The 72,089-nt window shown below is 41.3% G+C and overlaps 1 protein-coding gene across 2 annotated transcripts; it reads left to right on the top strand.

Annotated features, from left to right (window-relative positions):
• Window positions 1-13,308: 13,308 nt before the first annotated feature.
• On the top strand, window positions 13,309-49,190 carry PNLIPRP3 (pancreatic lipase related protein 3). 2 transcript variants are annotated; one of them, XM_025918231.2, is made up of 12 exons: window positions 13,309-13,629; window positions 23,536-23,690; window positions 28,441-28,560; window positions 29,215-29,346; window positions 31,868-31,976; window positions 35,865-35,984; window positions 36,068-36,190; window positions 39,304-39,422; window positions 42,718-42,850; window positions 44,652-44,763; window positions 47,107-47,274; window positions 47,531-49,190. In XM_025918231.2, exons 1-12 carry the CDS (start codon window positions 13,581-13,583, stop codon window positions 47,610-47,612), a joined length of 1,422 nt encoding a protein of 473 aa, XP_025774016.2. In that variant the 5' UTR covers window positions 13,309-13,580; the 3' UTR covers window positions 47,613-49,190. The 2 variants fall into 2 exon arrangements, with proteins under 2 accessions (XP_025774016.2, XP_086537086.1); XM_086680960.1 differs by lacking the exon at window positions 36,068-36,190 and having other exon boundaries at window positions 13,310-13,629.
• The last annotated feature ends 22,899 nt before the right edge of the window (window positions 49,191-72,089 follow it).

Here is a 72,089-nt window from a genome sequence, read left to right on the forward strand (position 1 = left end):
GTCATGGCTAGAACTACATTACCAAAGCTAGGGGCTTGAAAATGGAATTCCGAAAAGGTTTTTGGGTTTTAAACTTTAGGAAAATAAAGTAACAGTTAAACATTAGAAAGCTTACCTTTATAATTTGAGACTGACTGATAATATGAAAACAAGAGCTACCCACTAACACTATTGAACTGAATATCATAACTGAAAGTTAAATACAATGGTATGGGAATGCCAGAACTGAACAAACACATTTCCAGACCCAAAGTGTTGTGTAAAGAGAGTCTATACATGCTAAGTAGCACCAATGTGTGTAATATCCATTTTTCAAAAAATTTTTAAAGTTTATTTTAAAAAATTTTTTTAGTGTTTATTTATTTTTGAGAGAGAGAGAGAGAGACAGAGTGCAAGCAGGGGAGGGGCAGAGAGAGAGGGAGACACAGAATCTGAAGCAGGCTCCAGGCTCCGAGCTATCAGCACAGAGCCTGACGTGGGGTTCAAACTCAGGAACCGCAAGATCATGACGCTTAACCGAAGCTTGGACGCTTCGGTTGGACGCTTAACCAACTGAGCCATCCAGGCGCCCCTAAAGTTTATTTATTTATTGAGAGAAAGTACAAGTGGGGGAGGCCAGAGAAAGAGAGAGAGAGAGAGAGAGAGAGAGAGAAAGAATCCCAAGTAGGCTTTGCACTGACACGCGGAGCCCGATGTCACAAACTGTGAGATCGTGACCTGAGCCGCAACCGAGGGGTCAGATGCTTAACCAACTGAGCCATCCAGGAACCCCTGTGAACTCCATTTTTGCATATGACACTGAGTACATTTTGCATATGACACTGAGTACACCTAGTCGACGGACTTGTGGTGTAGGTTGACATGATCTGATGGTAATTATCTTATGTCTCCATGATAAGTCCAGAAGTAACAAATGAGAAAGAACTCAAGTAATGAAACATTTCTATTTCTGTGATTTTTTTTTTGTATTTTAAAATTTCAAATATCTCTAAGAATATCATACATACCAGTTCGCACTATATTCAGGAAAAATAAAGTAAGTTTGGTTATTTTCCAACACTTGACTTCTCTCACATCTCGTTTACCTCACTTCTTTCTGTGACTAGCTGGTCCCTGTGGGCATTTGAATGAGTACTCTGGCTTTGACCTATGCCTCTATATGATGCTCAATCATCCTTTGATGGAAGACTGTATTAAAGAAAACAACCTTTATGGTATCTATAAGCAGAGATTCCAAATAGCAAGAATTTGTCAGAGTGTCTCCAGCACTATCTAGGGGAAAAATGTCCCAACCAGGGGCCTCAAGGATATTGTTACTGTGGAGATAGATGTGCTGGTCTTTTTCTAGATGGATAGCAGTAGCCATAAATATCATTCAGCTAGCTATCCTTGATCAGATGCTGTGCTCACCAAGCAACGGCAACATTATTGATCTGGCCTGGGGGACAGACTAGGCACCGGAGTATCTTTTCTCCTCAAAAGTGAATTTTTCTCCTACACATTAATAAATTTGCTTTCTGGTTAACATAGCATCCTCTTGTCAGTTTGGGTAGCTAAATTAGTTGCTAAAGCCTTATCACCCTCAGGCATAAGAACAGAGTATGCATCTTGACCTATAAGCAACGCACCATATCCTGCTACTTATTTATTTATATAACTCAGTGCCATTCAACTGAATTCACGTCTGAGTATTTAGGAACAGCAGTGAGAGTCTTCCTTACCGCAATAATTTAGAAACCAAATTGCCCTTTTACTAGTTTTTTTTTTTTTTTTAAGTTTCATCTAATCCAGATCCAGTGGCTTTACATTCTGAAAAATTTAAGCTGCTAGCACTTGACTATGGAAGGCAAAGACAAGGTGGTTAATGGCCCTAATAGGCTTTTCCACAATAAATTCATTAGTGGAGGTTTACATTCTTCTCAGAGGCAAATCAGCATTCTCTGCCATGCACCCGTTAATATAAGTTACGAGACAAAGTACTTTAATTATATATCACGCCACATAAGGCTTTATAACTTGTACCAAGTCTGTCAATATCAAAGTCAATAAAAGTTGAGTGGCTGTGAAATAAGATTCTGAACAATTAATCTTTTTTTTTTTTAATTTTTTTTCAACGTTTATTTATTTTTGGGACAGAGAGAGACAGAGCATGAACGGGGGAGGGGCAGAGAGAGGGAGACACAGAATCGGAAACAGGCTCCAGGCTCCGAGCCATCAGCCCAGAGACCGACGCGGGGCTCGAACTCCCGGACCGCGAGATCGTGACCTGGCTGAAGTCGGACGCTTAACCGACTGCGCCACCCAGGCACCTCTGAACAATTAATCTTTAAGCTAAAATAGTATGAAGAGTGAATGGAAAGTATAAACGTATGTCAGATTATTATATTAGTCCTGTTTTTCTGGTTTGTATTATATAAAATAATGAAGTTTTCCTTTAAAAAAATCCATCGTGATGATATTGGGAAAAAATGTTTATATTAGCCTTTTAGAAATAGTTTTAAATATCTCTGTTGACTTTTTCTGATTGAATTCTCAGACATACTTTAAGTAAATTAATTAAGAATGTTTGTTCTAAAAACTAATGTTGGAAAAAGATACCAAATAATAGAGATACATTTGTACGAGGAAAACGTCTAACTGAGATGTGACTAGAACAGAAAATCAGACAATCTTGTGTTTTAAAAAATCCTTACTATAGTGACAGTCTTAATAAAACCACAAAGCATTTGTTGGAAAGGATCTTGAAGGTCATGTAGTTTAACTTCCTACCGGATGTATAAATCTCTCTTACGTCACCCCAAACAGTCATGCAGCCTCTCCTTGAACATTGTCACTGACATTGGATTTATTACCTTTCTACTCAGTTCATAAATTTTGCCTTCTGTCTGGTTTTGGAGTTTTTACTGTATGTGGCAGATGATTTCTACTAAACTATAGTCTCGTTGAGGGCAGATTCAATATTTAAATCCCTAATATCCTATTTATAACAAGTGCTTTCCCTGCAATAAGGTTCTCAAAGATACTATTGAAGTGATTAATGAACAAGTTTGGGCACATTCTTTTTAGAAAATTCCCCCTGAAATCTTCTGTTAACTGGTCCCATTCTTTTCTTAGAAGACTCCCAGCCCAAGAATGGGGCTTCATCCTTAAAGTGGATCTTCAAGGTATTTAGTTTCTTGTTACTGCCTCCTTGTTATCCCCTTCCACAATGGGAAGGGAAAAAGCTGATCTCAATTCCTGTTCCTTTGAAATAACAGTGGTTTCAATTTTCCTTATGCCACTGCAAGGTCTCAGGTTTGACTGAACCTAAATCAGTCCCTTTACTCATCAAGACATACTGATTCTTTGTTTTGTTTTTGTTTCTCCTTTTTTTTTTTTTAGTTGAAATTCAAGTCTTTCATTCTTCACTTTTTTAAGTGTTTATTTGCTTATTTTTGAGAGATAGAGACAGAGTGTGAGTGGGGTAAAGGGCAGAGGGAGAGGGAGAAAGAACCCCAAGCAGGCTCCACACCATCAGCACAGAGCCCAGTGCAGGGCTCGAACCCACAAACCCTGAGATCATGACCTGAGCTGAAATCAAGAGTCGGATGCTTAGCTGACTGAGCCACCCAATTCTTAAAATTATTTAACGATATCCTGCCCCAGCAGAGGAGCTCCTGTCTGGGTGGTGGCAAGAGTCACACTACCTAATTGGTATAAACACTGCGTCAGCATAGACAGCAAGAAATAATCATACTTTAGGTTGGTCTTATGGTTAAAGCACAAGCATTACTGTGAGAGAGGGAGACAAATTTGTCAATTTTTTCCTTCTCTCACAAGATGACGTTATTCAAGTATCTAAGAATGTGATCCTTAGAATTTAAAGCTTAGACTGCTTGAGAGCTACAAAGGAGCTTAGATCACAACATTTAACTTCTTCATTTTATAGAGAAGAAAATTAAACTCAGAAAGTATGGCAAAAAAAAAAAAATGTCTATTGACCTAGTGTCTATTTTCCTAGGCCATAGCTAGCTAGAGGCTGTATCAGAAATAGAGACCAAGACCTTTTATTTCTATGTATCCCTCTGTATCCAGAGAATTTTCTCACATAACTGTCTTCAGATGTCAAATTGAGTTGTCTTTTCTATATCATGTACTGTCGTGTAAAATTTAAATATAAAATCTGCTAGAGGGAAATAAGCACTTGGTTAAAATGTGTTTTGTGATTTATCACATAAGGAGCTTAAGGATATATGTATTCAATAAACCTCAAATAGCAGCATTCCATTCTCCCTATAACAGCCCAAATACTGCGTCTCTTGTGAAAAGAGAAAGCCCAATTGTCTTCAAGTTACCCATAGGTCATCTTTTTCTCAGAAAATTTAAATTCATTAGGATGGCAACTAATATGTGGAATTTAAGAAACACAACAGATGAACACAGGGGCAGGGAATTAAAAATAAGATAAAAAGAGAGAGGGAGGAAAACCATAAAAGACTCTTAAATACAGAGAACAAATTGAGGGTTGCTGCAGGGGTATCGGCTGGTGAGATGGCCTAAACAGGTGTGGGTATTAAGGAGGGCTCTTTTTGGGGCAAGCACTAGGTGTTATATGTAAGTGATGAATCACTAAATTCTACTCCTAAAATCATTATTACACTATATGTTAACTAACTTGGATTTAAATAAAAGTTAAAAGTTAAAAACAAAAACAAAAAAAAAAAGATGGCAACTAGACAGTGTGGAAATATGGAAACAAATAAATAATATTGAGCAAGTTAATGAAATAATCAGTATTTAGCCTGATTAGAGACAAATGATCATCAATACCAAAGTTGAATTCTTGGAATTATTTTTTGTGGAAATATATACATTTGTTACATTGGGATACACATACCTATTTAGTATATCAAGGAGAGCAATACATAACAGTGATCCTTGAGAATGGAAACCAGGCCTGCAGTTGATTTTCTTTTTTAAGAACCTCATGTACTAGAAACATGAAGAATGGGATGAATAAACTCATAGAGTTGCTTCCTTTCCCAAAAGTTGTTGAAGACTAATAGAAATTTGGACCATTGGCAAGAATTCTATTTTTTTTGATATGTTTAGCAAAATCAAGATGAGCCCATTCAATATTTATTTAGACCACTTCTTTCCTTCCTTCCTTTGTTTATTCTTTCACTCATGTATTTATTCAAGTATCTGTTCTAGAAGTTTTGAATGCCCACCAAGTGACAGGCCCCTTACATGGTAGTGAGAAACACAAAGACAACTATGAGGCATTGATTTCCTTAATTTGAAGGAGGGGTCAGATGGGACAGTCCAACATGTCACTAATTATAATGTAATAGTGTCAGAGTTAAAGATGTCTCTAAAGTATGTGGGAGCCCATAGTAAGTGATGATATGCAACTTGAAGGTTGAGTATGATTTCAGAGAGTAGGTAATACCTGAAGTGGATTTGGATGAAAGATTAAGATCTTACCCAGTAGAGGAGGGAAGGAAATAGTGTTGCAAAAATGGCTGAAATGAAGGCAGAGCTAGCTTGTTGCAGTGCTCTAAGTGGTTCCGTTTGAAGGGCATGTAAAGTGAGGAATGGTGGAAGAAGCCCAAGGGGGTAGTGTAAGAAAGGCCATGCACCATATGCTGGTGAATTTGGACTTAGACAAAGTAGAGGAATAAAGTAATCAAACGTGGGGGTGCCTGGGTGGTTCAGTTGGTTAAGCTTCTGACTCTTGATTTTGGTTGAGGTCATGATCTCGCTGTTCGTGAGATCGAGCCCTGCATCGGGCTCTGTGCTGACAGTTCAGAGCCTGCTTGGGATTCTCTCTCTCTCTGCCTCTCTCCCTGCCCTTCCCCCCTCCCCCAAATAAATAAGTAAACTTAAAAAAAAAAGATCATTGTTGTAAAAAAAAAAAAAACTGTACTCATCAGGTATCATAATAAGCATACAAATATATATCCCTGGCCTTGAATTTACTACATTACAATGTAGTTCATTACAATTTAATAGTGAAGATGAAAAAATAAATAATTTGAGACTTTTTTAAGTTATAAGAGGGATAAAAATAATTATTTGCATTTTGTTTTGCAATAGCCAAGATATGGAAACAGCCCAAGTATCCATCAGTGGATAAATGAATGAATAAAGAATTTGTGGTATACACACATACACACACACACACACACACACACACACACACACACACAATGGCATAATATTCAGCAATAAAAAAGGAATGAAATCTTGTCATTTACAACAATATGGATGGACTTAGAGGGCATTATGCTTAAGTGAAATAAGTCAGACGGAGAAGGACAAATACCTATGGTCTCTTTTATATGTGGAATAAAGAAAAAAAAAAAGAAAATCAAGTTCATGGATACTGATAACAGACTGGTGGTTGCCAGAGATTGAGAATGAAGGAGGGGAGAAATGGGTGAAGGGGGGGGGGTCAAAGGTAAACAGAAAAAAGAAAAGAAAACACAATGGAATGGTACAATATTAAAATTGTGAATAACAATGAAAAGTTATAAGAATAAAAATAATACAAGTTACAGTGAGTATTCAGAAATTGAAGAAATCTTATATGACTGGAGGGAATCAGGAGAAATATTCAGGAAATATACTGTCACACTTGAACTGGGCCTTGAATTATGAGGAGGATTCAGCATATAGAGAAGGGTGGGGAAGGGCCATCAAGGTGCAAGAAGGAGCAGGAACAAAAACCTCAGCAAGTCTACAGGAGCAATGGGTGTGGAGGGGTGTGGACTTGAAGGCTCAAAAGCTAAATTGAGTGGAGGACAAAGAGGTCCTTTATTCAAGTTAAATAGTTTCAGCTTCGTTCAACAGAGACGTTGAGGAGAATGTGATGGGAGATGTGATTCAAGATGGTGGGTCTGTAAATAACACCTAGAATTCATGACTGCAGAGAGAAGAGCAAAATTTCAGGCAAGAGATGAAGTCCTGACCGGGGATTGTGATGGTGAGTCTCACAGGAAGTGAAGGAGGGAGACCCCACAGAGGAAGAACCAATAGGACCCTTGAGAGTATCAGAGATGCTTTGGATGTTTCCAGCTCATGACTCAAAGAATAACAGTTCCTACAATAGAAACAGGGAAGGTGTGAGGAAGAGTTCCTTGGAGAGAAAAGAGTTTTTTGCTTAATGGGATGACTCTCTGATCCATTCAAAACACCCAGTTGGAAAGGTCCTGAAGACAGTTGGCCTTGCTGGGCCAGAAGCTTCGGAAAGAGGATGGAGGCAAGTTTCTCACAGAGAGACAAAACGTGAAATCCTAGGAGGGGACGCTCTTGCCACTGGTGGAAACATCTAGGAATCTACCGTGTCGGGAAAGGAGAAAATTTGGAGGAAATATTGTATTTGAAGAATAAGAAAAAAAAAATTGAAAAAGCCACCAGCAATGGAACCAGAGAATCCATAGAAAAAATAGGTAGGAAAACAGAAAATAAGGAGGTGTGTTTCAAGAGTCAGAGAGGGCAGGGGGTACTGACCATTTGGGCAATGTTTGGAGGCTTTACTGGCTTCAATTCCTAGCTCAATTTTCATAATTACCTTGGGGTTTACTGGTTTAACCTCTGTAACTTCACCTTTCTTATCTGAATGAAAAACTGCAATACAATGGCAACCTTGTGGGGACTCATGAGAACAAAATGGGCTAATACTGCTTACCTTATGCATCACTGGGGAGAGCGAGGGTGACACCCATGCTGGTCTAAAAATCACCAGAAAAAGGAGACTGGCTTGGAGGTTTTACGGTGCTTAGGAGGTGGGGCCGAGGCAAGGGCTCCCACACACATGTATGTGCAGGGGATTCCATGTTTGGACTTCTCACTCATGCCACAAAGGGGGAGCATCCTTATCTTTCTTATCGGGTTACCAGATGCGGGGCAGAAAGGAAGGAGGTTAGGGTGAGGCTTAAAAGCTGTCAGCAACCAAGCATCAAACAGTGGAGTCAGATACTTAGAAAATGTTTCCCTAAATCTCCCTTAACTGGGCCCCAGAAATGCCCAAGTCACTCCAGCACCACCCATGCAAGAGGAAGTGCGATAGGAGGCGAGCCAAAGTAGAAAGAGACTTACGCAAATGAGGTCTAGATCCCTTAGCAAAAAGGTGAAATGCTGTGAATCCCCCCGCAGGGGCCCTGAGAGCACGTATACCAGTGGGGAGCCCTGAAAATCGTGGTGAGTCCTTTGATGGGTGAGCATTGGAGTTGTTTTAAAATGTGTTGGGCTGGGTTTATGCCGATCTACTTAAGCTCTGGTTTTCCTTGTGATGAGTATATGACGGAACAACGAGTCAAGGTTAGGAATGCTGTTGATCATGGAACAAGTGTCTCACAGGAACACGTTCAATCCCTGCTGAAGCCAATCATGTCTCCTCCCTCTGCTCTAAACCTATAAGTCACCTTCTTCTTCCCTGTCCTTGGGCATACTTGCTCTTCTTCCTGATGTCCTCACCGGGCAATCATCCCTCACTTCACCGTATCTAACTACTACATCATGCTTCCCAATGAGCCTGTTTTCCATGACTCTCTCTCCCTGTGGTTTGTTTCTATTGGGCCCACAATTCCTACGTAATTACACAAGCTGTCCACATACAGACTTCCCTATTGTCGCTCTGCTCCCACGGAATACTTACCCATGGATGACCCTCCCTTCCAGTCCTGCCTTTCTCCTGGGCTCATTTGAACAAGTAGCCCAGCCTCTCTCAATAACATTCGTGGCGTAGCACCCCACACATAACAGGAGACTGGGTTGGACCTACGACAATAGTAATTATTGTTGCAGCTTCCCTTTATCGTTTACTGCGTGCCTCGTGTGGGCACGAGGAGCATTTGAGTTGAGGCACGTGTGCCTCTTTGTGAACATGTGCTCAGTTCATCTTCCCAAGAACACCCTGACATCCCTTGATGATGGTAGTTATTCCACAATGCATGTATGGCAAACCATCACATTGTGCACTTTATATACAATTTAATTTGTCACTTGCACCTCGATAAACCTGGGCAGGGAGGGAAGGACAGAAACGAAGAGTTGGATAGAGGAGAAAAGGCAAACTTGCAAACATTCAAAACACAATCAGTGCCTGGAAGATAAGGGCACTTACCTATTTAACCAATGTGCACAGGGGATCTGAGGCTCAGGGAGGTTAAGTTACCAACGATCGCACAGCTAAAGAGGTCCTGCCAGGCCATGAACCCAGATCCAGCTCAGAAGTCCAGACTCCAAAACCCCATGCTATATTGCTTCAGTGAGAGCCTGCTTCTAGAATTTAGATCTTTTCAAACCGTGTTGCAGTCTCACGCATCATCTGTCACTATGAATCCTCCTAACCTCTCCTTCCCTTGCGATTGCCTCTTTGCCACTGATGTTTTTCTAGATGTTCCCAATTCTTTGCTGAATGTGGGAAAGTTGAAATTAATTTTTCAAGGTGTAATTTTAATACACATTCCAATATAGTAAATTACTATTATGAAAAGTGTACTACTTAGAAACTTCAAGAAGCCCTCTAGAGTAACTTGTAATTATAATGAGTCGTGTTGATGCAGTATACGTTTTTACTCTGTATAATTTAACAAGTGTGTGATGACTATCTAATTATAGCCTATAGTTCACAAAGTAATAGTTTACAATCATATTTCCTTGGTAGAGGTTATACTTCCACATGAGATTCTTGCTTTATGTCTGCCTACAAGAGGCGTATTACTACCAAATGTGCATACAAATAAAGCCTTATCACAAAGATTGACTTTAGAAGCATAATCTGTTTCAGAAATACATTTCTAAAAATTTGCCCAACACTTACATTCCTTAAACCAACCAAGCCAAACAAATTCATCAAAATACTCTTGTCCTTTCAAACGTCGTAAGAACTGTTCTGACAATACTCATGAGCGAAAATCTGTTATTCAAGAATGAAACAGGAAAAAAAAAGTGAGTGGATTTTTCTACCTCTGCAAAACACACTGAGGACTTTCTTGTATCATTGCATCCTTCAAGAGCTGAGTTGAAGAACAGAGATAGAAAGAAACCTAATGGCTCTACCTTCAAACTGTATCCTGAGTCAGTCCGCTTCCCTCCACCTCTATGGGCAACCTCTTAGTCCAAACCACCATCATCTGTCACCTGGATTACTGAAATAGCGTCCTAGCTGGCCTTCCTGCTTCTGCCCTTGCCCCACTTCTGTCTCTTGGCAACAGACAGCCGAACGACCATTACCGCCACAGTCGGCCCAGATCTCCTCTGCTCAGAGCCCTCCAACAGCTAGCTCTCTTTTCCCCGAGAAGAAAAGCTGAAGTTGCCACAAATGACCAATAAAGCCTTGCCCACTCTGGCCCCAAGTGCCTCCGTGACTCATCCCCTACTCCTCTTCCTCTGCTCCTGCCAGATTGGCCTTTTGCACTTTCTCAAAGACAGGAAGCACACTCCTGTCTCAGGGCCTGGGACCACCTGCCCCTCTCCCTGGAGAATCACATAGTTACCTCCCCCACCTCCTCCAGGTTCTTTGCTCATACATCACCTTCTCAAGGAGGCCTTTCTGGACCATCCAAACTTAATAGCAACCCTCTCCTCCAGTCAAATCCCAAATTCTCCAACCTGCTTCACTGTTTTATTTTTTTGCCAATTACTTGAACCACCTTTCCCTGTCCTCTAGAGTTTTACTTGTTTCCTGTGTTTATTGGCTGCCTCCCCCATTGTAGAATTCAAGGGGGCAGGGTCCTTATTGTCTTTTATTCATTGATGTATCACTAGAAACTAGAATTGTACCGAGCATGAGGTAGCCAGTCAAATATTTGGTGAATGAATGAATGAGTGCTAAAATTACTCAGGTTTTTGTCACTGTATTTCGCTCTTTTTTAAAAAAAAATTTTTAGGGGCGCCTGGGTGGCGCAGTCGGTTAAGCCTCCGACTTCAACCAGGTCACGATCTCGCGGTCCGTGAGTTCGAGCCCCGCATCAGGCTCTGGGCTGATGGCTCAGAGCCTGGAGCCTGTTTCCGATTCTGTGTCTCCCTCTCTCTCTGCCCCTCCCCCGTTCATGCTCTGTCTCTCTCTGTCCCAAAAATAAATAAACGTTGAAAAAAAAATTTAAAAAAAATTTTTAATGTTTATTTATTTTTGAGAGAGACAGAGACAGAATGCGAGTGGGTTAGGGGCAGAGAGAGAGAGGGAGACACAGAATCCGAAGCAGAGTCCAGGCTCTGAGCTGTCAGCACAGAGCCTGACGCGAGGCTCGAACCCATGAGCTGTGAGATCATGACCTGAGCCGAAGTCAGACGCTCAACCGACTGAGCCACCCCAGCACCCCTGTATGTCACTCTTTCTCTGCTTCACCAAAATGGCCACGATGCCAGCCTCCTTGAAATCTTGGATAATTTAAAATGCCATGCATTAAGAAATAGCCTAAAAAGTGCTTTTTAAAATTACAGCCATATTCTTCAGGGTTCTGACATTAATATTGAAATATTCATCATGACATCTTTAAAGGTTCTCTGCCTTACTAAATCCTAAACATAATTTATCATATCAGGGACAAAATTAATTGAAATATTCTCTATTCTTGAATCAAGAATACAACTGATTTGCTGTTTTTCCTCATTTTGATGTGCTGTCATATATAAGCAGAGCTTTGATTTTGTGATGAACTTTTAAAAGCTATTGTTAAACTGCTCTGTGTGACATTTTTTCAGGCAGAACTACCATGAATTCAGCAAGCAGCCATGTCGTCATCAGTATCTGATCCTCGTTAAATATAATTGTTAAAGTATAATGAGTCTTCCACTCTCAGAATGATAATCTGTCTAGAGTAAGAATTTCCTCAAATGATATGAGATCAATGAAAATTAAGGCTACTGTTTTTTTTTTTCTATCAACAAATATTGACCATGTGTCTGCTGTGATAGATCTATTGCTAGACCCTGGGGGCCCAGAGATGAACAAAAACTAGTCCTTGTCTCAGAACAGTTCAGTCTAGGGGAGGAAACTAACAGATAAATACCTAGCAATTCCATGACATGCTAAGAGCTATAGCAGAGTCATTGAAAAGTGCTATGAAAACATGGAAGAGAGCGTGGCTTGAAAAAATTCCTGTATTATCACTATAGATCTTTGTTGTTTTTTTTTTTCATATAAAAATGTTCATTAAGCACCTGCTAGATTCCAGGCATTGTGCTTGTCCCTGGGGATGGAGACGCGAAAAAGAGGCTGTCTTCTGAGAGGTGCTATTGATGATGATGCTATTTATGCTGATCCTGCGTGCGTGGCTAAAAACATTGATTCCTGGAAAAATGACCAGTGGCAACGGGCGAAGCTTTTAGAGCATGTCTTTTGTAGTCGCTGGACATTCAGCACCCCAGACACCAAGCTCAGAGCTGCTGAATAGCCCTTTCTCTAATTACTGTGTGTCTGAATGCCATGGTGGACTGGCTGCTACCAGTTCCAGGAAATAGTTCAACCAAATAAAGCACCCAAGACTTGTAACTACTCTTGGTCTTAACCTCTTCTTTGTCTGATCCTTGCATAATGTAACAAGGTTTGTATGAAAGGGCTGAATGCTTCATAAATGCTTCAATATCGTCATGTTATTATGGTAAGAGGGAAAAAGTAAAGAAACACCAAGAAATATTTTCAGCCATCTTCTATGAGCATTTAGAAATTGAGAATTCGACTGAGGATATCTGTGAACTGCATCACTTTAAGTCAACGTATCAGCCAAAAAGGCAGGTTCGCATCACATTAGAGTTGGTTACGCGGCCCAGGTGCCATGATGTAACGCTGTATTTTATGTGGACATAAATTTGTTCTTATAACCATTAACATAGTTGAAAAATCACTAATAAAATTAACTCCACTACAGTACTATACACGAGATACTATTTATATAATAAGTAATTCCGTCACCAAATGACCCTGTGGGTTGGGAACCATGATTATCCCCATTTTACAAGTGAAGAAAGGTGCAGTGAGGCTTGCTAGTGTGAGGTCACTGCTAATAAGTGGCAGAGCCAGAATTTGGATCCAGGTGGTTGGGCTCCAGATGATGGCAGCTGCAACGTTGTATTGCCACACAAGATGTGCAGATTAGCCATTATTAGCCACGTTCATTATTTAAGTCCTAACATGTTTCAGGAGGGTCTGCTTGTTTGCCCTTCGACATGTGTGAGGGGAAGAATACTCCAAGTTATGGTTCTGGTTTGGAAAGACTGTGCCTTTTCGATGTTTGTTATCTACCCTCCCAAAGCCTTAAAATAACTTTCAAGAGTGACTCAGATTGTGTGTAACCAAAATCTTGCTAATGATGAAACATCAAAACCTCGGAGGTTTTAACTACCAATCACCTAATGGAAGGCACACCTTGCTAATTATATCTCTTAATGTGGAGCCAGTAGTCTAGGCTAGGGCGCATTACTTTGCAGGGCATCGGGATTGAAGGTCGTGTGAACCCCACACTCTTCTGGACCTAGAACTTAAATGTTGGGTGATAACATTTTGAAGAAAATTGCTTAATATTTTATAGTGAGGGGACTTTGTGATTAAAAATCTTCAAGAAGGGTTGATGTGATTTTCAAAAGCAACTTCGATGTTTGGAATTTGGATTGCTGCTCTCTTATTCTTTGGCACATCAGTGGGTAAGACTTAATTTATTAGTTCCTTGAAAATAAGGAGTATAGTCACATCCAGAATGTGATTGATACGGGTTTCAGAATATTGGCTCTGTTTATATTTTGATTTCTTTGTCATAAAAATATCTAAGGGAAATGAATCAATTTAGTAATACTAAATCTGTTACGTATATAGGAAGTATCTATTTCCAACAATATAAAAGTTGCTGGATGGCTTGTACTGGGCTCCCAGCTCTATACTCACTAGCCTGTGGCCTTGGTGAAGCAACTTCTCTGTTAAAGTCTTGATTCCTTCACTTCTAAGGTAAGTGTGTAGCAATAAATGAGAAAATACATTCATATTTCTGGTGTCAGTATCTGAATCACTGTAGATGCTCAATGAATGTATGAATGAATGAATGAATGAATGAATGACTAATGGTGATTGGAACTTCCATGTTGATTTTTTCTATTTTGGGTCATGCTTTTGTGAAGAGATTTTGGTCTGTGAACATTTCTTACACATTTACTCAATATTCATGGACTTGTGCTCTTTATATTGTGGACTCTTCAGGCATCTCCTATGTAGTAGCTGTTGTTTATCTCTGTTTTTAGCTCCCTGGTTCAGTGTTCTTCCTATAAGCACAACAAAAGTTAGTTGATATGTTTTAACCAAAATAGAATCAAAGAACTTCAGTGTTTTTACTCCCTGCCCTCCAGATCTTTTCTGTGGGATAAAAGTGGATGGATCTGTTGTTGGTTTTAGTATATTCCTGGAACTGTGCTCTATTTTCTGTAATGTTCCTGCCCCCGACAGTCCTTACTGAATACTGAAAGCAGCTAGACTGATCAGTTCCAGAACAGAATGGAGTGAAGTCTTGCCTGGTCTATTGTTCTTACACCGTCACCTTTTTTTTCTCAGGTGGTCTCTCCTCCTTCCAGACTTCAGGCCTCTTTGTCCTCTCTCAAAGTCCTCTCTGAACAAGGATGCTAATATGTTTTATTTTAATCAACAAATACAATCACCTACTATGTGCCAGGCACTGTGTTGAACCCTGGAGACACAGTTGTGATTAATAAGACTTCCCTATACCCATCGGAAAAATTTACTTTTCAGTAGGAAGTGATTTCTGTTTGAAGGTTTATTGAATTAAACACAAATTCTCTGGCAGGTACCAGAGAACTAAATGCAAATGGACTCTGTTACAAATTTAATAGATGCCAATGCAGGTAATAATACAAATGTGATGGAGACTCAAATTTTTAATGATAGCGGCTCTATAATGAATATAAGTGTGCAGTAGAAATATATATATATATATATATATATATATATATATATATATATATACTCCACATATATATATAACTATGTATAACTATTATACATATATATAATCTAATTTTAATATAACTATGATTTTATTTTTTTAAGTTTTTTGGCAGGCAGCCAACTCTCTCCTCAGTTTAATGCCATGGCCAATCATAATCACTCCTTGGTATACACATTGGACTTCTTTGCTGCTTTTGCTTCACTTGGCTTAACCACAACACTGGTTAAATCCAACACATCATCTCTGTGCAGCTGACTGTGCCTGGAGAAAAACACACACCATGCTGACTGCCTCACTGCAAAGTCATGGTTATCAGACAGAAGGTGACCCTAAGGCTGCCAAGCCATCCTACTGTTCTTCCCTCATCCATTCATTTGCCTGGGCTCCTGGGTTCTTTCATTTTTCTCCCCTCTTCTCAAATCTCCAACACCTCCCTGCTTACCAACACTCAGCTGATGGCCTGGTTTCCCATTTCAATAAGAAAATGGAAACAAAGAGAAGAGACCTTTGCGGAGCTCCCAGTAACACATTTATCCAACTTGGCTGCATACACCTGCCTGTACGTTCTGCCTTCTCTCTTTCACAAGAGATGAGCTGTTCTTGCTGCAACAAAGGCCAACCCTTCCTCCTGTATATTAGACACTCTCTCCTCTCACCTGCCCAAGGAGTGCACTCAACCACACTCTCTTCTATTTCTCCTGCTTTACCAATTTTCTTCCTGTCTTCTGGAACATCCCCAGCAGCACAAACGTGTTATTTCATCCGTCTTTTTGTTTTTTTTAATTAAAATGTATTTTTAAATGTTTATTCAATTTTGAGAGAGACAGAGACAGAGCGCAGGCAGGGGAGGGGCAGAGAGAGAGGGAGACACAGAATCTGAAGCAGGTTCCAGGCTCTGAGCTGTCAGTGCAGGGCTTGAACCCATAAACTGTGAGATCATGACCTGGGCCAAAGTCAGACACTTAACCAACTGAGCCACCCAGGCGCCCCATCCATCTTTAAAACTCCACTTCTGAGTTGTGTGTATGGGGTTTCTTTTTCTCCTCCCCTTCTTTCTTGAATTCAGTCCAATCAGGCTTTCGCCCCAGAAACTACCCTTGTCACTGTCACCAGTTACTCCTATGTTGACAAGCCAGTGGTCAATTCTCCATCCTCATCTACTTAGACTTTGCAGTATTTGGTACTCTTGATTGCTCTCTCCCCTGGAAGTACATTTTTAAGTTGGCATCTAGGATTCCACGTTCTTCTGGGTTTCCTCCTACTTCTTGTAGGCCTTTTTGTCAGTGTTCTGTGCTTATCCCCACTCGTCTTCCTGATGTTTCAATGATGGAGTGTCCTAGGACTCTGTCCTTAGGTCATCCCTCTTCTTTACCTACCATCACTCCCTTGGTGATCTCCTCCATATTCATGACGTCAAACACCAACTTTATGTTTATGACTGCCAAGTTCCTATGTGCAACTGAACTTCTCCCTGGAATTGCAGTCTCATATATCTACCTACTTCTGTGGCATCTCCACTTATGTATCTAATTCATATAAAAGCTGCATATCCAGAGCTGAGCTCTTTTTTTTTAAGTTTTTTTTACGTTCGTTTATTTATTTTGAGAAAGAGAGAGAAAGGCAGAGGGAGAGAGAGAATCCCAACCAGGCCCTGCACTTCAGTGCAGAGCCTGACATGGGGCTCAAACTCCCGAACCGTGAGATTATGACCTGAGCCGAAATCAAGAGTAGGCCACTGAACCTACTGAGCCACCCAGGTGTCCCCAGAGCTGAGCTCTTGATTCTACTCCCAAATCTGTCTAGAATTCTAGCGTCTCCCCAAGTAATGGCAACTCCAGCCTTCCAGGAACTTCGCCAAAAACCTTGACATCATCCTCTACTTTTCTATTACACCTTCCTGCCAATTAATCAGTAAATTGATCCTCCTTCACAATTTATCCAAAACCTGACAACTTCTCACCACTTCCCCTGCTGCCACCTTGACTTTGGACACCATTGTCTCTTGTCTAATTTACTACAGTCGCCTCCCAGATGATCTCTGTGCCTCCCCCCTTGTCCTGCTTCAGTATATTCCTAAAACAAAATAAACCTAAGTCAGTCTGCATCACTTTTCTGCTCATGGCCCTCCGATGGCTATGCCCCTCACCTTGGAGTAAATGCCAGAGTCCTTCCAATGATCTGCCGAGCGCTGCATGCTTTAGCCCTCTGTTACCTTCCTAATACCATCCCTTGTCCATCATCCCTTGTTCAGCTCCCTGGGGCCAGATATGTCCCAGAACTCAGACTTTTTTTTTTCTAATTTTAAGTATACTGTAAAATACAAAACCCTGAGAGGAATCTTGGGTAGCACAACCACGTGGATATTTTTGTAGTAAAATCTATGAACATTCATATTAATTAGGATGACGAATATGTATAGCCTCAGGTCAGTTTTTGCTACCAAGCGAGTTTTCTGCAAACTGAAAAACGAATGAAAAAATCAAAATCCCACTTCTTTCCCCCAGAGGATTTTAGATTTTGCAATTGCAGAGTAAGGTGTTACGGACCTGTCACTTCCCACTCTTCCGTCAGCTCTGATCAGGGTGGCCGTGTCATAAGTCCTCTGTCACACTAAGCCATGCTCCTTCCCCCAGAGGCTCGTGTGTTCTCTTCCCTCAGCCCTCTTCCAGAAATCCCCACAGTTTGCTCCTCACCCCCTTCAGCTATAGATTCAAATGCCACCTGTTTTAGTGAGATCTCCCTGGCCACCCTATTTGAATAGCAACCCCTTCCTCACCTGAGCACACACACATCTTCATTTTATTTACTTATTCTTATTCTTTATTTATTTACTTTATTTACTTATAAATAAATAAATTTATTTATTTACTTGTCCCCACACACCCACTGGGCTATACTCCACCAGGGCTAGGCTTGTTTTTTCCACGGTTGATTCCCTAATGCTGAGAACAATATCTGGCACATAATAGACACTCAAATAAATATTTCTTGAATAAATTAATGAGTCCATTTTCAAGATATTTCTTGTCATTGGGAAAGGCTGCTCACGGTATGAAAAATTACTCATTTAGAAAGTGGAAGTTAAGAAAACATGAATATACCAACTTATATGATTTCTTAACCAATTAAACCTAATGTGCTATAGTAAAGAACGTTGAAGTCAAAGAGTAAATAAAACACTTCAGTTGCAGAATATATCAAAATGCAATGACCCAAGAACTGAAGACACTAGAAAAAGAACAAGTAACATTGAAGGAAGAATTTCATGAATAAAAATAAAAGTAAAGGTTAACACATTAGAAGAACAGGAGTAAAGCAATACAATTGATAAATGTATATTGTGATTGCCTAATAAAACTAAAAGATGGAAAACTGTGATGACAGATTTAAATAAAGAGAAATAACCACAGGTGTGGAAGACATTGAAATGATTATACTTTGTATAAATTCAGGCCAAGAGAATTGAACTTCTAGATGAAATCTTCTCTTTATACCAGAATAAACCCCGGATCAATGAACATTTAAAGTAAAAGAGTGAAACAAGAAAAATATAAACGAAAACAAAGTGAAATTGTTAATGATCTTGAAGTAAAGAAGGCTTTTCTAAACAAGAGGAAACCCCAAAGCCATAAAGAAAAAGACTGATTATTTTGTTGAGTGAAATGTGAAATTTCTATAAAACAAAAACAAAAACAGCAAACTAGAATATTTTTTCTCAATGTCTGATTGAAAAGGACCAAATCCCTCTACTATTTGAAGAGTTTTTACAAATAAATAAGAAAAAAGCAAACTTTAGGAAAATGTACATCAGAAACAAAGATGTCCCCACCCACAGAACATGTGCAAAGGGCCAGAAATGCACAAGATATTCAGGTATTTAGGTAATTCAAGGAATACAAATGGAAATGACAAAAGGTTTTCCTTCCGGTGGCACCTATAAAAATGGAAACCTTGGGGCACCTGGGTGGCGCAGTCGGTTAAGCGTCCGACTTCAGCCAGGTCACGATCTCGCGGTCCGTGAGTTCGAGCCCCGCGTCAGGCTCTGGGCTGATGGCTCGGAGCCTGGAGCCTGTTTCCGATTCTGTGTCTCCCTCTCTCTCTGCCCCTCCCCCGTTCATGCTCTGTCTCTCTCTGTCCCAAAAATAAATAAACTTTAAAAAAAAAAAAAATGGAAACCTGCATACCCTTCTGTTGCAGATGGTAGTGTTGTTCCCCACTCTTTACTCCCCCTCCCCGGAAGAGGATGCTACAGCCCCACCTTTGGCTACATGACCTGCAGAGAGCAGTGCCAAGTTCAAATGCCTGCATGAAGAGCATTTGCATGGTTCAACCATGGTTCTGCCCTTTCCCTCTGCCCCAAGAGCAACATGTTCCAGACAGGGTCTCTTTTGGCTTAGATCCTGGAAGGAAGAAGACTGGTAAATCAGAGCCACAGCCAACCGGAAACTACTGCAGCCAAAATAGAACATGAACGAGAACTAAACCTTCATGTTGGGAAGCCGAGGAGATTTGGGGGCTATTTGTTACAACATAACCTAACAAAAGCTAATTAATGCACCTCCCAATTCTACTTAGTGATAGAGTGAGCTGCATCATGGTTCTTCCCCCCCCCCCCCCCCACCAACTTAATAACAATGACGCATTGGGCAGGGTGGTCACTTTTTTAAGTCTTCATTTCCTCACATATGTGACACTTAGGGCTCAGTCTGTTTTTGCCCTTTTAATTATTATTAATTAAATTATTATTAATTAAACATGATTTGGAGAAGTAGTCTTTTTTCTTTTGTGACTTAAGAGTTACCATTATTAATTATTAAAAATTTAAGACCATAGATAAGGGTGAACAAGAAAATAAAAACCACGCATCCTCAGGGCGCCTGGGTGGCTCAGTCAGTTAAGTGTCCGACTCACGTATCTCATGGTACGTGAGTTCAAGCCCTGCGTTGGGCTCTGTGGTGACAGTTCAGAGCCTGGAGCCTGTTTTGGATTCTGTGTCTCCCTCTCCTTCTGCCCCTCACCCACTTGCGCTCTCTCTCTCTCTCTCTCTCTCTCTCTCAAAAAATAAATAAAACCCATGCTTTCTCACCATTATTAATATTTTGATGCACTTCCTTTAAATTTTCTTTTTCCCCATGCATTTTAAATAAAACCATGCATAGTTCTGCAGCCTGCCTTTTCAGCACAACACACTAACATAATCACTGTCATTACAAATTTCATTACAAATCTCTGTAAGCATTTTCAATGGCTGCATAATACCGTTAACGCTACCATTCTAAAACTATATTCTTTGTCATGTGGGCCATTTAAGTTATTGGCCCAGTATCAACTTACTGATTTTGTAGCAAACATGTTATTTTTAAAGAACTATTAATCTTTCCATTTTTTCCCTAAATGGCTTTGATACTTTATAATCTTGATCAGTCTCCTTCATCATATCTAGTTTCTTCTAACTTTATATTCTTTTTATGGGTATTTCCTTATGGAAAAAGGCATACTGACCAATAACCCTGGTAAGTTACAAACATAAGAAACATACAGTTTTTACAAGTCTTTATTTCAAAATCCAAACTCCTTTCCATAGACTGAATAATGTAGTGGAGAATTTGGGTGTATGGGGGAGGGGGAGACATGGCATGCAAAAAGCAAGGGCAGCTGGACATTCTAGAAAAAAACAGAAGGTTGTATTAGAAAAGAACGATCCAAATGTGAACTCATTGATCCAAGTTAGAACTGGACATATGTGTGCTTCAACAGAAAAAAAAACAGAATGGATTCCAGGCATGAGAAATATTGACTGAGGAGCTATAGTAGAGATATATTGAAGAAGGCACATGTTTACACTTACAACAAGAGAAAACAAAGGCAACCAGAGAATCCAGGAAAATGAAAATGCTACAAGAAAAGCATGATCCAAATATGAAGCAAACCAAAATGACACTGATCTCGAGCAATTTATGTCTAAGAAAAGATAATTCATGTGAATATTCCCCTTTTGAAGCGAATGGGTAACCATACAACAAAGTGCAGATAAACAAATGTAATTACAGCATGCTAGCTGGCTCTGAAAGGAAAAATATTTATCTAGTCATAATCGTATAAATTCTGTTTATTGGCTTTCAATTTTTTGGAGCCAGCCTACCCACAAAACATAAAAAACTTAATTATGATCATAGAACAAAGTCTGAATGTTATCAACGTTGACAATATGAAGTCAAAGTGCTGCTGGCAGACCTTGGAAGATGGAAGGGAAGAGAGGTAACATGGCTTAAAACTTCATCTTGCAAAGGTAGAGAGTCAGGTTATAAGGAGTATGAGGTATCAGTCAAGAAATAGAAGATTACTGGGGCACCTGGGTGGCTCAGTTAAGCTTCCAACTCTTAATTTCGGCTCAGGTCATGATCTCACTCTTCGTGAGTTCAAGTCCACGTTGGGCTCTGCGCTGACAGCAGACTGTCAGTGCCTGAGTGACAGCAGACTGAGACTGCCTGAGATTCTCTGTCTCCCTCTCTGCTCCTCCCCCACTCGTTCGCTCTGTCTCGCAAAAATAAACATTAAAAAAAAGAAATAGATTATTACTATTTCAGTTCACAGTGGAAGCCAGTTAATGAGCTAAAAACAGTGTTATTGACTATAGAGGAGGAGGAGTTGAGACAGCGTGGAGCGCAGGGCTTGTAGGAGCTGTTGTCCCCCAGCAGTTTCAGGCCAGCCCTTGCTTGGCCAGCGCTGGGACGTGCAACCACAGTTCAGCCTGTCTGGCCACTCCCAGAGAAGCTCTGTCAATAGAGACACTAGAGGGACACTGAGGTTCCAGGAGGGAGGAAGATGGTGTTCCTTCTTCTCTGCTCCTGGTTCCTGTCTGTTTTTCCAGAAATGACAAATAATCATCCGGGTAGCAGCAGGTGGCTCCAGCTGGCAGTTGTTCAGAAACACCCAGAAGCAGGCACACGGTGCCTACTCGAAGATGCCAGTGCTAGCCAGCCAGCACCCCTCTTCACGGGCCAAACCCCAGCTCTGGAGACAGCACCCCTCCCCGCCAGGGTCTAGCAGCCCTTCCTTCAAGTTTCTACATCTGAATGACTTTTCGGTTTGGTTCTTTTGGTTCGGTTCTTTTTGATTCTTCCACCAGCCTTCCACTAGCAGCTGCTCTCTGCAGTTGCCACCTGTGAGCAACTACATGGGCCCCTTTGTGCCTTCAGTTCTCCAACACTTGATTGATAGCAATTCATTGTATTAAACTCTCACAGTTAAAATAACCGGTATGATTTGTTTCTTGCCTTGATCCTGACTGATCCCAAGAATAGGTGGGTTAAATCCTCATTTATTATTGCAGCAAGTTAATAGATCATGTGTGACTAATGTTAATAAATCAAACCTTGGCAGTGTTAGCACATTGTATAGAGATGTGGGGGTAACCACGAGAATAACAGCAGACATGTTTAAAAGTAGCCACCTCTAGGGAGAGGGCTGCGTTTGGGAGTGAGCACGGATGTTGCTCATCTGCACGATTTCTTTTTAATGTATAAACATTTGTTTGATTAAAAAAAAATTTAATTCCTTATCCTCTCTCTTCATGTTTAGCGGGTAATCTCATTGTTAGGGAATGGAGAAAATGCAAAATCTCCTAAGATTTTAAAGTTAAATCTGGTGGACTTAAGAGTGAAAGAATTATTCAGCATTTTTTGGTAAGTGAGAAAAGGAAATGCTCAAATTCAAGACTTCAAACAGTTGTAGCCAATACTAATGAATAACCATATATTGAATAAATGCCAACCAATTTAGTAAATCATAATAACACATTGAATACATAATTCAATGCTAAATTGAATAAATAATTATTGTTGTAATTGAACAAGTTAAACTATGCCTCCATAAAACAGTATGAAATAAAGTTATTTGCTTTGGGCTGTTAAAAGAAAATGAAAAAGAAAGGCCATGGTGAAAAGATCAATCAGAGTCGGTGGATGACAGAAACATTAAGACTCAGTTTGCCCAAAGCGTCTCATTTTAGACATGAGTGAGGCGAGCTCCAGAAAAGACTTGGTTAAAACTGAATGAAACTTTGCTGTTATCTATACTCCCAGAAGACCGACGTTGGACTCCTACAGTGTGTCAGGCATAGTGCTAGGTCCTGGGGACTCCAGGGTCCATTTCATCCAAAACTTTCAGCCTGATAAGAAAAGACAGAAATTCAGGGAACACACAGTATCCCTCTTATGTCCAGGCCCATTGACAAGGGCTGTCCCATGTGATAGTTTGTTTAGGCTTCCCAACAAGGCTGTAAGGTAAGTGGTATTATCTCCACATCACAGAGGAGGAAACTGAGACTCTAAAGAGGCAAAATAATTGCCCAAAGCCAGGAACGTCTGATCCCACAGCCCCTGTGCTCTCATCCGCAACATTGTGATCTACAAGGTCATGGTCATGATATTGGGAGGGTGGTGGGGGAAGGAGAGAGGAGAGCAGTTTTTGAAGAGAATCTCCCCCTAAGTCAGACTTGTTTAACTTAAAGACCAGTTTCAATTAAGCCTCATGGTAGGAAACAACCTCTCTCTGGGCCTGGTTCCTACAATACTGACACTCAATCTTTCTGCCGCAGGAAAAGAAGTTTGCTATGAAAGGGTGGGGTGCTTTAAAGATGGTTTCCCATGGACTGGGACTTTGTCAAGACAGTTGGCAGGTCTACCCTGGTCTCCAGAAGAGATAAACACTCGCTTTCTGCTCTACACGAGACATAATCCCAAAGCTTATCAGGTAAGATAACTTGCTGCCTTCACACATAGGTTATTCCAAGATATAAGATGTAGCTATAGGTTCAGTAGCCTACACTGGGATAAACTATTGACTTAAAGGCAAATATTTCTTTTTAATATTGTGAGCTAGATTTTTTTTTTCTCATCATACTTGCCCTAGTATTTAAGTATAAAGATTGGTCTGAGTATGTCGTTTCATAGGAGGTAAATTTGATATTTCATTTGATACATATATTAATTGGGAGCTTTCCACATGTAAGACTGTAAATAGGCAACAGGCTCCTCGTGTATTAAATTGAATAAATAAGACAGTGTCCTAAATTTACTATATTAGGGGAAAGGGGGTATATAAATACCTCTGTTGCAGCACAAATTATGATCTGTTACATAAGATACAAACAAAAGAATCTGGGAGCAGTGAGGAAAGGCTTACCTTCCCCTTGAGGGTGGGACAAGAGCCAGAAAGGCTTTGAGGAAGACGTGTTTTGAGGTGTGTCCTGAAAGGTGGGAAGGGTTTGCATAAGCAGAGGCAGACAGAGAAATGACAAAAAAAAAAAAAAAAAAAAAAAAAAAAAAAGGCGTGGACAAATACATAAAGGAGAGAACATCTGATGAATGACAATATGTTGAGTTAGACTGAAAGGAAGTCCTCAAAATACGGAGTTAGTTAGAAAAGTAGTTTAGAGACAAATTGTATAACTCCTTCCTGGGTATTTTGGATTTCATCCTGTGAGTCAGGGCGTCCCACGGGTAGTTTCTGAAGAGTCATCTGGCTGCAGTGCACCATCTTGACTGGAGGCGGGCAAGCCTGCAGGTGATTTCCTGACTGGTACTATGCCCCCCAACATGGTAGCCGTGAGCTACGTGTGGCATTAAAATGGAATAAAATTAAAAATTCAGTTTTTCAGTTGCACCAGCCACATATCAAGTGCTAATAGTCCCATGTGGCTAGTGGCTACCATTTTGGACAGTGCAAACACAGGATATTTCCACCATCACAGAAAGTGCTATTCGCGATTAACTAGAAAACTACGGCGCGATTCCGAATGGACTCGGGGAACTAGCCTGAGCCATGGAATGAACATGAGTATGATAATAGAAAATTGACATGATAAACATCATAAACTGCCTGGAGATTTTACACACGAGTTATGGGAAGAATAATGACCCTTTAACAAGAAAACTTGATTGGGGATGCCAGAGAATGAGTTACATGTTGGACAAGTGAGGTTCGTGTAGGCTATTGGAGATTTTCATCTTGCAACTCTGTGGGAATCTAGACCTGGAAAAATAGGATCCAAAGTCTTTTACCCAGTGGTGAGAGTTGAAACCTAAGAATGATGTTATCCTAGGGGCAGAGAAAAAACAAAGCATGATACTAGACCCAGGTGGAGCGCGAGCCAGAGAAAGAGCACTCCCCAGTGCAATGACATTTCCAGTTTTTACCTTCACCTATAAAACCTTGAGGCTTACTTTCCATCAGACCCAGCCGAGACAGCCTTCTGCTCTGCCTTCTTACAAACAGGATCTGATTTGTAGCTGTCTACGTACCAGACACATACACGGGGACACACGACTCTTCACTGACATGTGCCATTTGCGCTGTAGATGATGGCTCTATCTAAAACAAAGAAGAAGAATTCTTATTTTGGGTATGGAGAAACTTACAAAGCAACTGTACCTAAAAATTTGATTTTTATAACTATCAAGAAGCGAAGAGAGGAATATCGTTCAGCCTTTAAAAGAAATGAAATTATGGTAGATGCTACAACATGGATGAACCTTAGGAACATTTTGCTAAGTTAAATCATCTAGACACGAAAGGACAAACATGGTATAATTCCAGTTATATGAAACACCTATTTGAATAGTCACATTCATAGAGATGGAAAGCAGAATAATAGTTACCAGGGGCTAGGGGAGGTGATAATGGAGAGTTACTGTTTAATGGGGGCAGGATTTCAGTTTCAGTTTAGGATGATAGACAATTCCTCGAGAGGGATGGTGTTGATGGTTGCACAACAATGTGAGTGACTTCACGTTACTGAATTGTATACTTGAAAATGGTTAAAATGGTAATTTTTACATTACATATACTTTACCACAATTTTTTTAATGTAAAGAGAATCTATGTTGAATAAAAATGTTTTGGAGCACCTTCACTGTTTGCTTAGGACTTCCAGGGTGTATGTGTGCATTCAGGACTAACTATACCCCTAGTCTTGACTTTCAGTCCTCATAGGACTCATGGGTCCTTTCACTTTCTGCACAGTGGCCATGCACCTGAAGTTTTGTAGAGAATGGGCACTAAAACAGGTGATGAAGGTCAGTCTTTAGGACAGTCTGGGCCCTAAAGGCAATGAAGAGAATATCAGACACTGAGCACTTTCCTAATAAAGGGACCATGAAAACAATGTTACTCATATCTTTACCACTCCCTTCCATTTGGAAAAACCCATGTGACAAACCAGATCTGTACTTGAATTTTGCAATGGATGGAAGCCTAAGGGTTTGTTGTTAGAGTGTTTTATAACAACAGTGAGGATATAGGATGAGTCAGGATGCAGTAGTAAAAACCAGAATTGACCCATATGCTACACTGTGCAAATCTGACTTCGTTTATGAGGAAGCAGAGGTAAACTGTGCAATGGTTTAATGTACTCTTTTCTCAGATAGAGGAATTGTTAAAGCTGAACATGGTGCAATAAACTTGACTCTTCTGAGAGTCATAGGTCTTCACAGCTACATTTCTGCAAGAACAAAACCAACTTACTGTCCCCCAGAGTGGCTCATGCAGTCGCTGCTGGTGATGCACATTTGACATAATCATGGTAGTTTCTGTGCCTGCAGCTTTTCTCCAGGCTAGAACATATCTAACCAGTGACTACTTTTGACGTACTAGAAACGAGATCATCCAGTCATGCTTTGTAGGATGGGTTGATCTCATTCCAGTTAGGTTCTAACTCCTCAAAGATAAGAACGTTCCAAGTAAAGGCCTGAGCACCCAGCTAAACACTGAGACTTTAACTAGCCCTTTCTCTGGATGACCTGTTCTGTCCCAACACCCTTTTAAGGTTCTGTCCTTGTGATGGCAGAATCTGAGTTGTCTTCTTTGAGTTGATTCCATGATGTTGTTTCAAGTTTCACATTTTCTAAGTTAGTATGCCACTTCATAGGGGTGTGCCAGATGGCATACAAAGTGAAAAATAGTGTTTTTTTCTACCTTTTCTATTTTATTAAATTCTTCCAGGGCTTTTGTGACAGTGGAGGATGGTCGGACCTCACAATCCTTGTCAGATTGCTACCTTGAAGCTATCACAAGGTCCCGCTTCCCGCGAGTCTCGTGATGGGGAAAGATTAAACAAACTTTCTCTACCAAATTCCTTTTCCCAAATAAGACTCTTTTGAGGGGGAGCATAGAAGTAGAAACACAGTTGGTGTTTAAGGGACTTCAGCTGGAATTGGAATGAGCATTTGGATTCTTTTAGGTATATAGATGGACAAAGGTTTCTGCACTAGAATTCCATTATTTAGCAAAACGGTGTTTCCGGGAAGGCCCAGGTACACTTGATTTTATTATCTGCCTCAGCAAATCCCACATCTGCCCTGGGCCCTATCAGTAAAGAACAGTAGGATCGGATCCTAACTGGAGAGCTCAGTGGTGAAGCACATGACTTCAGAGAAAGACCATGAGGGTTTCAGCCCCCACTCCAGGACTCAGCCCCCACTCCAGGTGCTTCGGGGCAAGTGACTTCTCATCATGTTCTTTCCTAATCTGTAAAGTTAGTGCCTACCTCACAGTGTTGTGAAAGTTAAATGAGCTACTCTACAAAGTACTTAGAACAATTCCCAGCATGTAGGCACATCTAAGTGTAGCTCTATTACAATTGCCATGTAAACTAATTTAGGATTCTCATAATTGTTTGCTCACCATCTTGGGAGATACTTTAGCCGGCAAGTTATATGATTAATTGCACGTTACTATTAATCACAGGTAGCTGGTAATAGGCTCTTTGTTTGAATTTCATAGGTATCTAAATGTGTTGCTTTCCAGTGTTAGGATTCACCATTGTCAAATTTGCAGTTTGCTGATTAGACTATTCACTTTTTCTCAAAATAGAATTTTGCGCATTTCTTCTATTGTGCCTTTTCATTTTTCTCTTAATAATGAAATTACTTAAATTCATCATATCACTTAAATTGAGTTTGGTTATAAAAAGAATCCAACAAAACACAAGAAGTACAAAAGAGCATTTAATGTAATTACATAAAATTATCGTTAGCTGTTGTATTGCACATGGTGCGATCCTAACCTCTATTCCTCATTCTTAAAGTGGGGTGAACAATCTGTTTTTGCCACCTTTGTAGCATGCTTTTAAGCCTCAAGTAACACGCTACTCATGAATCACATTGGCAACAGAGAAGTGCTGTACAAAAGTAAGGCTGACAGAAGTCCTGACTGAAACTGACCCAACACAGTCCTAAAGCCCTGACCTAAACAGTGCCTTAAAACCACACACTTGCCCTTCCTGGTGATTAAGTTTGTATTTTGTATTTTATAACACATTAATAACTTCTTAGTATTTTGCAGTGTGTCACAGTAACCATTTCTTTGGTTAAAATGTTTTCAATAAGGCTGTTAACAATCCAATTTAGTGGAAGACTTTTGAGCAGACAGAATAATTCTACTAAATATCAAATAATTTTAAATTCTTTTTTTTTTAACCTTCATCCCTTTTCGCTTGAAATAGGAGATCAGTGCAGTTAATTATCGAACTATCCAAGCCTCACACTTTGGGACAGACAAGATGACCCATATCAACATACCCGGATGGAAATCAGATGGAAAATGGCAGCAAGACATGTGCAATGTATGATGTGAATAAAATCTTCCCTCTACTAGACAAAAGCTCTATGTTTAATGGGAATGTACTTCACATACATTAATGCCCATTCATGGAGATCCCTCCATTCAGTTACTCACATTGTCCTTGTCCCAAGGCCCCAAGTGAATTATCCATTTCCCATTTATGCTCACTTATTATGAATTGCATAGATTATAAGGGGAGCATATTCTTTTAATAATTATTCTTTGATAAATTCTCACTTTTGACAAAAGATTAAATGATGCGATAAATTTCTCACTTAAGGGCGAAAATTTTCCAGGTTCACTCCAAGAAATTAATTTTCCTCTCTGATACTCAAGATTAATAGAGTGCTAACAAAGTAAGCAATTATTTATAAGGCCATATAGTATAGTAGAGTCAGGCCGCCTGAATTCATACCGTGGTTCTACTTACTATGATCCTGAGCAAGTTTAATTAATCTATTTGTGCTTCCGATTCCGTATCTGTAACTGGGGACGAAATCAGTTCATATATGTAAAAGGGTTAGGACAGGACCTAGCATGTAAGAGGTTTTCAGTACCTGGTAGTGTTATTTCTTATTATGGAATCCCTTGTTCGGTCACTTTGGTTTTCTTCAATTCTTATCTCTCCGAGACTTGTAATAAATCTTTGCCCCAGGTGCTACTCAAAGTGGAAGATGTGAACTGCATTAACGTAGACTGGATTAACGGTTCACTGGAATATATCCATGCGGTAAACAACCTCCGCGTTGTCGGTGCCGAGGTGGCATATCTTACTGATGTTCTCATGGTAAGAAAAGTTGAGTGTTAATTTTTTTTTTTAATATTTGTTTGTTTTTGAGAGAGAGAGAGAGTCAGAGCGTGAGCGGGGGAGGGGGAGAGAGAGGGGGAGACACGGAATCCGAAGCAGGCTCCAGGCTCTGAGCAGAGAGCCCGATGCGGGACCCAGACTCACGTTAAGATCATGACCTGGGCCAAAGTTGGACGTTTAACCAACTGAGACACCCAGGTGCCCCAAAAGTTGATTTTTTCAAAAATTATGTGTAATTGGTTTTGCATCATAACACCAAGAATTTGGGTCAGTTGTATGGCTTTTATATTAGCTTACACAAATTCTGAACAGGTGGGATACTATAAGCATTCCTGTATGGTGACTGGAAAAGGGAGATTACTTCCTGGGAAAGAAGCGCCTGTGGTTCTACAAAGCGCCACGTGGTGGCAGTGTCCCTTCACAGGCTCCTCACCAAATGCTTCACCCCCACCCCCAAGGTGGCCTCCTGGGTCAACTTGCAGGACCCTCTCATGCTGGGTAGTTTTCGTTGCATTGTAAACCTATCTTTGATGATGAGAAACTGTTCCCCTCTTATGAATGTTATTTGTTTAGAATGTGAAATACATTTTCCTCCAGAAATTGGGTTCTACGGCAGTGAATTAGTTAGGTCTGTAGTCCAGTCCAGGCACAATGACCTATACGTTTTCTAAAAGAATCAAATAGACTTTGCTATTTATGAGGGATATACCCTGAGACATTTATAAATCTCCGAATGCCCTACCATAATGGAAAGTAATTTCCCACCATAAAATGCAGTGAAGGAAAATCTAAAGATTTATGACCCTTTCAGACTCTTAAGGAGGGTTCATTCATTCACTCAACAAAGATTTTTCTCTGCACTTTGCTGTGGGCTGGGCACCGTGCTAGTCCCCGAAGGTACACGGCAAGCGAGACCGTGTTCCTGCTCTGACAAAGCATGGGGACGGTGCTGTGAATGAGTCCAAGGCAACGGGGTGGAGAGAGACTGGAGCCACAGCTAACCTAGATGGGAGGCCATGGGAGGTGATATTGGGACCCCGAGCGCAGTGAGGGGTCAGGGAGCCAAGTGCTCACCTGCTCCCCCACACCGCTCGGCAGCTCTTCCTGCTGTTAAAGGAGACCAGGGCACAAGAAGGTACTTAGAATGGGTCCTTGTACCCAAAGGATGAAATCAGATTCATCTCCTCTTTGAGAAAAAGTCGTCCTAAACTTTCGTGAATTGTTTTGTTGACCCTGAGGCCTGAGCTGTGGACTTTTCTAGGGCCTGGACAAAAAGTAGGAGTGGCTCGTAGGAGAGGAAATGCTTGTTGGACTGAAGGGGAAAGCATTTGCTGAGCTAAATGTGCAGGAAATTGATGGAGACAGAGGAGGGGAAGACTGAGGGCGAGGAGGGCTGATCTCAGATACCAGGGCTGGAGAGGAGCCCAGGAAAGAAAGCAGAGATTTCAAAGGACGGCAGCAGTGGAAGGTAGGCTGCCTAAGGACCAGGAGACATCCTGGGCAGCCATTCCCCTGTGAACCAGAGAGAAAATACTCTTTATAAAGCAGCACAGATTATTGTCATTACTGTCATTATTTTCCATCACTGCAAAAATAAAAAGTGGAACATTTGATCAAATGACACATTTATCCAAGTGAAGGCGATTGCTTGATATTCACTATTATCATGAAGAGAACTTGAAGCTTAGATAAAACTAAAAATGCGTGCTCCATTGTTCCCCTTTAAGTTGAGTGTGTGTGTGTGTGTGTGTGTGTGTGTGTGTGTGTGTAACTCTTAGGGACATAGCCATTTTGTGAATATTCTTAAAAACTCCTCTTTGAAGACCAAAGTCATCCCAGACATTTGATCAAGTCGCCTTCAACTGGAGGAGACAGACACAGGTAGGGTAGGTAACAGCCTGGGTCTGACTGCATTTGGCCTGTATTGGGAGGATGCTGGAAGGGTTGGGTCTCAGGAAGAATGGACATGGGCTGAGAGCCACAGATGCCATTTCTGGGCTGTTCTTTTCCGGAGGGCCTTGAGGCTGCTTAGCACAGCGGGAAGAACCTGACAGAAGCCATTCCTCCAGGCCTGCCTGGTGCTTGCTCCTGCAGCCAGATGAGGAAGTGGGTGGATGTGGGGGTCACGTTGTCACCTGACTGGTCCCCAGTCTGTGTGCGAGAAGGACAATTATGCCAAGCATATGTCAAGAAAATGTAAGCCACTCCACGTGGTCTTTTAAAAATACTTGTTCTGGGGCGCCTGGGTGGCGCAGTCGGTTAAGCGTCCAACTTCAGCCAGGTCACGATCTCGCGCTCTGTGAGTTCGAGCCCCGCGTCAGGCTCTGGGCTGATGGCTCAGAGCCTGGAGCCTGTTTCCAATTCTGTGTCTCCCTCTCTCTCTGCCCCTCCCCCGTTCATGCTCTGTCTCTCTCTGTCCCCAAAATAAAATAAATGTTGAAAAAAAAATTTAAAAAAAAAAAAAAATACTTGTTCTGTTTTCCTTTAAAATCCCTACCAGAAAAAGTTTGGATATTCTCCTTCAAAAGTGCACTTGATTGGCCACAGCGTGGGAGCACATCTGGCTGGGGAAGCTGGGTCAAGGGTACCAGGCCTTGGAAGAATAACTGGTAAGCTTGCGCTGGAGTTGGGCCTTGAATTTGTTTACACACAAAATCAAGTATCTGACGCACCGAGTGAAGTAGCAGAAGCGAATGTAAGGTAGGAGAAAATGGGACTCAACTAAAGTAAAACATAAAAGTGTTTTCAAAGTATGAGCGTGCAGATCCACGTTCAGGAGTGTTCACGGCAGCATTATCTGGGGCAGCAAAGTCATGGCAACTGTGACCGCCCAGCTGTGGAGGGTGGCTGACGCATTCTGACACACACACACCATGCTTTGCAACGCTGCACCACTAGCTAATACAGAGGATGAGTTAGAGTCCGGCTGATGGTCCTGGAATGGCGTCTGTGACGCATCTGGGTCGCCACTCACAATGGGTGCTGCCTCTGTGGGACTCGTTGAAGGCCTGTGCCCAGGCTGTTCCAGTTGCTAAAATGTTGGATATTACTCCTGGATACACCGTTAAGGCTAAAAACAAATCGCAGAGGCAAGTGTGGACGACGAATTAGTATGAATTAGTTTATACTGTGGATTCGGTTTTTTGAGGATGATAATTAATCATATCCGTTCCCTGCACTCTGACTTCCAAGATGGATGGAGATGGAAATATGAGCTCCGACATCAACGGGTTGGGCTGGCCTCTGTCTCCTCTGCCTTCCCAAGCAACAACGCTCTGTGGGCACGCGCCATGTCTCCCTGTCTGCTTTTCACCTCTCCGTGCCCTGGCCCTGGACCCGGTTCAGGCTCTCTTCATCTCTTGCCTGGATTTGGCCGCTCGCGGCTGGTCCCCCAGCCCAGTCCCCCACAAGTACTGCCAAGTCATCATGTTTCCAAATACAGGCCGTGTCACTCACTGCTGGAACTTTCCATTGCCCAAAGCCTCTTAGCTGGTGATAGAAATAGTTCATGTTTCATTGGGGCCTTTCATAGTTCTGTGCCCTAGCGCATGCTATTGCCTAAACAGCCACTATTCATCCTTCAAGATTCATTTCAAAAGCACCTTCCTCAGGCTGAGCTAATTCTCTGTGCTTACCATACCCTTTGAAATATGCCTCTATTATATCTGGAAATGCAACTATTGTATTGCAAGGTCTTACAATTATTCATGCACCTGTCGTTTTTGATAGACTCTGAACTACCTAGAAAGTCTCCCTCACCCCCACCCTACCCGGGCACATACGAGGCACACATTTCCTGTCGGTTAAAACAATATACATACATACATACACACACATACATACATATGCTTTAAATTCAAATTTGAACATTACGTATTTTTTTCCTAAAACTAGTTAAGAACTCCAAATTGGGTACAAAGGGTTTTGCCTCTGCAGCTCTTAGTACAGCAGGTTTTTTTCCCACTGAACGCTTCCTCTTTCTCCTAGTTCCCAAATCCCAGACCTAGCACCAGCCCACCGCCACCCTTCTTTCTGGAGATAATAAACTGTATTTTTATTCTGAAGTCATTGGGTAGCAAAAATCCCCCTTGGCCCTAAGTTTTCAAGCCTGGGGAAAGAAGAAATGGGCACAGTGTGTGAAGTCAGAAGTTCATGGGGCCTACCCAACCTTGGGCATGTCAGCCATAAATGAAAGGGAAGAATATTGCTATTCATGTATTGAAAATCACACTGGGTTACAATAAATTTATGAAGATTTTGCCTTTCTCAATTTTGATTCCAAAAATCAGAAACTGTCTAACTCCAATTTTTTTCCTGCCAAGTGAATTACCCTGTTGAGTAAATAGAAAACACTACATTTTTTTAAATGTTTATTTCTTTTTGGGAGAGAGAGCACAAGTGGGGGAGGGCCAGAGAGAGGGGCGCACAGAGGATTGGGCTCCTTGCTGACAACAGCAAGCCTGATGTGGGGCTCAAACTCACACAACCAACTGAGCCCCCCAGGCACCCCAGGAAACGCATTTTAAATGTCTCTAAAGTCCAAAGATTGCTATAACTTGGATGTCCCGACCTATATTCCTTCCGAGTGGTTAATTTTTGAACAATCATGTTCCTTGAGTGACCAAAGAACTGAACTTCAAGAAAGATACTAGCTTTATAATAAAACCAGTTAAAAGCAAAATTAAATGATAGATTTTTTAAAGTTTATTTACAGAAAGAGAGAGTAAGCATGAGCAGGGGAGGGGCAGAGGGGGAGAGAGAGAACCTCAAGCAGGCTCCATGCTGTCAGTGCAGAGCCCGAAGCAGGGCTTGATCCCATGAACCGAGAGATCATGACCTGAGCCAAAATCAAGAGTCTGACGCGTAACCTACCAAGTCACCCGCGTGTCCCTAAATGATAGATTTTAAGACACCTGTAAGTTGAACCTTCTGTTGCCTTTCCTCCAGAGACACGCTAGAACCAAAAATCCAGGATCCCCTCTTCCCTGCTATTTGCCTGTCCTCCGATCGATAGAGTCTGAAGTGTGTCTGCTATATTTGGATACATCTCTACAGGGCTCTTGACTCCATCAGAAGTTTGTAACTAACCAGTAATTGTACACTAAACACACAGACAGCCAGACAGACTTCCTAAAGTTGAAGGTTGATTATGAGGCAGGTAAATGCTGCTGTGTCCCAGGAGTGTGGTGTGCAAATATTCACTTCCCACTCATGCCACATGTCCACGGGGCTGTGCTCTGGGGTCCTCTCCAATCTAGGATCCAGTCTCCACTTCACAGCAAAAAGATTTTGCTAAAATATAGATAGATCTCTCCTGTTGCAAACTTGTGAGAGCTTCCCATTGCCAACCAGATCACGTCCAAACCCTTTCCCATGGTTCAGGTTACATCCGGCTCCTGCTTATAATGCTGTCTTCATCTTTCACCCAGTTCTAAAGCTCTGCACACCAGCCTCAAAATCTGGTTCACTATATAGTTTCCCAAATGTGCTTAACTGCCTCACCTGGAGGCCATGGAGACTCTCTTTTTTACCCCCGGAGGTCTGGTGACCCCTCTTGACCCTGGCAGACTCTTCTGGGCCCTCAGACCTCTGCTTGTATTTCCCATCTCCAGCAGAAGCATGCCCCAATTTCCCAAGACTGGTTTACATGTCACTTCCCTGTGCTTGCAAAAGACCAATGCTCACCTCTGTCTCTGCACTGAGCGGATTGGGGTGCCTTCCTCACCAGATGGAAAAATCCTTGAGGACAAGGCTAGGCCTTATTCCTTGCATCCAAGTGCTAAACCTGGCACATATTAAGTGCTCGATAAATAATTGTCAGATGTGTAAATGAGTAGGTATGTGAATGGTCATAACATCTTAGGGACCTCTAGATATCTTTCCTTTATCTTTATTAGACATTTGACCAGGAGACGGTGGGCTGAGGGTATAGACACCTGGGCTCTTAGTCTATTTTGCTTCCAATGTATGGTGACCTTGTCAAGTCACTGCACTTTCCTGGACGTCAAGCTTTTCATTTGTGATATAATGAAGTGAAACTGAGTGAGCCATAGCTGAAAACTAGGATTCTGTTACTTTAAGTGTGTGGCTTTGTAGATTCACGTTTACACATTGAAGAGCTCTTATCTTTTATTTTTGTTTTTACGTACAGATGTTGCTTTTGAGATCATCCGCAATCCATAAGTTTAATTATGAATATGGTAGTCCCTGTACAGACCCAGAATAGCCTCTTTGATTTTTCTGACTTTATTGGCTATTTTGCCATTGACTAGATACAGCCCTTCTTGTATATAGGAATCTGATATTGTAATATATTGAGACCTGCATTTATATACTCAATTTGTATGTCTATACTTAGCCTTGGGTGGTGTTTGACCTATATAAATCTTATAGGAATGACTACCTTGCCTTTATCATCTGTACTTCCAAAATAACACTATCAGTATCCTCTTGTATAGAACATGTTTTGGCTTAAAAGACATTATGCTTTTTCCCAGGGTTGGACCCAGCTGGGCCATATTTCCACAACACTCCGAATGAAGTTAGGCTGGACCCTTCAGATGCCAACTTTGTTGATGTTATTCATACAAATGCAGTTCGCTTACTCTTTGAGTTTGGTAAGTTTTTAAAACAAACAGAAACTACACTGAAGCGTGGAAGAGAATTTTAGAAGCACTTATCCTGCTTTTAACGATTTCAGGTGCTGGGACTATTAATGCTTGTGGTCACCTTGACTTTTACCCAAATGGAGGGAAGCACATGCCAGGATGTGAAGACTTAATTACACCTTTGTTTAGCTTTGATTTCAATGCTTATAAGGAAGGTAAATACTTTCTAAACTATGAAGCTGGCTATTATATATTCAGCTCCCTCGTTGGACAGGATCCACACCTTTTTGCACATAATATACTATAAAAATACACTTTCGTGCAAAACACAGTCACATGTATGAAGCTCCCACCGGTTGTGAGATCTGCAAGATCGGTGTCTGTGTCTTAGTTATCTTCACATCCCCAGGTCCTATCAGAATATCGCACATATTGTAGGCACTCAGTATAAACAAGGAGGATGTGCTCATTCTTTTAACAAATATGTATTGAGAGTGCCTACTATGTGCCAGGCATTATTCCAGGAGCAGCAGATGTAGGAGTGAATACAAAAGACAAAAACCCCTCCCTGATGGAGCTAATATTCTAATTTGCTAGAAAAACAAATAACAGAGTAAGGAGACAAAGCAAAGCATAGAATAGAATATGAGGTGTGGGTGATGGTAGAGGTTGAGTGGGGAGAGGAGATTCTTGATAGGGTGGCCAGGGAGTCCTTGCTGACAAGATGGCCTAAAGGAGTTAGCCATGTGGATATCCGGGAGAAAGGCATTCGAGGCCAATGGGTAGGAGGCAGCAAGTACAAAGGCCCTGTGGTAGGGGCCTGCCTGGGAAGTTCATGGCAGTGAGGAGCCTACTGTGGTTGGCGTAAATTGAAAGAGGAGAATAGTAGGCATGAGGTTAGAAAAGGAACAGGGGCAGAGGGAGATAATGCAGGGCTTTATAAACCATAGTAGAGGTTTCAGCTTTTACTCAATTGAGTTGGGAGCCATGGGAGGATTTTGAGCAGAGGAGAGATACGGTTTGACTTACTTTTTAACAGAATCACTATAGATCCACAATTTAAATTAACCACAAATTAAACAAATAGTATTTAGCCCTTTATAGTAGTTTCCAATAACAATAATACCTATAGAGCTCTTGGTAATAAGGCACCAAAAATTATTATTTGGGACTTTCATTATTCTCTATATCTGCATATTACCATCACGTAAATAATGAAACATATCACACAATAATATATAAAATACACAATAGTAGAATGTATGATGACGTGATAATAAATGGATCACCCTAAATCTCACTATCTGATTCCATGTGGTCAGAATATCTAGATGATTTAATTATTTCAGCTTCCAGTTGGCTGGTGTAGTGGAAAGAGACACAGATATGACACCGAGAGTAGCTTGAATTTCCTCTTCTCTAGAGACAACTTTCAAAGTTTTAATATCTGTTCAGAAAAATAAACGTGATTAGAGGTCTGTTTGCAATGCCTTCCGAAGGAAAGAAACAGGTAGTGAATTACAGATACTCAAAATGAGAAAGCCAATTCCATCTAGAAGAGAGAAGCAAAATTCATTGAAATAAGGCCTATTATAAAAATTATTTGTCTTCTTATTTTCCATATTATGACTTAAAACCCTTTCTATTAGGATAAAATATAGATCATTATATTTCTTTATGTAAGTGTATACATACACAGGACACTTGAAATTCTGTAAAGAATTGATTCAAGTAAAATACATTGATCACAAGCTATCCTTTTAAGACATCATAAAATTCCCTACAACTTTATTTAAGTATGTGTATCATTCATGTTATGATTTAGAAGACTTTGAAGATATTAAGATATTCTATTTTACATTTGTTACTAAGAAATCATTTACTTTTAAAATTTGTATTTTCCTGTATGCTAGTGAACCATCTTGTCTAAATCACAATTATGAACATAAATCTGAACACAAAAAGGCCTGATGTAAGAGAAGTCCTTGTTAAAAAATATATATATAATGCCAATTATTGATCTCTGCTTTCTGAAATTACCCTGTCTCAATTATCTATTGCATGATAAACCGTAATGGCTTCAAAGAACAATGGTTTTATTGCCCATTGTTCTGAGGGTCAAGATTCAGGCAGAGCTCTGCAGAGACTTTGCTTTGTGATGCGAGTCATGTGATTGCATCCAGTTGGGGGCTGCACTAGGTGGGAAGGTCCAACATGGTCTTCCATTATCTGGGGTCTTGGTACTGGTTTGTCTCAAGTGGTCTCTTACCCTTCAGGGCCTTTCTTCCCAGCCAATTAACCAGGATTGTTTAACATAAAAACTGGGTTCTAAGAAAACAAAAGTGGATTCTAGAAAGCCTCTTAAGACTGAGAACCTGAACTTGCACAGGTCAATTTCTCCATGTTTCTGTTGGTCAAAGCAAATCACAAGATTAGCTAGTAATCCAGGGTGGGGAGAGTGTGTGGAAAAAAAAAAATGGCTCCTTGTTCTTGAAAGGAAGAATGGTAAACCTGATACTGCAAAGGGGTGAGGACCTAAAAAAAGAGTGACTCATTGGACGCCTCTATTGTAGTATAATGATCTACCACACATACTAAAACAAAATCTAACTTCTCAAAGGTCAGCCAAGCTGTGTAGAAGAATGGTCCATGCCAGACATGTTGCTGTACAAGATAAAGAGCATAAATGACTAGAATACTATGATAACTTCAGAATGCACAAATGTATTTAGGTATGCCTCATTATTGCAACAATCTTAACTATTAGCGGCGATAATGTCATGCCTGACAATGACAAAACTAATTTGTCCTTAGCATTCTTTATAATACCTCTTACCTGTCACACCTGGAAGGTCAGCTGAAGCTGTGCACCGGTTAATGTTGCTGTTGCTGGCTGTTTTGTGATTGAACAGGAGGAGGGAGTTCAGCCTTCCTGCAGAAACAGAGAGAGAGAGAGGCAGAGAAGTAATGGGTCTAAGGTAGAGATGCTGTGTGCGCAAGAATACTTAAAGCTCTAAGTCAAAGATCTGGGAGGCATTGAAGATATTAGTCTCCAAACACAGAGTCATCTGTGGTTGCATGTGTTTATTTACCCTGCTTGAATGTCCCTTGAGATTCACACAAAGAATTCTTTGATACAAAGAAAATGATACGTAACATTGATAAATATTGTGCAATATACAAGCCTGCATACAAGATCTGGCTCTCTAGACTTCCCAAGTCAATAATCTGTTTTTTTTTTAAGTTACTTTTCTAAGAAATGGTTCACACGATCAGCTATCAGTTCATCAGTTTACTGCTATCTATTAATTGGAAATTGTCTTCACAGAAGTGGCTTCCTTCTTTGATTGCAACCATGCCCGAAGTCATCGCTTTTATATTGAAAGCATCCTCAATCCTGATGCATTTATTGCTTATCCTTGTAGATCCTACAGATCTTTTAAAGCGGTAAGTAAAGCATTTTGTAGTGCAACTTAATTAGCAAGTCAGTTTTTGAAGCACGATCAGCCACCTAAAAATTAGTGCTTTGAGTATGTGGCAAAAAATGCATCTGCCATTTTGGGAAATAATAGGTTCTTTGTGCAGAGTACTGAACAGTAGCTGGGTTGCTTAAGGGCTTAAATAACTAAACCAACCATTTGTATTCTGGTTGTTTCAGCTCTTTTGAAGATTATATCCAGTTTTGCGTTTGGGGCCATTTGTTATGCGGTAATTAGATGCTACTGCGTAACAGACATAAGTTCGGGGAAAAATTTTCCTGTGTACATATTTGAAATGTCATCTTCAAAGATGCCCTGAGAAGGCTGAACCAATCAATAGCTACAACGAAATATGTTACTATTTACTTGGAACGTGAAAATTATTTTATTAAAATTTAATTATTTATACAGAGCAGAACTAAGGCACAGATAGCTCACAGGAGCTCCACACAGATCAATAAGGGGACAAAATACCAAATCTGATTTTGCTCGAGTCATAAAGTGCACAGTGCCAGATCTGAGCTAAATGTATTTTTCATTTGGTTATCACTATGAGAAGGAGAAAGAAAATCTATTTTGTAGTGAAAAGTGGAAAAGATTTTCCTTCTGATGCTTTAGAGACCTAAACTCCCTGTTTTATCAGGGTAGAAAAATGTGGGGTTTCCAGCTGAAGTTTATGGTAAGTAATAGCACTTTGTGAATAAGTGCAGTGTTTAGACAGGAATAAGCATTTCCCTGCTCTTTTTTTTTTTTTCAACGTTTTTATTTATTTTTGGGACAGAGAGAGACAGAGCATGAACGGGGGAGGGGCAGAGAGAGAGGGAGACACAGAATCGGAAACAGGCTCCAGGCTCCGAGCCACCAGCCCAGAGCCCGACGCGGGGCTCGAACTCACAGACCGCGAGATCGTGACCTGGCTGAAGTCGGACGCTTAACCGACTGCGCCACCCAGGCGCCCCTACATTTCCCTGCTCTTACAGAGCGAGGTGACTGGATGCCCTCAGGCCACCTTCTCTGTCTCCCCAGCCGGTTCTTGCTCATGGCATGCCCATGAACTGCCATGCTCAGGAAGCTTGCCAGCCAAACACTGGCATTTCCCCAGGAACCTCGTTCCAACCCACCTCCTCAACCTTCCGGCCCCAGAGGCTGCTCTGAGTGGCTGAAGGGATCTTGGCATTTACTATATGAAGGCAGGTGGAAGAGGCCCTCGGCGTCACAGTATATTCAGAGATAATGGGGTGCAATCTGTGAGATTGGAGAAATTTAGGCTCTTGTGCCACATGGGTGCTAATTATGCCTACAAACTAGAGAACAGGGAGTCAATGTCCTTGACCTGTTTTATCGTGCTTCTAACCAGTCATAAAAAGGAAGTGAAATGAAATGAAATAAAATAAATAGAACAGAATAAAATAGAGTAAAATAAAATAGAATAAAACAAAAGAAATTAAAATAAAATTGAATAAAATTGAACAAAATAAATAGAATAGAATAGAATAGAATAGAATAGAATAGAATAGAATAAATAGGAATTCTAGTACGAGGCTATGTGGTTCACAGTCTTGTTCCATCACTTATTAGACACACGACATTGGATGAATTAAATTTAACTTCTGTGCACTTCAGTTTCTTCATCTGTTAAACAGGGAGACAAAAAGCACCATAATAATAAAGGGAACTTGTAAGGATTAATTGAGTTAAATGCACATAAAGTGCTTAAAAAAGTGCCTGACACGTGGTAAGCTCTTAATAAATAGGAGCTCATTTATTATTGTTAGAATGTTTCTTCATTAAAATAGAGTTTTACCTGGGATATTTTACTATCATCTTAACCTAAATGCCCATGGTTTATAAATCTGAACGTTCGAATCCTAAAATAACAAATAAAAAATTTGAAACACCGCTATGCAGATTTTTTCAAGTTAACATTTTGTCAGTTTTGCTTTAGATTTCAAAATGTACAGATAAAATTGAACTACCTAACATTCCCTTCACGCCGTGTCTGAAGTGTTTGAAGTGAATCCGATATTATATCAAATAAATAGTATTATACTGTATCTTTCTGGATTTGCTTTTTTTGTTAAATTTTATAAATTTGAGATCGAGGGGCACCTGGGTGGCTCAGTTGATTGGGCACCTGGCTTCGGATCAGGCCGTGATCTCATGGTTCATGAGTTGGAGCCCTGCACTGGGCTCACTGTTGTCAGCACAGAGCCCGCCTAGGATCCTCTGTCCCCTTGTCTCTCTGCCCCTCACCCTTGTGTACATGATGCCTGTGTGCGCTCTCTCTCTCTCTCTCTCTCTCTCTCTCTCTCTCTCTCTCTGTCTCAAAAATAAATAAACATTAAAAATTGTTTAAAATAAAATAAAATAAATTTGAGATCTACACTGATATGTAGATCTAATGTATTTATTTCAGAGAAATCAACCACAATTTGTTTATTCATTCCCCTACTAAGGGGCATTTTGGTTGTTTCCAGTTTTTGTTATTAAAAGCAACTTGTAGTAAGCACTTCTGTATGTCTGCTAGTGTGTGTGTGTAGAAGTCTCTTTATGGAAGGTAATACAAGTGAAATTGTCAAAGCATATGTGCATTCCTGTCTTTATTAGACATTGTCTGTCAATTTATATTCCCCACAGGAGCAAATGAGAATCCCACACTCCATGTCTTCACCACTACTTCATATCGCCAATTTTTTTTAATTTTTGCAAATCTGCTGAGTATGAGATTGTGTGTTGATTTCATTAGCACGTCCCTGACACCTAGTAAGACTGAGCATAGTTATTGACTATTTGACTTCCCTCTTCTATGGCTTGTCTGTTCATATCACTTATTTATGTTTCTAATAGGCCATTTTTTTCCCTCTGTTACTTTTGTTTTCCTTGGTTTTGTTTTTGCAAACGGGATGGCCTATTAGGCAACTTAGTCATTTTTTTTCAGATATTTATTTTTGAGAGAGAAAGGGCATGTGCGTGAGGGGGAGGAGCAGAGAGAGGGGGACAGAGGATCTGAAGCAGGCTCCGTGCTGACAGCAGAGAGCCCCATGCGGGGCTCGAACTCACAAACTGTGAGATCATGACTTAAGCTGAAGTTTGACGCTTAATTGACTGAGCCACCCTGGCATCCCAACAGCTCAGTCATTTTGAAATGCATATGCTTTATTTAAGTTTCAAAGATTTATCATAGTTTAATAACATATTAGGAGTTTATTGAAGGTCAACATTTCTAATTACATTTCTAACTACCTCTTATTTTCTGTCACCAGGGAAATTGCTTCCATTGTCCCAAAGAAGGCTGCCCAACAATGGGTCATTTTGCTGATAGATTTCACCTCAAAAATATGCAGCCTAATAGATCGTATTATTTTTTAAACACAGGCACTCTTTCCCCATTTGCCCGTAAGTATTGTAGCTCAGTTTTATTGTAATGCTTCAAGGTACTTATCTTTAAAAATTCAAGTTTTTACTGAGTGTCTACTAAATAACTGGGTGCTGGGCCAGACTCCGAGGATGCAGTGAGGAGACTAGTGGGGAGTTTCAATCCCGAATAATAAACGCGGTGGGAGACACGCAAGGGAGGAACTTCCACAACCATGTCAAGGAAGCTTTCTGAGGGAAGGTGATTTCTAAGCTGACTCCTGAAAGATGAGTAAGAGCGAGCAGGAAATGGGAGCATTCCGGTAGGAAGGAAGTACACATTTCAGTGCCATGAGGTGAGAGAGAACTAAAGCAGAAAGAAGATTCCCCCAACAGGACTGGAGAGACCAGGAGGACAGTAATATGAGATGAGGCAAGAGAAATAAATTAAGTCAGGTAATGAAATCGTGTGCCATGTGGGGAGTTTGGACTTCATCTACGAACTAATGGAAAGCCACCGAAGGTGTTAAGATGATCGGATTGGTTTCTTAAAAGATGATTCTCGTTGCCGCATGGATTAGAGGGACACAAGATGGAAGCAGAATGACCTGTTAGAACGAGTGTTGCCTCACCACCATGTGAAGGGATGGATGTGTTCACTAACCGGAGAGTGGTGATCATTTCACAAGATATGTATATCATTCTATGTATATCACACTGGACACTTACACAGTGCTATATGTCAGTTACGTCTCAGTAAAGCTGGACAGAAAGGTAGGAGAAGCCAAGAGAGTACAGAGATAGTTGGGAGGCAGAAGCAAAATGGAACTTGGTGAATGGATTTGAGGGATGCAGAGAGTCAAGAAGTCAAGGATGATTCTGACTAGCTGGATGAAGGTTTTGAGAGGCCCTGGGATGTGGGAGCGTGTGCGCCCGGCAGGCAGTCCCCCGTATGGGACACGGAAGATGCATCACCAAAAAGGCTAAAAGGTCAGATGAGAGGGGGGCCCAAAGGGCTCACGGGGTGAAGCCCCACTGCTGTCACTGGGAACATGGGGCGAGTGGTCTCAGTGGAGACGTGACAGTGAGATGGGCTGAGGAGAGAAGGACAACTCTGGCAACCATGAACGCAGGAACTGAAAGTTCTCTCTTGTAGGTTTTTTTCCCCTTTCAGACATTTTCAAACAATTTTTGGAAGAATTGCATTTTTTTCAACGTGTTGTTAAACATACAACCATTTCAGGATTCACAATGAAAGATCTGTTTCGTTCTAGATTTTTTAAAAAGTCACCCTTGGCCACTTGCAAGGGATTTATTCTGCTGGCCGGCTTTGTACTGCCCCAGACCTGTGTTAACCCGGCATTCTGAGCGCAGAGCCCTGCGGGAGAGGAAGGGAGGCTCACTTTGCTTCTCAATATAAAAGCACAGACCCTCTTGCCCAATAGGTATTCTAGATTTGTTCTGGAGCAGTTGCCAGACCATGACCAATAAAAACCTGGCTGTGCAAAGCATACATGCTGCAGAATACAAATGTAATAGACGAAAGGAAACACCCATAGCCATTTTAAAAAGACATAAAAATGCCTCGAAAATTAAAAAATTTTCTTGAAAGAATGTCATTCCACTATTTACTTTTGTAAAATGAAAATATGCACATTTATATGTATTTTAAAGGCAGTGTTTCACCCAATTCACTCAAGTTATATAAAGTTGTCTTTCTTTCGTGAACATGAACAGCCTCATTCAAGGCTGAGTGTTGAGTTCACATCCATGTGCTCTGAAGGTCATGCTTTTCTCATGTTTTCACCTCTCCATTTTCTCTCTCTCTTTTTTAAATTTCCAGGTTGGAGTCACAAATTATCTGTCAGACTCGACGGAAACAATGTCACCCAAGGGAGCATGTTTCTCCGTGTAGGTGGAACCACTGGGAAAACAGGGGCATTTGTGATAGCCAGGTAGGCCAGGGCCAAGGGCGGGGAAGCGGTAGGTGGCACAGCACTGAGCATTTGGTCAGACTGGCTCGATCGGCAGCTCGGTCTCTTCCTAGAGCAGAACACCACATGGCTGGCAGGCCACATTTGCCTTTTCTCTCCACTTCATGTTTTCCAGGCATAAAATAGAAATCATGGTATCTGTGGCTCCAACTACAAACAGAAAATATTAGAAAATGATGGCAGATGCAGACAATAAAGCAAGTGGACTATAAACAAGATATATTGTTAATTCAGTCCATTAATATCATATAGATTTGAGCATATGTTTTTGCTTGTGTAGATTCAACTTACTTTTGGAATAAGACATTTATATATAAATTGCCAGATTGCTAAGAAGCTGAGTAGTACCCACAGATATAGGACATGTGTTGGAATAGTCAAAGGCGGGAATAATTCGGTAGAGACGTTCACTGTGTACCTTTGGCTGAAGTCCCCTTTTACCCTGAGTTTTCCTAAATCTTTCCTTTGGTCAGCCTTAGCAGTTTTGCGTAACATATTTCACTTTTGTCGTTTAATTCTGTAATCCATTTCTGAATTAACATTATGCACGCTAATTAGATGCCACCTTTTGGTAAACCAATCAGTGGATTCGATTTTTGCCTCTACGCTTTCCATCATCTTCAAATAGTGGGCAGAGGTATGAAAAACACAGATTTTGTGGTTACTTGTCAGTCGAAGGATGCAACAGATTAATCGCTCTGGCAGTCTGTGCACGTCATCTTGCCTCAGTGCTGCTGCTTGTACGTATGGGTTTGGTTGGTGGTCATCTGGATCCTGGCCAATGCACAGGCTCCAGCCCACCCTTTGAACCCTGTCTCCCACCATTTGACTTTGTGCATCTTCAGCTCAGCCACATTACCCTGATTGCACTCCCCAGCATTGACTAGACCCCACCCTTTCCTCCCTTCCTGACTTCACCCATGCTGTTCCTTTCTTCCACATACCCTTCCCTGTCTTAGCATATCTCATTTCTGCCTGTTCTTCATGTCTGCATGAAGCAGTCCTCTGAGAGCAGTTCAATACAATCACGTGCCTGTGGCTCTGAGGCCCAACGAATATTGCCTAACACTGGACAGTTTGAGCTCTGCAGAGAGGCACCTGACCCGGGGCAGGTAGGGACAGATAGGTGTTCTTGCCCCCTTAAAAACGCATAAGAATATTTGGACATCTCTGCATTTCTTTTGCAAAAATCTAAAGAAACTACTTGTCATCTTGTGGCATAGCCACCCGATCCTCTTTTAAGGATAATTCAGCATTTCTGGTTCACGGTAGATGTCTCACCTTGAAACGTAGTCAGTTAAATGCATTTGCATGGTACCTATTCCTATGTTTCAGTCAAGTGCCAAGAGTCTGGCCCCTCCCTGTGGATTATATTTTAGTCATTGGGGCTTCTAATGACACTGTTATGAAGGAATGGATGGTAGGTTCACACCGAGTGAAGGCAGTTCAGGGGGCAACAGGAAGATTATCCTTAAGAATTCGGAAGAAAAGCTGCCTCCTGATAATTAAAGCAATTGATTTTACGGGAAATGGAGTAAGACAGGCCCTAGGAATAGCACCAGTCGTTCATTTACTCAACAAACATTGGAATGCCCACTGTGTGCCAGGAATTGTTCTGATTGCTAAGGATGCAGCCATAGGTCCTATTGTTGTGGAACCTATCTTCCAGGTAGAGGAGACAGGCATGACGATGAAATTAACAAAGGAAGAGGGAAACAACAGGAATGAGGAAATCTCATCTGGTCTAATTTGGGCTTGGATTAGGTATGCCCTATGCCTCAAAATAATCCACCTCTCTCTCTTTTATTGCCGTGTTCACCAAAACATCTTTTGATGACTAGTTTGGTTACCTGATTCTTTTTATCCAGATAAAGAAGTTACCAGGGAAAGAGTTGGAATACTAGTAAAGAGAAAGCACTTCCCCACTGTGAACTGGACAGATCAGTTTTCTGTGAATTTAGCTCCTCCTTGACAGTTTGATCATTTCCTGGGGTCAATAAAATCTGGTTCCTGATACTGTAAAGCCAAGACCAGACCTTTCATTGTAGAGACCCCATCAAGATAATGCCTCTCCAGGCATCCCCCAACATGAACTAGTCAAGCCTCCCTTTTACCTCACCCTTGTTTGAAGCTTCATAACCATGCTATTCTACGATGCTTATCAATATGAACGAAACGAATAAATCTCCTACAAGCAAATGCCAGCAAATGCAACTTTCTCTTTCATGGTACCACAAATGTTCTTTCACTATACCGTCAAGAATACCCAAGGCAAGCTTTTGAGTCTAATTTTTCTGTTTACAGTGGAGCACTTAAGCCAGGCATGACTTACACAAAATTAATTGACGCAGACGTTAATGTTGGAAATGTTACCAATATCGAGTTCTTTTGGAAGGAACTTTTGTTTGGACACTCTCAGAATAAGTTGGGAGCAGAAATGGTGATAGATATATCTGGAAAATATGGATATGAGTAAGTATTACTTTTTCCTTTTTTAAAATTTTTAGTGGTATCGAAAACCTACATATAATTTAAAATTTGCAACCAGCCTACAAATTTGTATATATTGAAATTTTATAATTAAAAAAAGTAAATTATTTAAGAAACCAATATTGTATTTGCAAAAGTGTTTACAAAATAATAATTGTTCATTAAATTAGATCTCCCATGTCTCTCTTTCCCACTAGAATCATATTAATATCCTTTTTTTCCTCGTAAAATTTTTCAGATCTACCTTCTGTAGCCAGGACATTATGGGACCCAATATTGCTCAGATCCTGAAGCCATGCCAATCTCAGATACAGTCTTGATGGATTTACTTAATGGGAGCAGTGAAAGAAAGAATCTCTTTCTAGCTGGTATCCGAACCAAACTTGGCCTTTGTGAATGAGATAGACAAGTACAGTTGTTGTTGCTTTTTATATAGAATTTTTTCCTCACTGATAAACTTCGTAAGTGCCTTAATAACAGACTGAGTCCTAGGACAGGGTATGGTAAGGTAATCTGAAGGAATCTGAGTATCAGTGACAAAATAAAGCTGTGTGGGAATTTCCCTGAATGAGAAGAGGAGAGGCCCAAGTGTGCTGGAATAAATTCACTGGGCAAAAGCGAGACTCTGGTTGAGTATTTGAAGTACGTTTTGAGTATTTCCAGGTCAAATAATCATTGTTCTAAAATGATTTAAAGAATATTTATTCTGTTGTTAAATCTTGCTAAGACAAATTATGACTATAGTTCATGATATATAGTGATGATAACCCTGTGGGTTAATATGCTTATGTATTAATAATGAAAACCTATGAGAGTACATTAGTATTTCCAAGTTGTTCCTTGGTCTTCAGGTGTATGTAAAGTAAACGAGATTTGGGGGGCCTATCTGTGACGTGTACACCAGTTAGCGATAGGCCCTGAGGATCATCAGCCCCTTCTCTAGAAGCTCCCCTGCCAGGGAAGAATTACTCCTCTCTGGGCCTGTAAGTTCCATAGCAAATTTGCATTTAACCTAAAGGCAGCATTTCACTTGTAAAGCACTTGACTATCCCTTTGTGTTTGCAATAAAGTACTGTAATATTTAAATGTACCAATTTTTTAAAAAAAATCCTTCCGTCTTTTGTAATTCAGTTGTCCTTATCCATGGCAAATGACAGATGAACGTTTTTATTTGCTCTGTTTTCTAATGGGTTCAGTGGTTAGCCCGCAGCACTCTACTGTAAATGTTGTTAAAAAGAAATGATGACAGATCCTCTGCAGAAGTTTTCTTGATTCTCCTTGATGCCTTAATGCCAAGTCAACCTCAAGAAGAGGCCCCCGGATGTACTTAAACTTGTGTTGGGGCAGACAGTAGAGAACAAAATGGGGTGGCTCTGTCCCACTGTGCAAATAGGAGCTAGCCGACTGATGGGAGCCCAAGACTCGCTGGAAGGAGGGAAGGAGCTACAGACACACTTGGCAGGGTCTGGGGTCTGGTTGATCAACTGCTCTCTGGTGGGCGTGTCAGCCCCAGGCCTTGGCCGGTGCAGGAGCAGGACGGCCATGAGCAGCCCCATGGGAGAGTCCGAGCCCTCCTAACACTGTGGCAGACCCAGCACACCTTGGCAGCCTGGCGGTAGAGTCTGCCCCCTGGCTCTGGGGACAAGAAACCTTCCTGTGAAAGCAGCTGTCCTGAGCCTGCGCCGTTCCCCGCTCAGCCTTTCTTTCTTTCAAAAACGGCTTGGCCACCAGCGGGAAGAGTTCTGGATCAAGTCACAGCATGAGGCTCCGTGAGTCCTGGCCTGCCTCCTTGCCCAAGAGGCTTCTTGGCTGCTTCTTTCTAAGCTTGAAAAGACGAATGGGAACCAATTAACTTCTGGAAGCCCTATTTTAATAAAGTACAAACTTTCCATTCCATAGATCTTACTATCTGTCCTTTTTTTGTCCCCCCTGCATATTAGAATGTTGTGAGGATGAAAAACTGTGCATGAACTATGTAGGCAAAGGGATTCTGAAAGTTTAGAGTGACAGCATTATTTTCTGTGTGTATTGTTCCCTAGGAAAACACAAAAAAAATGACTCCCTTTCTCTCTGAGTGCCCTGCGTTACGGTAACTTAGCATTTTGAGCCAGCAGATGTTGGCGCAAGGAGTTTTAAGAAATTCTTCTGCTCCTTGAATGACCTACCGTTCATGCTGAAGACTGATTTCCAATCCAGTGAGCCATTTACTTCCTCCACACTCATTGCCATTGACTCACTCAGACCTTGCCATCATGTCACCCCAAATGCCCACTTCCAAAATTGTTAATGTGAGCGTCCCCCTCTCTGACCACAACTGTGTCCCTTCAGGCTCACTGACATTCTCAGACCTCCTGGTGACTTCTGATCCATTTCCATTACCCATCTACTTTCTCGAAATCCACCAACCAAACCTTTTCCTTTCCATCCCAGCGTAAAGTGCATGATAATTTAGTTCAGTAATAATACCTATAATGCCCTAAACCCCGTCTCTTTTTTTCCGTATCCTGTTAAGCAAAACTTCTACCTAAATGCACCAGGGTTCCCTTTCTGTAGGCAGCACCCGAACCGTTGAGTCCTACTGAGACAGTCACATCACGGGAGGGCTGATATAACTATAAATCAGCCATCCACACTGTCTTAAATTCTACCTATTTTTGTTGTTGTTGTTTAATGCCCACGTTATACCTCCTACCCTGAACTCTCCCCCTACTTTGTACAGAAAACAGAGGTCATCAGAGAATAAATCTCCCCTCTTTATTTACTTATTTAATTAATTGATGTATTTATTTACTTGTTTGTTTTTTAGAGAGAGGACAAGTGGGGGAAAGGGGCAAAGGGAGAGACAAAATCCCAAGCAGGCTCCGTGCTCAGCACGGAGCCTGATGCAGGGCTCAATCCCATGACCCTGGGATCATCACTTGAGCCAAAATCAAGAGTCAGACGCTCCCCTGAGTCACCCAGGCGCCCCTCCCTTCTTTTGATCCAAATCTATCAACTACCTACATAGGCCATCCATCCCATCCTTTCTCACTCTAGTAAGGAAGAGCTCCCCCTTCTCCCATCCAAGGTCAATGTCTGCCCCATGCATTGACTCTCACCCTCCCCTGCTTTCTTGGGTATTGATTACATCTCCTTCTTCTGTATATGCAACCTCTCATTGCATCAGATTTTTAAAAGCCTGGGTCTCTCCCATGGGGGAGAAATTGTGTTCAACCCTAAATTGCCCTCTACTCCCGTCTGACCTCAGAACGACTCTCCCCAACATTCCCGGCAACCGCCGGTCACTAAGTTGAATAGGAAATCTTACTCATTTATTCCATCCTTCAGCAGAATTCAGCCCTGTTGTCAACTACCCTCTGCTCTCTTGCTTCTCAAAATTTAAAAAAAAAAAATTATTTTTGCTTTTTACTTTTCATTGTAGAAATTTTCAGATATTCATAGCAACAGAGAAGTCGGTTAAACAGAACCCCCAGGTTCTTGTCAAATAGTTTAACGATTTTCAAATTTTGCCAATTTATGAGTGTGTGCACACACACTCCCTGTTTTTGTTGTGTTTGTTTTTTGTTGGAATAATTTAAACCAAATTCTAGGCATAATACTATTTCTTCCATTTATACTTCAAATTGCTTAACATCTCTGCAAAGTCCGTTTTATAGAGTTTTAACAATAATCATGTCTAAATGAACTTCAGATTAACTGAAAAAAAATTGAACAGTAATTCCTTAATATCATCTTAGACTGAGATTGTTTTTAAATTTCCAAGATTTCCTGAAAAATGTCTTTGGGCCGTGAGTTTGCTTAAACTGGGAACCAAGCAAAATCAAAACACTGCCTCCGATTGACTTGTCCCAAGTCTCTCTTTTTTTTTTTTTTTACCTATAACAATTCCTCCTTCCCCTTCCTGCACACTAGTTATTAAATAAACCAGGTCACTCGTCCTGTACATTTTCTCACATTTAACCGATGGAACCCTCTTGGTATCGTTTCCCACATTTCTTTCCTGTAAATTAATTCTTAGGCTGAGAGACGTGACAAGGTTCAGGTTCTTCCATGCTGGGCAGTGGGGACTGAGCACCTGCCTACCGGCCTGTGAGACGGGCAGTTTCTGCACCTGACCTGCAGCTCTGTCTTGCTCGCTCATGCTTTCTCTCTTTCTCTCTTTATTTCAAGGATAATGTATATGGTAGCACTTTATATATTGGAAAGGGTGATACCAATTAGAGTCATGGGTAGAACAGAATATCGGATGGCAGGGAACCTGGTTGCTAAAACATCAGGCTAAGAGGAGAAAGTGCCTGGAAGAAGGTCCGCAAGAGTTTGTGCTCTGGGAAGAGTGGAGGAAAGGACATATGGCCTTGTGAAGATCCAGTGACCGCAAGAGGCACTGAACTCTGCCCTCTGGCCGGGGCCGGAGGAAGCAGATACTAAAGGGTCCTGCAGAAGCTGAGGAAAATTCAGATATCCAGTGGCGTTGTGTGACTATGTCCCCCGGGGTTCCTCAGATCAGAGTGAACAATAGGAATTACCCTGCTGAATAGAGCCCTCCGGTTTTGTTGACTCTGCAACTCTCCAGAACGAGCCCAGGGCATCAGGAACAGGGATGTCTGCCAAGTTATTGTTTCCCAGCCTCTTAAAACCTCGGCTCTTGCTAGATAAACAAAAAAATCCCCTGTCCCTCCTGGGGTCTTTACTCCTCCACTTGGGAAAAATCAATCTTTTTTCATATACCTTCTGACTAAAAAGATTTTGTAAATCTTCACTTTCTGTAACTCGTGTAATAAAAATGATAGGTATGCCTTGCCTGTGTTACGTTTTTTGTTCCCCAAATACATACTTATAACACAAGATGGGCTTCTTTATTTTACGCACGCGTCTCTAAAAGTTCTGCTGTACGTGATTTAAGTCTCAGACTCAGGAGAGTGGAGCTTCTATTAGATTTCATTCCAATATGAGAGAGGCTAAATGTCCACGTAGACTGAGCCAAAGATGGGGGGCAAATGTTTACTTCTTTGCGAAGCCTATTTGTTTATGTTTGTGTGTTGCAAACATTTAGCCTTTACATAGTCACATATTTTTCCTTTCTGTCCATAGGCTTTTTTTTTTTATTCATTTAACAAACATTTACTGAGTTCTCCTTCTGTTGTCTTCACGTGCCTGGCACTGTGCTCAGTAGCAAGTTATATGTGAAACAAGAGCTGGGCCCTGCTCTCACGGTGTGCGCAGCACGGACAGGGACACAGGAAAGGAGATCCTCGATTAGAATTCATCATGACAAGCTCTTGTGATAGAAGCGGGCACAGAAGTGAGAGAAGCAAAGAAAAGACTGCTCTTCTCATCTTCACCCTCTGCTCCATGATCTCTTGTGGAAGCCAAAACAGACATAAATCAGTAAGGTTTCATCTCTGAATTCTGTCGTTACCACATATATTATTCTACATGATTCCAGTTTGGAATTCGGTGTACTTTATTTTTGCAATAGCTAAGATCCCGGAAAAATAGAACTGGAATTTCGCTGACCCATACACATGCACACACACACACACACACACACACGCACGCACACACATCCGGGTCTGTTGACTGTGAACTGGGCCAGAGAAGCAATCATTTCCTTGAGGGTCTCAGGCACAGGAAGCAGAGGCCACGCTCAGTAGATTCAGGATGACACCACCCAGAGCAGGACCACATACTCCAGCAAACTCCCCTCAGGCTCACTTCTGACAGTTCAGGGACCCCAACTGAGTCAATGGCCGAATGATGCCCACGGATCATGAAAACAGATGGTATTACCAAGCTTCTGTCCACCATTTTGCCACGACTACAGGAAACCTCACGCTGAAAAGAAATGAAGAAACGTGTGATTGTGTGGCGGCGGAGAATGCTACTCGAACACTCTTGGCTCAAAGAGGAGTAGGCTACCCTTCTGGACACCCAGAAGGGGTGTCCAGAACCTTCTGGAGCCCCAGAAGTGCTAATTAAGAGCTCCCACCAAGTCATCATTCCACATGCCAGTGTGAGAAAAGGAAAGGTTAGTGCTTCCCTTCTGGCTTAAAAATGAAAATGAAAAGGCACGCGTATGTAGAGCCTCTGGAGAACAGGAAGAAATTGAAATTTTATTTCCACAACAAAACGTATTTAAGTCAACAGACCAGAATTAGACCTTTAACAGGACAAGGGTTATGTTCACAGGATATAGCACCATTACCTAACTCTAGGTGTTTTATTAAAGCTTTTATTACCCACAATGCCGTTCGCTTTTTCTCTGAGGCTGAAGGGGAAAATGCAACATTACCACTGTCTTATTTACAGAGTTTTCTCTCACCAGCACAGACAGAGGCCCACAGGTTTTCAAAACCAGAAACTGTAATTTTATTGGTTATCACAAAAGAAGCAGACAGGCCCAAGGAGTCCAAAACACCCAATTCGGAAGAAGGAAAATGCAGAAGACAAATGACACACAGGACACATACTACTTTGTACCAACAGTGTGGGTGATGTTTTCTGAAACCTCAGGAAGTGTATTCCTTCTTGAACTTCCACAATACTGCAAAATTTCATGTAGAGGAAAGAGCATAAAATTGTGATTTAGAGGGTCTCAAGTCTTGTCCTGACCACTAAGTCAGTTAATGAAGAGCACTGAAGCAAATGCTATTTTTCTTTGGGCCTCGGGGTGCGTATCTGCAAAACAAAGATAATATTTATGATTTCTGCGGTTGCTTTCTCATTCTGAAACTCTTTGGTTAATTAGGTGATAGTGTGCCTACATAAATGAATGGATAAAAATAAATAAATAAATAAATAAATAAATAAATAAATGGATAGATGGGTGAGTCAATCAATAAAAAATAACATTTGGGTTTTCATGTGTGGTCATAATTCTTCCTAACCATATAAAACCCTTAGGTATTTATACATTTTTATGATGTGTACTTATTGTACCCAATAAATTCATGTCTTCCCGACGTTTGATTTGTCTTTTTTATTGTGGAAAGCCTTGCTTGCTTGGTTTAATATATTTGTTAAGGCGCCCTCTAGTGGAAAAATGAGCATATTGTGGCATCCAGTGTCAGTAATCCACAAACCGCAGCATTATAGGCATTTTTTTAATATTTATTGATTTTTGAGAGAGACAGAGACAGTGTGAGCGGGGGAGGGTCAGAGAGAGGGGGACAGAAGATCTGAAGCAGGCTCTATGCTGACAGCAGAGAGCCCGCTGCGGGGCTCGAACTCACAAACCGTGAGATCATGACATCATCTGGAAGTCGGACGCTTAACCGACTGAGCCACCCAGGCGCCCCACATTATATGCATTTTTAATTGATCAAAAACCTCTATGGGATGTGCAGTGAAACGTTCAGTGCTCTAGATCTTAATATCTTACTCTGCTTAAAATTCTGGTTTGGAACCAATCTTGAAATTTAAGAATAACAGCATGTAGAATAGGCTGAATATCATTTAAAAAACAAAACAAAGCACTTTCAATCATCGATTGCTGCTCTGTGAGTAATAACAGTGTGTATTGAGCTATAGAAACACGGAGCCCATTTCAGTGTGTTCACCAAATGCATGAATCACGACCAGGGAAGAAAGTGAAGCTCGAAGTCTTGTACTCGGCTGGTTTTCTGGGAATTTTCCCCAGCACGTGTTTCAGGGAAGACAAAGGCTGTACCTGTGGAGCAGGGTGAACAGTAACTATAATCAAGATATATTAGAGATATATTAGGTATACTATAGATATAATAGAGATATATTATAATAGGTGAACTCTAACGATAATAGCGATACCCGGACTTGGACTTCACAGAATGCCTAGGGCATGGCAGCAGAAAGGGCACAAGCTGTGGTGGTTCTTCCCCATCTGTCATGAGGTTAAATAAGAACTTACGGGTCTTACTCACTAGCCTCTGTTTCGATATAATTGCTGTTGGTGTAGTAATCAATAAAGTATTTCTCTCCAGAGACTGAACTTTCCCCTTGATTGAACAGCAACCAACCGAGTGTGAGAATAGCATTTAAGCTATGTCGACAAGCCAATTTAACACAATTAACTGGTGGGCTTTGTTTTTTAAAAAGTGACAAGAGCATTTCAGTCAAGCGACAAAGTTTGCTTTTTTAGCAGAATTCCACCAGTTACGGATTTCAACGTAGTACTATATCAATACACCAATGCATCCAAAATACCACATTTGGTATGGATATAGTGTCATGGAGTAAATAAGAAAGTAGAAAAAGATAGAAAAAGATATGGCAACTTGAATTTCACAGGGTTAAATAAATACCTCGATTAGTATTTTATAAGGCAACATTTGCTGGAAGCTTCTGTAACTATTCTTCATATTAAATTGAGGTCATTCCTCATAGCAAAAGGACAATCAGTAGCCCTGTGGCAGCTGACTTAACGTTAGGCACGGTTCCATTTTTATGTAACTACAGAAAAATTCTGACTAACGAATCTTTGGGGTGCTGATACGTCTTGCACTGAATGGGGCAAAAGCCTGCCATTTCTTCGTAGCTCTCGTGATCTGAGCAACTCATGTTTACAGAATTAGGCCTTAATTTGACACCCACGTCCTCTCCTTCAGTTGTTTGCTCCATTGACAACGGGCTGAGCTCCCACACAGCCGAGGAGGTTTAGGAGGGTAAATGGGGCCAGTGGTGAATTCCAAGTGTGTAAAGAGGGCTAACACTAGAAACCGATCCTAAATATACAAGGTGTAGGTAGCTCAGGCCTCCAGATAGGAAGGAAGCCCCTAGGACAGGACTGCCACATTTTGCTTTCATTTAAAGTTCTTTTTATTGAAGTAACAATGTATACAAGAAAGTGCATAAATCATAAAGGTGCAGCTCAATGTATTTTTTCCAAGTAAACACCCATGTAACTTCTTTTTAAAAGAATGCTAATGGCCATCATAGAAGTCTCCTTTGTCACCCCTCCCACTCAATACTCACCCAAAGGAACCACTGTTCTGATTTCTATTACCATAAGTTATTTTTGCTTATTGTTTAAAGTTGACACAAATACAGTGTTTATTCATTCCTGGCTTGTCCAACATCATGTCTATAAAATTGTTGCAAATAATGCTCGTTTGATCTTTTTCAGTGCTGTATAGAACACTTGTGTGTCAATTTATTTATGCATTTTAGAGCTGATGGACCCTTAAGTTGTTTCTGGTTTGAGGCTATTACAAATAACGCTTCTATGAATATTTTGGCGTGTATGAATATTTTTGAACATATCGTTTGTATGCATTTATTTTGCGTGTAAACCGAGGAGTGGAATTACAGATTGATAGTGCATGCACATATTCAGTTTTAACGAATGCGGATTTCCAAGGTCCTGACTTTGGTTCCTTTGGATGTCTACGCAGATTATGTGCTCGACTGTATGGTAGCTCTATTTTTAGTTTTTTGAGGAACCTGCAGCCTGTTTACCATAGCAGCTGCGTCAGTTTACATTCCCAATGACAGCACACGAGTGTTCTCTTTTCGCCACATCCTCACCAGCATGTGTTCTCTCTTATCCCTTTGATAACAGCCATTCTAACAGGTGTGAGGTATCTCATTGTAGTTTCATTTTGTATTTCCATGAAGATTAATGACATTGAACACCATCGTCATACACCTATTGGCTATTTGTTAGCCTTTGAAAATGTCTGTTCAGGTCCTTTGCCCACCTTTTAATCAGACTATTTGGGGGTGCGGGGAGGTGGGTTGCTCTGTTTTGTTTTGTTTTGGTTTCGTTGAGTTGTATGAGCTCCTTACGTATGTTGGATATTAACCCCCTTATCAGAAATAAGATTTGGGGTGGCCTGGGTGGCTCAGTCAGTTAGTATCTGGCTCATGAGTTTCGCTCAGGTCAAGATCTCATGGTCTGTGAGATCGACCCCCGTGTCGGGCTCCGTGCTGACAGTGCGGAGCCTGCTTGGGATTCTCTCTCACCTCTCTCTTTCTGCCCCTTCCCCCCACCTGTGCACTCTCTCTCTCTCTCTCTCACTTGCTCTCTCTCAAAATAAATAAACGTTAAAAAAAAGAAATAAGATTTGCAAATATCTTCCTCTAATCCGTAGGTTGCCTTTTCATTGTGTTGATAGCTTCCTTTGCTATGCAAAATCTCTTTGGTTTGATGTGGTCCCATTTATTCTGCTTTGCTTTCCTGAGTTTTCTGTGTCATATCCAAATACTCATCACCAAGACCAATGCCGAGGCACTCACTGCCTATATTTTCTTCTAGGAGTTTTATAGTTTTGTGTCTTTGAGTCTTTCATCCATTTTGAGTTGATTTTTGCATATGGCATAACCTAAGAGTCCAACTTCATTCTTTTGCATGTGGATATCCAGTTTTCCCAACATCATCTATTGAAAAGACTGTCCTTGCCCCTCATATATTCTTGGCACCCTTGTCAAAATTCATCGGTCATTTATGCGTGCACTTATTTCTGGGCTCTCTGTTCTGTTCCGTTGATCTATATGTCTGTTTTTATGCCACTGCCATACTGTTTTGATTGCTTTTATAATTTGAGACCAGGAAGGGTGATGACTCTTCTCTCTCAAGATTGCTTTGGCCATTTAGGGTCTTTTTTGGCTTTATCAGTTTTGAAAAATTGTCAGCCAATACCTTTTCTGAGGTTGTTTTTTCCCCATTCTTTCTTTCCTCCCCACTGGGAAATCATGCACACATGCATTAGATTTTGTCTTTGTGTAGTGTATGCTGTTTATGCCCTTCCTATATTTATCAGGTTTTTCCCTGTCCTTTCACCTGGATACTTTTTACTGGCCTATCTTCCACTATGCTAATTTTCTCTTCTATGGTTTCTGATATACTAGCAAACCCATCTATTAGACCCAATTTTAATTATTGCATCTTTCATTCTACATGTTTCTACATGGTTCCTCTTTATAATTTCCAGATTTCTGGTGAAATAGTCCATCTCCAGGAAATTTTAAACATAACTACTATAAACTCTTATCTAGTCACCCAATGTGCTCAAAATATGTAGTTATATGACTAGAATTAGCCTATTTTAGGCAAACTTCTCTTTTAAACTAAAGTAACCTGGGGAGCCTGGGTGTTTCAATGGGTTAAGCATCCAACTTCAGCTCAGGTTATGATCTCATGGCTTGTGAGTTCAAGCCCCACATCAGGCTCTGTGCTGACAGATCAGAGCCTGGAGCCTGCTTCAGATTCTGTCTCTGTCTCTCTCTGCCTGCCGTCCCCCCCCCCCCCCACTCATGTGCACTCTCTCTCTCTCTCTCTCAAATATAAAATAAACAGGAGCACCTGGGTGGCTCAGTCGGTTGAGTGCCCAACTTCGGCTCAGGTCATGATCTCGCGGTCCATGAGTTCGAGCCCCATGTCGGGCTCTGTGCTGACAGTTTAGAGCCTGGAGCCTGCTTCAGATCCTGTGTCTCCCTCTCTCTCTGCCCCTCCCACACTCATGTTCTGTCTCTCTCTCTGTCAACATAAATAAACATTAAAAAAATTTTTTTAATTATTTTTAGATAAATAAAGTAACCTGAAAAAAGTTTTATCTAAAGTTTCTATAAACCTGCATGATTGGAGACATAATTGTAGTAACTGTATAAATAAAAACATATAATCAGTTCATATCTAGAATAGAATCCTGAAATTTAATATTTAAAAGAAAATATTAATCACATATTTTTCAGTATCTTTTAAACTCAAGCTTGACAATATAGTCATATCAGAAACAATTACTGGGTTATTTAAGTAGGAGATATTGATCAGATCATCTGCATTGTAGAAGGGAAAATTATTAGGCCTAATTAGTAGAAGTAAAATAAATAAATTTAGAGAATTTAAGGAAAATTAAACAGGTTGACATGACCTTATACAGAAACAATCTAACTCCTGAAGTGGTCAGCAGAATAATAAAAACTAAAATCCACAGAGCACACGCTGTATGCCAGCTATCATCCCAAGGGCTTTGCATATTTTCTGATTCAGTTTTCAGAACAACCCTATAAGACAGGTACTTAGGCAGCTGATGCATATAGGCACAGAGAGGTTAAGTAACTGGGCAAAGATCACACAGCCAGTCAATGGCAGAGACAGGAGCTGGACTCGGGAGGTCTGACTCCAAAGTCAGTCAGCAGTATTGTAAAAAAGGTGAATGCTTTACAGATTTTGGACCTCAGGAGTGACAGGAACCAAAATGACATTGGGAACATAACCAAACAGGGCATATAGTCCCACTGAGCCTGAAATGAGGGCTCACCACTTGCAGTCGCCTTCGCAACGAACCCCTTTGGCGGCTACGAAAGCAACATGAGAAAAGAAAATGAAATTTTGTTTCATAATTTTGCAAATTACTTAATTACTTAATAGTCGAAGCGGCAGAGAAACAGGGGAAGCGGACATCTCTACTGGAGAAGAAGATGTATGGAGGCATTTGGCACGGCTTATAGGAAAGCATGTGGGCTCCAAAAACTGGGGCTCGATAAACTGTTATGCTCCAAAGCATACAGGCATATCTGTCGTTTCTCTCACTGATCTGATCAACAAAGAGCCAGTAAATCAAAAAGAAAAATCTAGTGTCTCCTTTTTACCACGTGTCATCATTGCTGAAGGAGAGGATTGCAAAACTCATCCTCCAGGCCTTCCGTGCAAACTGACCGGAGATTGGAACCTCGAGCATGCTGTTTGGGTGACTCTCCCCGCATGGTGCTGTGTGCCTTCTGCCAATGGCAATGTACTGGGGGAAAAAAAAGCGCTTATTCATTATATACATATTTTGCCTAAAGAAATGCCTTTTACATTTCAATTTATGGGTTCACATATCTAAAACATTATTTTTCAAAAGGGGGCTACATATATACATCTACTCGGCTGCATGCAAACAAATAGAGGGACCAGCTTTTAAACAAAATTAAATCGTTACCAGTGGCAAGGAGGGAAGTATAGTGACGACAGAGACAAAACTTGACTTTTCTGAAGGAACTTGGTTTTGTAGATTTGACTTTGGAATCATGTGAGTGTTTTTCCATGCTTACATAAAAAAATAAACTAATAGAAAAGCAATCTCTAAATATTGAATGCAAAAACGAAATAAATGAGCCTTAGAGTGCATCCAGTTGATCTTCATAATCACACAAATAAAAACTACTCCAAGTGATTTTACATCAGTTATTTGATTTATATCCCAGTGGAATAACCCTAAGGACAAACAAGAACTTAAAAAAACAAACATGTAGGGGCGCCTGGGTGGCGCAGTCGGTTAAGCGTCCGACTTCAGCCAGGTCACGATCTCGCGGTCCGTGAGTTCCAGCCCCGCGTCGGGCTCTGGGCTGATGGCTCAGAGCCTGGAGCCTGCTTCCGATTCTGTGTCTCCCTCTCTCTCTGCCCCTGCCCCGTTCATGCTCTGTCTCTCTCTGTCCCAAAAATAAATAAACGTTGGAAAAAAAAAAATTTAAAAAAAAAAAAAAAAAAAACATGTAGACTGCTTTCAGTGTTCATACTGTTATCTGTAATGTTGTTATTTTGAGGCAAATGTGTGACTACTGTGGGGTAAAATGAAGGAAAAATGAGGCTCGTGTCACTGAGAACAAGTAGTTTGGGCATGGGGCAGAAATATATACAGATGCAAGATGAATGAGATTGAGTAAAATCCTAAAGTGCTGAATTTAAATAGGAAGTTCCCTGGTAAACTCACAGTCTAGTTTATCTTTAAAAGAAAGCCTTTTTCGGGGTGCCTGTATGGCTCAGTTGGTTAAGCATCGGACTTTGGCTCAGGTCACGATCTCACAGTTCACAAGTTCAAGCCCCGTGTCAGGCTCTGTGCTGACAGCTCAGAGCCTGGAGCCTGCTTCAGATTCTGTGTCTCCCTCGCTCTCTCTGCCCCTCCCCCACTTGCGCTCTCTCTCTGTCTCTGTTCTCTCTCTCTCTCAAAAATAATAAACATTTAAAAAATTAAAGAAAAAATGAAGAAAGCCGTTTTCAAATCAGTTTTTAAAAGATCGAGAAACAATGACCAACCCAGTAGTGATGAACACCCCTGGCATCCAGACTCGGGTCTCTAAATGCCATTTGCTACTAAAAAGAAACAAGGCTCCAGGGAGCAACGGTTGATTCTAGGTAAAATATGAAGCTGCCAGACCTAAAAGCAGGACCTAATTGTCAAGGCTGACAAGAATCATGTCAAGAAGATGAAGGAGCCTTCGACTGAAAGAGGCTCCTACCGGTTGCAGATGGAAGAATATGATGAGCATCAGTGGACAATAGTTATGTGGCAATGCACTGAACCATAAGCTCGAAATAATACTGAAAAAACAAGGCAAGGGGAGCCTGGGTGGCTCAGTTGGTTAAGCATCCGACTTCAGCTCAGGTCATGATCTCACAGTTCATGGGCTCAAGCCCCACATCAGGCTCTGTGCTGACAGCTCGGAACCCGGAGCCTGCTTCGGATTCTGTGTCTCCTCTCTCTCTGCCCCTCCCCTGGTCATGCTCTGTCTCTCTCTGTCTCTCAAAAATAAAGAAACGCTAAGAAAAAAGGCAAAAATTCCATTGATCACCTTTGGAGGCTGCTAAACTCATTACTTTGAAAACTGACAAGTAAATGGGAAATCAATCATTTATCTTACCTTTCCTATGAACTATAACTCGGAGTAATTAAATGGTTACTAAAGAGGCAAGTAACAGAAACAAAGAAATAAAGATGTCTTTATAGAAATATTCCAGCTAAAATATGAAAAAGGAATGATATCATTAGAACACTATTATTTTCAGATCCTAATAAATGAAAGGATCTAAGCAGTGATTTTCAATGGCTGCTAACATCACAAAAAAAGAGACCACCAGATACCTAGACATCAAAGTCTAGAAATACACCACCTCGCCTCGTGTTGCTATGTGAAATCTCCAAGCAGCAGCTTTGACAAATAGCTTCGTAGGCATCGTGCTGGGAAGAAGTCAGATTTCAGTTCCCCCTAGCAGATTTTAACACTGTTTCCCAAACTTGTGTGCATCTGAGTCATCAGAGGATGTTAGTTTTTAAATACTGAACGCTGAGAACATAATCCAGTAGTCCTCAATTGAGAGATTAATTTCATAAAGTTCCACAGGTATTTCTGGCATTCAGGCAAGTATGGGAACCATTGATTTGCATCACTTATTGTCCCCAACACCTCACCTACAACCTGCATGGAGCAGGTTGCAGGCAGGTGAAGCATTGGGATTTTTGGAGAATTCATCGAAAGGCTAATATCCTCAATCCCTCCTTCAGCTCATGGCTGGCACCTTAAATTCCGCCATCAGCACCCAACGCATTTAAGTTGCCCGCTGTCAAAATAAGGGCTGGACGTTTCAAGAAAACGATCAAGATCCCAGCGAGGAATCTTGGTAACCCTGTCATTCAAGCTAGGTTCAAAGCACTCTGATGTCTTCCCTGATACAACATTCTTGATTTCTGGAAGTGGGATTCCTAGGGCGATCTTTGCAGCAATGAAGGCCAATGGGTAGCTACCAAGGAGGAGATTTTATTTATTTATTTATGTATTTATTTATTTCAGCAATAAGTGTTAAAGACAGCCCCAAACACAAATTGGCCTTTCTTAGAAATTCGGGAAGTAAGGAAGGGAATGGAAAATACTATGGCCAATGTGATGCCATTTTTCACTCCCAGCCCATTACCCCACTACTAACTGATCACCATCCCCTTTCCCACCGAAATCAGATGTGACTCCAGAATCCTTTCTGCTCCAATGTTCCGGGCAGTCACTACCCGTTAACTCTTTGCTGACAGACACATCAGAAACAATGTGTCATCCTCGGCTTCATGTGTGACGGGGGTCCCTTGTGCACTTTAAGTAGACAGAAAAACAGAATCTGTTTGGAGCTACGTCTTACCACGCATGAGGGTCTAAGAGTAGAGACGCTGAAGGGGGAGAGATCATGAACGCTTCACGAGGCTGGGGCTGGTAGCGGAGGATATGCCCACTCCTTCAGCAAGTATCTGCAGAGCTGACCGGGCCCAGGTCCCAGGCTGGGCAGCAGGGCTTGAAAGGGGGACACCCGGCCTCCGTGGCATCCCCATGGACCTTCCTCTCCCACACTTCTCGGAAGGTTCTTGTCAAGGAGGGAGCACGCGGCCTGGCAGTTTCAGAGAAAGAAGGAGTTGGAACAATTTTGTTCACGTAACCTGACGAACAGGATACGGAACGTGGGCTATTATTTCCACAACATCTTGCTCTCTTCCTGACAGCTGTCTCATGTGCTGTGAGGACAGTGCCTGTCCTTTGGCCTCAGCGAGCAATTCACGTACAGGAGCGATCTCCTCATATTCTCCCAGCATCTGTGGGTTTACTCTTCAACTGAATGTGTTAATTCGCATAATTTGTTGTTGCTCCTGTGTTTGTGATGACCAGGTTCACTACAAAGGATCAATGGCTCGAAGGTTGTTCATCGAGATGGAAAATTAGAGATGACAACGGTCTCAAACACCATAGCACAGAATAATATAGTAAACTTAAAAACCAGCTCCGGGTCAAATGACTCTGGAAGGATGAGAGGAATACAAGGAACAACACAACGTTTTCCATTTTTCTTCTGGTCCCTGATATACAAATGATCCTCCAAAAGTGGCATCCATTTTTGACATTCTCATGACATTTTTTTTTTTTTTAGCAAAAGATAGCGACTTCTTTGTTAAGAGTATTCCTTAAAACAAGCAGAAAATAGTACTCTCCTCAGTACGGGGTTTATTAATAGCGGGATGAGCTCAGGAGCAGGAAGGTGGCCTTCAGTGTTGTGTTCCTTGGGGCAAAAACAGGTGCAAATGTCAGCCTCACAGAGGAGCTTATAAAACCAACCTCAGGGGCGCCTGGGTGGCGCAGTTGGTTGAGCGTCCGACTTCAGCCAGGTCCCGATCTCGCGGTCCGTGAGTTCGAGCCCCGCGTCAGGCTCTGGGCTGATGGCTCAGAGCCTGGAGCCTGTTTCCGATTCTGTGTCTCCCTCTCTCTCTGCCCCTCCCCCGTTCATGCTCTGTCTCTCTCTGTCCCAAAAATAAATAAACGTTGAAAAAAAAAAAAAATTAAAACCAACCTCAAAGACAGTGACAAGTATTTTTGAGAGGTCACAGAATAAGCTATTGGCGCAATCACTTCGTCAGATGAAATTGTTGGACATGCAGAGGAGAAACGATATCTTTTTCTTTACCCCTTCAAGTTCTCAAGTGGGACCTCCAAAACTAAAGACAGGTTAACAAGAGAAAAGTGTACAGATTTGTTTAATATAAAGTTTATGTGATGCTGGAGTCTTCATAAGGAGAAGACCTAAAGAAACAGTTAAACCTGAGTGCTTCATGCTAGGTTTGATGAAGAATTGCAAGCTGTGGAAAGATCCGGAAGGGCAGACTATGTAGCGAGTGTCGTAAACTGGGGGAAATTGATCAAGACCTGTTCTTTCAGATTCTCCTCTGAGTCCCTTCATCTTCAGGGGTAAAGATGCCCCTTCCCTCAGACCCCTCACACGAAGTTCTTAATACCTACTTTAGGGGAAGATCAGAGAGTCCTTCCTGTGTCTGCCATTTCTCAAATTCCCTCAGCTTAAAAGAGTCAGTATGGGGTGCCTGGGTGGCTCAGTCGTTGAAGCGTCCGACTTCGGCTCAGGTCATAATCTCACGACTTGAAGACTCGTGAGTTCGAGCCCCACGTCGGGCTCTGTGCTGACAGCTCAGAGCCTGGAGCTTGCTTCCAATTCTGTGTCTCCCCCTCTCTCTCTGCCCCTCCCCTGCTTGCGCTCTGTCTCTCCCTCTCTCTCTCAAAAATAAATAAACATTAAAAGAGTCAGTATGCCACAAGGTGCCATATTTTGGGAATAGCATGTCCTGAACCGGTGGGATTGCTATGACTTGTGTGACAGCAATTCAACATGGAATGCAGTGCGAGGGAAGCATTTGATGACCTGTGGTCCTCTTTATTGCTGAAAGCCCATGCAGCAGGAGGAACGACTTCCATCCAGCTAAACGATTGGTGTGTGAGCCATCAGATAAGCTAGAGGAGGAGTACTGGGACCACCACAGACAGCACCAGCTCTGTTTGCAGCAGGGAGGCTGCGACCACACAACTGGAAAACGTGGCACCAGAATGACAGTTGTCGCATGGCTGAGTTTGCGAAGAACGGTTGGTCAGCTTTCAAGTGCCCTCTGATCCTGACACAGCGCTGAAAAAATGGTGGCATTTTGACTCTAACAGTGTCGAGACCATGGACTATTCCGAGTGTGCTACATGAAGAAGAGAGCGTAAGTTCTGGGGGGAAGTGTGTTCACTTGAAGGAGACAAAAGCCTTTTCTTTTTTAACATTTATTTATTTTTGAGACAGAGAGAGACAGCATGAACGGGGAAGGGTCAGAGAGAGAGGGAGACACAGAATCCGAAACAGGCTCCAGGCTCTGAGCCATCAGCACAGAGCCTGACGCGGGGCTTGAACTCACGGACCGCGAAATCATGACCTGAGCCGAAGTCGGACGCTTAACCGACTGAGCCACCCAGGTGCCCTGACAAAAGCCTTTTCGATACCCGCCTCCAATACCCCTGATGATATCTATCCCATGGTTTCAAGGGGCGGGGGGCGCCTTGGTAATATATTCATTTTCTGCAATAGCCTGAACCTCTCACTTCTTGGACGAAGTACAAATTTTAATGATGACAATAAAATTGTAGAATTTTTGAGAAGAGCAAATTGTGGTGGGTGAAAAGCTGCTTGCTCTCCCAGATTTTATTCTTTCCCATCACTTGCTAACCCCCTCCACCTCCTATGCCTTTACTCCTGTCACCAAATAGGCACATTTCCGAGAATAAAGAAGAATCTTCTTTTTAATATCTTCTACTTAACAATATTAAGAATGGCTGGATTCTCAGATACTCTTCATTCTCTGTGTAAAACATACCAAGTGATGTCTACAGCATAGTGACCCAATACGTCCTTGTAGTTCTGTGTGATCTCGAAAATATTTGCCAATTGTATTTGTTAATAGAGGTAAGCTTTTTCATTAAACATTATGCCAAAGCCATTATAAATGATTGTAACATATCGTTTTAATTGCTGATATCAAAGTACACACCAGAATCTCAATGGGGAGCTTTAAAAATCCCAACATCCAGGCCACCCTCCAGCCCAATTATATCAGCATCATTGGGGGTGGCCCTCAGGCATCTGTATTTTCTTTCAGGATCTCCAAGTGATTCCAACATGTGGCGAAAGTTGGGAAACAAAGATTGATCACAAAGCTATCTTAGGTGGGGAACAAAATAAACAGTTTGGCACAAATTATTACCTAGTTAAGATTTCTCCTTTCTCCTTTCCTCCTCCTCCTCCTCTTCCCCCTCTTCTTTTTCTTCTTCCTCTTTCTTCTCCTTTTTCTCCTTCTCCTTCTTCTCCTTCTTCTTCCCTCTTCCGTCTCTTTCTCCTTCTTCTTCTCCTTCTTCCTCTCCCGCCCTCCCCCCTTTCTCCTTCTTCTTCTTTTAAGCACAGCTCATAACAACCAAGCTACCTTCACTGGATTTGCAGAATGTTGCCTCTTTCCTTTTGGATCCTTTTTACCACCTTGTGGCATTTGGAAAGTCTCATGACCACCATTTTCAGGTGCTAGGACATAGCCTAGCTTCATGTAACTGCAGCTGATTTTTGAGATATTGTGAAAGATGACCCTTTCCCCTTGCCCACTGCCTGCCCCCCCCCGTCCCCGCCACCAGCCCCATTGAGTACTGAATGTGTCAGGATATTAGCCAGCTAAACATTCAGAGGATACTTTAAAGAGGTTTGAGGGGAAAAGTAGCATAGGTGGGGGTGGGGTGGGGAGGCTGGGCTATAGAAGCATCTGGGCAAGATTTTGTGCCCAGAATAATTTACTGTGCAGACACTGGCTTCCTGCCCCATGAAGCACTGGGCAGGAGCCTCCGGGGTGCTACCAGGCCCATGGGGGGCAGGAGGCGATGCCTCTGCTGGAGCAATGTGGAGGTGAGAGGAGAGCTGTGTCCCCAGGAAAGCCAGTCCCGTGTCCCCAGGGCCGTAGGAAGATTCCATGGCGCAGCTGAGCACATTCTGGAAACACCCTCACCTCACCTCCCTATGGGCCACAGGGGAAGACACGGGAATGGCTGTTGGTCTTTCTTCAAGACCTTGTTTGTTAGATTTTTAAACTCATGCTCATTTATTCATTCAACAAATATTTGCCTGAGGCAGGGGCCTGTATGGCCTGTTTGAAGAACAGTAAAGGGCCCAGTGTGGTCAGCGCCAGAGAGGAGGCAGAAGGTAACAGGAAATGACGTTAGGGGGCAAAGAGATCTGCCTTGTAAGACATGGTAAGGAATTTGGAATTCATTCCAAGGAGGTCGGGAAACCAGTGGAAGATTCTGAGCATCTCCCGTAAGTTAGTTCCCTAACAGAATAACTTCAGCCTTCACGTTTGCAGAGCTGTTGGCTAAGATGTCCCAGTTTTTTGTGAATAAGCTCGCCACTAACAGACTGATGTGAGTTTTGGTAATCGTGTGTGTTTTCTTTTTCCTTTAAATTCCTATAGGGTATCTTATTTATTCTTCTTCTGATGAATGACTTCCTGCAACTTCTTTACGAGTAAACGTCTTCTTTTCTTTCCTAAATGCTTTGCTTCTGACTCATTCTTTCACGCCACCCACAGGCCTCAGCAGGATCCCTGTGATCAGAAAAGAAAACAGATTCATGAGAATTGCGTCCCCCACTGTCAGCAATTGTGACTTGTGGGCACCTGAGCTAGGCAAGGGTGACCGTGGTTGGGCCCTCCCCAGATGTGATGTGCCACTGGAGGACAGGTTTTGGTGACAAGTCCAAACAGCCCCTCTGTGGTGTTTGAGTGACTGTGTAAATGGCCCACTGGGCAGCTTAAGTCTCACGGAAATGGTGTCTGGGGATACACAGCACAGGGCAAATCTGCACTAGGGTTTCACTTGACCTCAGGCTGCCTGGGAATCAGAATTCCCTTAAGCGTGATAAATAACAACAGTCGTATTGGAGTGCTGTACCAAATCGTGAATTTCAGGTGAGTTAGGGACAGCAAATGGAAAGGAATTTTTTTTCTAATATAGAATAGCTCCTTTCAAGATACTAGGGTTATGTACAAATATTATTTTTTTTTTTACTTGAACTTTTAATGGACTTTAAGGGGAAATCAGTGAATAATGAAATACAGAAACACTCTAAACTACTTTTCTACTGGGAAATAAATGGCACTCTACAGACCTGAATAAATCATTACAGCTAATAAAATTTCCTGATATTGCCTCTAGTGGATTTGCACCAGGAATATTGAATTTGTACAGATTTATACAGTCAAATAAGGTCAGTCTATATAAAAGAGTGCTGTTTATCCAGCACTTGGGCAACATAAATTTAGACTATTCATTATGTAACCACATCTATGGTGAGTGCCCTCTGTAGCTTTCCGATGAGATCGGAGGATAGAAAACTTACATTGCAGGGGCGCCTGGGTGGCCAGTCGGTTAAGCGTCCGACTTCAGCCAGGTCACGATCTCGCGGTCCGTGAGTTCGAGCCCCGCGTCAGGCTCTGGGCTGATGGCTCAGAGCCTGGAGCCTGTTTCCGGTTCTGTGTCTCCCTCTCTCTCTGCCCCTCCCCCGTTCATGCTCTGTCTCTCTCTGTCCCAAAAATAAATAAACGTTGAAAAAAAAATTTTTTTAATAAAAAAAAAAAAAGAAAAAGAAAACTTACATTGCAAGTAATGCTTATCACTGCCAGTAAGAGGGGGCACACTACACAATTCATTGCCTGGCAATGTGACTCAAAATTCTGCCTTCAGTCACTGCGGACTTTTGTATTTTTTCTTGTCGAAATGATATCTCATTTGAATTTGCATTTTCCATTACTATATTCTCCTATTACATTTTATATATTTTACATTTATAAATAATTTTCATTGTAATTATATTTTATATATATTCTTTAATGTTTATTTATTTTTGAGAGATACAGATAGACATATTGCAAGCAGGGGAGGGGCAGAGAGAGAAGGAAACACAGAATCTGAAGCAGGCTCCAGGATCTGAGCTGTCAGCACAGAACCTGACACAGGGCTTGAACTTGTGAACTGTGAGACCATTACCTGAGCCAAAGTCTGATGCTTAACCGACTGAGCCACTCAGGCACTCCAATTTTATGTATATTCTTAATTTCTGAATACCCTGTTTGTGCACTTTGCCTATTTTATCTATATGGTTGGTCTTTTCCTTATTGATTTATAAAAACTCTTTGTATATCAGGAGTATTAATTTTTTTCCCTAAGAGATTGTAGTGCAAATATTTTCCCCATCCCTGAACTCTATCCACCAGACGCACATCATCCCTCCGTTGTGACAATCAAAAATGTCTCCACATATTGCCAGATATCTTTGAGAAGCGAAACTGCCCCAGGTAGAGATCCTTGGTCAATTTCTGTCCCAGTACCTCATTATCTTAATGACTAGAGTTTATAGTTATAGCACATTATAGAATCAGCTAGGGTACGTTCCCCTCTTTTTTTCAGAATTTCCACATTTAGACTCCAGAACTTAGCATCCCTTAGTGCATTAACAGAAAAATCCTGCTATGAATAATTAATTGTATATCAATAAATTTGTTGCATAAAAAAAAAATTCTGTCAGGACTTTATTGGGTTTGATTTTAACTCAAATGTAATCTGATAAGAATGGACATCCTTCATGATACACAGCCCTCCTCTGCAAAACTTACCTCCGCTGAGTTGGGTGTTTTATGATCCCTTAGAACTGAGTTCCATGGTTTTCTCTGTAAAGGTAGAATCTTGCCTAATGGTGAATATCTTGATTCTGCTGTGTTCTGCCCATGACCTTGGGAAGGTACTGAACCTTTCTGAAGCTCGGGTTTTTCAATTACAAGACGCTGATAACAATAACAATGCCTACCCATATTTTGCTTTGAGGATTAAGTGATAATGCAAAAAGACCCTTCCCTCAGCTGGTATTTACTCTTATCATTGGGATGCCTAGATATTTTGTGTCTCATTGGTTTTGTGAATAGAATCTCTTTTTTCACGATATTAATTGTTCCTATAAAAGAGAATCTATTGATTTTGCATATAAATTGTATGGGTGGGTGATGGGTATTGAGGAGGGCACCTTTTGGGATGAGCACTGGGTGTTGTATGGAAACCAATTTGACAATAAATTTCATATATTAAAAAAATAATAAATAAATAAATAAGTAAATAAATAAAATAAATTGTATACCTGACCACCTTACAGAATTCTCTTACTGTTTTCAATGATTTTTTCATAAATATAGTGATAGCATCTGGAAATAAGGGAATATTGCCCCCCTGCTTCCCAGGTGGTATACTGCTTGTTATTGCATTTTTTTGCATTATTTAACACTTTCAGAACAATATAAATCATAATAAATAATGAACATACGTGTCCCATCTAGTGCAAATGAAAATGCTTGTAGCCTTCATCATTAAGCATTGGCTCCTAAGACGTATCACTGTTCTGTTGAGAAAGTAGCTTTCTTTTTTTTTTAATTTTTAATTAATTTTTTAAATTTAAATCCAGGTTAGTTATCATATAGTGTAATAATGATTTCAGGAAAAGAATCTAGTGATTCATCACTTACATAGAACACCCAGTGCTCATACTAACAAGTGCCCTCCTTAATGCCCATCACCCCTTTATCCCTTACCCCCACCCAACACTCCATCAGCAACCCTCAGTGGGTTCTCTGTATTTAACAGTCTCTTATGGTTTGTCTCCCTCTCTGCTTTTACATTTTTGCTTCCCTTCCCTTATATTCATCTGTTCTGTATCTTAAATTTCACATAAGTGAAATCATATATTTGTCATTCTCTGACTGACTTATTTCGCTTAGCATAATACACTCTAGTTCCATCCACGTTGTTGCAAATGGCAAGACTTCATTCTTTTTGATCACTGAGTAATACCCCATTGTATATGTGTGTGTATATATATAATATATATACATATATATATATGTGTATATATACACATATATATATATATATATACCACATCTTCTTTGTCCATTCATCCATCGATAGACATTTGCACTCCTTCCATACTTCGGCTATTGTCAATAGCGTTGCTATAAACATTGGGGTGCATGTTCCCCTTCAAGTCAGTACTCCTGTATCCTTTGGATAAATACCTAGTAGTGCAATTGTTGGGTTGTAGGGTAGTTCTATTTTTAATTTTTTGAGGAAACTCCATACTGTTTTCCAGAGTGGCTGCACCAGTTTGCTTTCTCACCAAGAGGGCAGAAGGGTCCCTTTTTCTCTCCATCCTCACCAACATCTGTAGTTGCCTGAGTTGTTAATTTTAGTCATTCTGATAGGTGTGAAGTGGTATCTCATTGTGATTCTGATTTGTATTTCCCTGATGATGAGTGATGTTGAGCATTTTTTCATGTGTTGGTTGGCCATCTGGATATCTTCTTTGGAAAATTGTCTATTCATGTCTTTTGCCCATTTCTTCACTGGATTATTTGTTTTTTGGGTATTGAGTCTGATAAGTTCCTTATAGATTTTGGATATTAACCCTTTATCTGATATGTCACTTGCAAATATCTTCTCCCATTCTGTCGGTTGCCTTTTAGTTTTGCTGATTGTTTACTTTGCTGTGCAGAAGCTTTTTATCTTTAAGAGGTCCCAGTAGTTCATTTTTGCTTTTGTCTCCCTTGCCTCCGGAGACATGTCAAATAAGAAGTTGCTGTGGCTGAGGTCAAAGAGGTTGTTGCCTGTTTTCTCTTCTAGGATATTGATGGTTT

The sequence above is a fragment of the Puma concolor genome, chromosome D2 (assembly GCF_028749965.1).
Source record: "Puma concolor isolate L17-30 chromosome D2, mPumCon1.1.hap2, whole genome shotgun sequence".
NCBI classification, from domain to species: domain Eukaryota; kingdom Metazoa; phylum Chordata; class Mammalia; order Carnivora; family Felidae; genus Puma; species Puma concolor.

Bases quoted from the DNA above. Each gene is read 5' to 3' on its own strand.
- PNLIPRP3 (XM_025918231.2), top strand. From the start codon at position 13,581: ATGTTTGGAATTTGGATTGCTGCTCTCTTATTCTTTGGCACATCAGTG. The intron at 13,630-23,535 runs GTAAGACTTAAT...TTTCTGCCGCAG, and splicing joins ATTCTTTGGCACATCAGTGG to GAAAAGAAGTTTGCTATGAA. The intron at 47,275-47,530 runs GTAAGTATTACT...AAAATTTTTCAG, and splicing joins TCTGGAAAATATGGATATGA to ATCTACCTTCTGTAGCCAGG.